The sequence below is a fragment of the Chinchilla lanigera genome, unplaced genomic scaffold, assembly GCF_000276665.1.
Source record: "Chinchilla lanigera isolate Chin_1 unplaced genomic scaffold, ChiLan1.0 scaffold00091, whole genome shotgun sequence".
Classification (NCBI taxonomy): domain Eukaryota; kingdom Metazoa; phylum Chordata; class Mammalia; order Rodentia; family Chinchillidae; genus Chinchilla; species Chinchilla lanigera.
The window spans coordinates 1-57,824 of NW_004955492.1; the positions used below are offsets into that span (position 1 = coordinate 1).

The following is a 57,824-nucleotide window of genomic DNA, read 5'->3' on the forward strand; positions in this document are numbered from 1 at the left end:
CATTTCCTTCATTATTATTGTCATTTCACTTTTAGCCTGAGCAATTATTTCTGATCTAATCTCTTCTATGGCCTTATGGAGTTGTTTCTTTACTTCCATTGCAATCATTTCAGCTATTTCAGGCATGTGTTTACCATGTTCTCCTATGTCGATGTGTCCTGGACTTGTTCTGATTGGGGTAGAGTTCTGGGCTTGTGTTTTAGTCTTTTGTTTTGGCATGCTTGCTACCGGATGCAGAAAGCTCAGTTTCTCTCTTCAGTAGCTGCTCAGCCAAAACTACTCGTGACCCTACTTTTCCTGTTGTTCAGGTTTGCCCCTGGGTGACCTCTGAGTAGCGCTACTTAGTCTCGGGTTTTCTGGCTGTTTTTGATTTGTATCTAGTTATCCCTGTTCTCAGACACGGGCACTTGTGTCGTTTGATGGCCGACCGTCCGATCCAGTGTCCCCTTGCAGTTCAGGGCACATGCACGACCTGACTCGGGTTGCACTGGTGTGGCAATCCCAGTCCGTGGACCTATGTCCCCAGGTAATTTAGGGTACAGGTGTAATTCAGATACAAACTGCAGGATCTACCACTTGTGTACCACCTGAATTTATGTCTCCAGTCAGATCAGGATACATACAGGAACCAGATGCAGCCCAGATGGGTATCAGTCACAGACTTTCCCAGTCTTCGACTGGCTAGGGGGTCTGGGCAAAGGCAAAGCTCAGACTTGCACCGTGGGTCAGCACCTTTTGGAGCACTCGCTCACTCAGCGCAGGTCGTGCAGGGTTGAGAGTCTGTTTGCCCCACCCGCAGCCAGAGAAGACCCGGGAGCTTCTGAGTGAAAACCACCTCTCTACCGCGGGCACAGGGAGGCCAGGACTCCATCTGTAATGGCAACGGCATCCTGATGTGTGCGCTCTGCCCTCAGGGAGTAGCTGGGCAATACCTGGCTCTCTCCACGTGTTTCAGCAGGGAACCCTGGCGGTGTGGGCGAGCACAGACTTGAGCCCAGGAGTCCACCCACTCCCGGAACAGTGGCTCTCTTGGCGCAGGACATGCAGGGCTGAGGGTCTGTTCGCCCTGCCCACAGCCAGAGAAGTTCCTGGGGCTTTGGCGGCGGGGTCCTGATGCATGCGCTCTGCCCTCAGGGAGTAGCTGTGAAATACCTGGCTCTCTCTGTACGTTTCAGCTGGGAACCGTGGCGGTGTGGGCAAGCACAGACTCGAGCCGAGGGGTCCAGATGCTCCCGGAACACTGGCTCTCTCGGCACAGGGTGCACGGGGCTGAGAGTCTGTTCACCCGCCCACAGCCAGAGAAGTTCCTGGGGCTTCCGAGTGTAAACCTCTTTGCCTCGGGAGCAGGGAGGCTAGGACTCCGTCTGTAATGGTGGCGGGGTCCTGATGCGCGCACTCTGCCTTCAGCAGGGAGTAGCTGTGAAATACCTGGCTCTCTCTGCGCGTTTCAGCTGGGAACTGAGGAGGTTGGCAAGCACAGACTCGAGCCCAGGGGTCCAGCCGCTCCCGGAACACTGGCTCTCTTGTGCAGGGCGCGCAGGGCTGAGGGTCTAAATCATTCTGTCTTGATTGGTAAGGTTAACCCCCTTGCATTTAATTACGGATAAGGAAGGACTTGCTACCCTGGTATTTTTCTGTATGACCTACATTACTGTCTTGTTTTAGCTAACTTTTTCTCTTTTTTTTTTTTCTTCGGTACCAAGAATCAAAGTCATGACCTTGCGCTTGCCAGGTAGGTGCTGTGCCACTGAGCTAAATCCCCAGCCCTAGCTAACTTTTTCTCTAACAAAATTTTGACTCCTTTAATTCCTTTTGTGTATATTCTAGTTTCGGGGGTTTGTTTTCGTGGCAACCAGATTTCATTTAATAACCTAGTAAGAGCATTCTGATTTTAATTTATACCAGGTTAATTTCAGTAACATACAAAAACTCTAATAGGTCCATTCCCATCTCCTTGCAGTGAATAACATTACAAGTACATCTTTAGATATTTTGTGCCCCCCCAAAAGACTCACACGCCATTTATTTTTCAACGTATATAAAAAATTAAAAGTAGTTGCAAACTAAAATTACAAATTAGCTTTTATAATTGTTCATACCTCTATGGAACATATTTGTTCATTTGCTTTATTGTCCAGTGTCTTTTCATTTCAACCTGTATGACTTACTTTAGCATTTTTTACAGAATAGGTCTAGTGGTCACAAACTTTGTTAAAGTTTTTTTTTTTTAATCTTAAAATATCTTAATTCAGCCTTCATTTTTGAAATACAGTTTACCAGATAGAATACTCAGTTTACTTTTTTCCTTTCAGTGTATATCAACCTACTGCCCTCTGGACTCCAAGGTTCCACCCACCAATCTCCCCCTGCACACTGATTATCCAACCCAGAGTCTTAAGCATGCTAGGCCAGTGCGCTACCATAAAGCTGCTTCCCTGCCCTGGACTCCAAGATTTCTCATAAGAAGTCTAGAATTTCATTGATGAACTTTTTTATGAGTCACTTGAAGAGTCCCTCTTTGTCTTTAAATATTTTGAGTCTTCATGTAGGCCTCTGGGTTCCTCAGAGCATCATACCTTGCATCTAATTTGGGAAATTACCAGTATCAGTCATTTTTTCAGTATGACTTTTGTTCATTTAACGTCCTTCTATTTGGGGGCTACAATACATATGTTAGTTTGCTTGATCGGTTGATCTACAGATCCCTTTGGCTCCGCTTTTACTTTTTTTCCCATTCCTTAGACTTACTTCAATTGTTTACAAATTCACTGATTTCACTCTCATTCCTGCTCATATCTGCTTTTGAATCTCTCCAGTAAAATTTTCATTTTAGCCGGGCATAGTGGCACACGCCTGGAATTCCAGCACTTGGGAGGCTTAGACAGAAGAATTATTGCAAATTTGAGACCAGCCTGAGCTACAAAGTGAGCTCAAGGCCAGCCTGAACCACATAGCGAGATCCTCTCTCAAAAAGACCGAAAATAAAAAAAATTCATTTCAGTTATACATCCCAGGTGCAAAATTTGTCTTCTTGGTTTGCTATTTCACTTGTACAATGAATTCCTAATGTTGCCCATATTCTCTTTTAGCATTCTGAGTGTACTTAAGACTACTGAAGTCTTAAACTATTAAGTTTGCCATTAGGGACAGTTTCTGTCAATTTACTCTTCCCACATCTGTTTTTTTTGTTTGTTTGTTTTGTTTTGTTTTTTTCCAGTACCGGGAACCGAACTCACAACCTTGCGCTTGCCAGGCAGGCGCTTTGCCGCTGAGCTAAATCCCCAGCCCCCTCTGTCAATTTACTCTTAACAATTAATACATTATTGTTTCTTTGGATTTTGTTGTTGAAAACCTGACATTTGTGTATGGTGGTTAACTCTGAAAAATAAAATTATCTGCCTTCCCTATGATTTGCTGGAATAGTTTTGTTGTACTGTTTCAGGGTATGAGTGCTAGAGATCAGCTTGAAAAATAAAAAACTGAAGGTCTTTCTCAAGTGTTTTTCCTGAGCATGTGTTCTTCCCTGGAAATGTGCAGGGACTCTAAATTCTCTGGAACATGCAGCTGTTTTATAAATTCCTTATCCTTAACTTTTAGAAGTTTTAATTCTTTGTTTATTTGAGACAGGGTCTCACAATGTAGTTCAGGCTAGCCTTGAACTCACTATAAACTTGCAGCACTCTTCCTACCTCAGACTCCAGGGACTAGAATAACACACCTGCACCATCACACCAACCTAGAAGGTCTGGCCCAAAGAGGAAAGGAGGTAAACAAACAGGCAGTGCCACTTTAAATTCCCCTAAACCAGTTCAGCTAATGGTGGTTTGCAACAATAGTGCCCCATCTCTCTGTCTGGACACCCACCATCAGACACAGCAAATGTGTAGAAAACAGAATTCAAAATATGGAAGTCAGCCCTCACAGGCCCAGCGCAGCCCCGCCGCGCAGACGCCCAGAAAGGCAGGCAGTAGGCGCCCGGGAGGCGGCGCGGACGCGCGCCAGGCCTCAGGTCAGCCACCGCCACGGGGTCCAGAACCGCCATGCCCCAGAGAAGCACCGACACAATAGTCCAGCACAGAGACCTGCGTGAACCATCCCAACATGGAGAAACCTCTGGGAAAACATGTCACACAGCGGGTAGCTCTTGGCCCTGCCTTTGACAGCCAGAAAGGTCTGGAGTCAGCGGAGAAGCAGCTAGTGAACAAGGACTCGGAGAACACGAGAGTACTGACACCCAACGACTCAGAGGTCAAGCTGACTGGGGACACGTGAGCCACTTTGGAGCCGGAAACCAGGAGGACCTTGCGCAACACGGCGGAGACGCCCTGGAGGCCATTCTTCCCCTAACTGTACAGGCTGCAGTGGAGGAGCGAGTGGAACTCCGGAGAGGTCTGCACCGAGACTTCACGGATTACATGGGTGCCCAATACTCAGATTCTATAGAACCGCCTTCATGGTGAAGGACCTTTGTCTCCAAGGAGGAGCCCTGCAAAATCATGTCTATAGAGGAGAAAGTGGATGGCCCATGGTTGGATACTGGTGCTGGTCTCTTGGTCCTTCTTTTTAATCCTAGCCTTCCTTCCAGCCATCACATCTCAATGAGGGGAGTCACTAATGAGGAGGTAATCCGCTATTTTTCACAACCCTTGGGCTATAACTACTTGTTGGATCTTTCTTGCATATCTTTGTTTTCCTGAGAAACCACTTTGAGGATGCCAACATGTATTGCAGCAGCCGTTGATGATTTCCTACAAATCTGTCCATAACTCTGTAATGTTTGTATTGTTCCTATGCTATTTCATAAATGGATGTACGTTTGTTACTATGTTTTTTCAACAACAACCACTGAGAATAGTCAATGATTATTTGATTGCTCGCTCTTTGTATAGCTTTATTTGTTTTCCCTAGAGACCTACTTTGGAGAAACCAAGATATAGTACAACAACCATTGATAATTTCCTGCCATTTTTGTCTGTAACTCACTATTATTTGTCTATTTGTTTTCCTGAGAAACTATCTTGAAGACACCAATAGGTAAAATAACAACCATTGATAATATCCTACCACTTTATCTGTAATTCTGTGAATCCCCCTATTGCTATGTTGTCCTTCTTTTACTTTTTAAAATTAAAAAAAATAGATATATTAGAAAATAGATGATACTTGGCTAACTAGGAAGCCCAAAATATTAAAACATATTTTCAGAAAAACCTGAACAAAAAAAACCAAAACAAAATAAAAAAAACAAAAAGTGGAAGTCTTTGGGGCCCACTCTTGACTTCTAACCAATTCCAAGAATCTCACACACTGCCATGAGGGTGGAAGCTATGATGCTAAGAGCTGAAATTACTCCTTACTGGATGAACAAACTCATATTCCAAGACTTAGATCTATTTCTAAAAGTATAACTATTTTCTAAATGGAGTGATTAATTCCTAGTACTTCTACTTGATATCACTGGAATTTTTCTCTTACTGTAACCTTTCTCAGCAGATATACCTTTATGTCCCCTATACATAACATTGTAAACACATCTATTCTTAAAGAAATCTTCGAATATATTATAAAAACCACAAAAGACACAACACACAGATGTACTCTGAGCATGTACAATTTGGCAGCACAATTTACAACATTTCTGTTTTTAACTACAAATAAAAGTAGTGTAACAACTGTGTTGTAATAAAGAAGTCGTATTCAAACTTTTAATATTTCATTACATTCACTTGTTATATTTTACCATGCTTGCGAATTGTGAGCTAACATAAACCTCATAATTTTATCCACTAAAAATATTTGAGAATGGGCTCCCAAAAAGTATGCTTTATGGCAGTGCTAGGGTGTTTTTGTCTTTTACACAACATAAAATTTTCAGCAATGGTCTACTAAAACAGGAGATGTCACAGTTAACTGCTGCAATACTTTGGGCACTTTATTCCCAAAAAGTACTTTTGTTTCAAAAATAAAAAAATATTATATTTCGGTCTCCTTTTCTCACTTGGCCGAATCAATACTGATTTGTATCTAAAACAAGTCAAAACAGAAAAAAAAGCCACCCAAAACTTCAGTATATCAAAGCTATTTTTCTCTGGAAATTTATTTTGGATGAAATAGTTGAAGACAGCTTACAATGATAGATATATTGTACAAAAGGACTAGAAAATAATTTGAGAGTATTTTAAACAGAGGGTCCTGACACACTCATAAACTGGTTTTCTCCCAGGCCTACAAGTCAGAGCCAGTAGCTTTCTGCATATATCACAAAGTGAAGATGTCTTCTTCATTAGAAACGGCTATTCATGTGTGATAAATCAAAGCTACTTCTTGCGAAGTGAAGTTTTTTCTGTCAAAAACCCCAATAATCATACCAATGAATCTTTCAGTTTGAAATCTGAATCAACTCTATAGAATACAGAAACACTATCTAATCAAAATATTCATATTATGCACACCTCTATAAGGTTAATCATCATTTTCAGCCCCAAGCCCTTTAGCTATTGCATTGTTCTTTCAGTGAACAGATTACTCCAGTTTTATGAAAACATACCAAAGAAGCAGCCAGTCTAGCCAAACCATGTACTGAAAAGAACACTATCTTCTGTCCTTTTTACCAGATTTCCTCTTGCCAGAAAGTAAGTGTTTGGGCTTCATATCAAACACATGTCTATCTGCCTCCCCTTTCTTCCCCAAGCGATTCATCTTCTTCTGAGCATTCTTCATCATAGTCTTGGCTTTCTTCACCATCTATAGATGGGGAGAAAATAAACTTAAGTAAGGAAATCACTGCATGCTTCTAGGGACCAGGTCCGTTCTATATGAGACCCAAGTCTCAGTCACTATTTTCCCTTAGGCCCAACACAGATTCTGCAGGAACTCAATGGGTATTTGTGTATTAAAATTCAAAAAAATTGTATTTAGGATAAGATTTTTTTTGGACACAGGGTCTCACTATATAGTTCAGCCTGGCCTTGAACTCAGTATGTAGCCCAGGCTGGTCTCAACTTTGCAGGCATCCTTCTGCCTCAGCCTCCTGAGTGCTGGGATTATAGATATGTGCCACCACACCTAGCAGGACAAGTTTTAAACCTAGAAAAACTAAGACATTTTAGACTTAGAAGATTACAGTATGTGTGTTCTAACCCCTTACATAAACTAAGACTGAATCTCAGGCCCATGAGAATATATTATTCACATATGGTCAACAATGCCAGTATTAAAAGCCCAGATTTCCAGACATAAATGGCCGGGAAATGAAAAACTCAAGTATCTATAAAGCAGACTTTTATGTACAGACTTCCTCCTATACCGTAATTTCCAAAATGCTGAAACAAAAAACTTTTGGGTTTTTTAAAAAGACCTTTAGCCAAAGAAACTGTGCACATCCAGTGTATGTCAAAAAACACAACAAAAGATTAGACAGTGACCAAGCTATCAACTGGGAGGAAGGGTGTGGGGGTGTGTTCTCCATAATGACATGAACACAAGCAAGATCACATGATGAGCAACTGGAGTAATTCCCTCTGAGCCGGTTCCTCCATAGGCTCTCCAGAACTGAGGCCTCAAGGTGTTGACAGGCCATTTGCTAGTACTCTCACTCCCCTAAAGAGGTGGACCTGTTCCCAGACTGGTGGTACTTTTTAAGAACATATTTTTGTCCACTCTCCAGAGAAAAAGAGAATGGTTCACCCAGGTAACTGCTTGGAGCATTCAACTATAAAGGATATAAAGAAAATAGGGGATGGAGTACATGGATAAACCCCAGCCAATAGGTCCTGCTGCCCAAAACAACTGTTAGTGTTTGCTCTGAGCTCTGGTGTAAATACACTTATACTCTTAAATTACATAGTGCGGAGACTAACCTTCACATCCCGAAGGCCAGAAACATCACGTGGAGCTCGAGAGCAACTCCGACTCCTGGCAACGGAGGTTGGTGGCACAGAGTCTTCCCGCTTCCTTTTCTTAGTGACACTCCGAGACCTTCTTGCCTGAACTGCGTAGTGGGCCTGAAATGCACAGAAAGCAATCGGCAGAGCTCAAGATCCAGTCCTGCTTGTTCAGTGACAAGGTTCAGTGACAATCAACACTACTCCAACAAGGAGAGAGAACAGTTACGAGTTTGAAGAACTATTATTATAAGAGCAAAAGATACACATAATTAATTTCACATAATTACTTATAAATATTCCTAATACAGCTATTTATGTTACAAAGCTGATTATTAGATTTAGCACAATAATTTATATTTCAGTCATACAGAATTATCTCTCCTTTAGTCCATTTTGGGGTTATGTATCTGAACACAAAGAGACAGAAAGTCAGCTTCAAGTTTAAGCAAAGACATGCAGACTGCCTCTCTCTCAGATAGGTTCTACAGTCACATCCTTGACAAGACTCTGCCTTGGGTTACTCTTAGGGCTTTAAATAAGCCCCTCAACCTTAGTCACTTTTGGTTTTTTTTGTTTGTAAAAAAAGGACAATACAACTACTTCAAACAGTCTAAGACTTTGGTTTTCTTTTTTCTGTCTTTTTGAGACAAGGTTTCAAGTTGGCCTCAAACTCTCAGCAATCCTCCTGCCTCAGCCTCTCGAGTGCTGGGATTACGGAGTGTGCAACCCACCCAGCCAGCAAAGTGTCTGTGAATCAAGGTACCACTGTACTTAAACATTACTGATGAAATTTAAATTATCCCAGCCTTCTTTGAATGAAACTTCAACACAGTGTTGTCCTTTTGAATTTGGTTAATTCCAATTCTAGGGCTCCTTTGAGAAAATAGTCAAGAACATGAAAATATTCTATTATATGAAGAGGTATAGGTTCCAACATAATTCATCATAGGAAAAAGTCAGAAATCCTCTCATATATAAAAAATGTCTTGCACATCTTTGTACTTCCATAAAGACAGCTACTTATTCACTTCAACATCCCACTCTAATTTATACTTTCCCCAGATACAAATCATTTTAATATGTATTTCTTACATATCACCTTGGTTTCTGAGGTGAAAGCAAATAAATGAATTCCTTAAATGAAACTAACCTAAAAGGTCTAAAATAAAAAGAAACTGAATTCTGTTAAACTGTAAGAACAGGCACAGTGGTACACGTCTGAAATCCCAGTACTCTGGGAGGCTGAGTCAGGGTGACTGCAAGTTTGAGATTAGCCTAGGCAATCCAGCAAGAACTATTTCAAACAGCAAGAACTGCCTCAAAATAAAAAATACACTGGGGATGTAGCTCATTATGAAAGCCCTAGATTCCATCCCTGCACCACCAAAAAACTTTAAAAAGTGAGAAAAAAATGCTTATACCACAATGAGCTATACATAAAATATGTGGAATGTGATATAAATGTATTTTAAAAGAAACACATATGAAAAATCTTCTGCACAGAAAAGTGAACAAAAAAGTGAACAAAAAGACACCTTCTACCTTTCAACCTACTATTTTGTGACACAACCATAAAGAATTTCTTTCAAATTTTCAGCATTTTCCAAATTTTCCATTCATGAAAGTAAAAGATAATATATATATACACACATAATAAAATATGGACAGAAAGTAAAAATAAACATTGGGATCACCTCACATAATTGATAGCAATTAAAGTGGAAATTAACACATGGCGAATCCTTGCCTATTCTAAACTAAAGAAAATGGAATGTGCAAATGGACTCTAATGCTTTTCCAATGGTGACCAACAGCTGAATTCTGAAAACATCACCCTTCTGCACCAACAGCATGGATGTTGAGCTACATGCTCCCAAACCACTCCCCACAGGGAACAAGAGTAGCATGGCTGATAACCCATCACCTCAAACTAGACCCTCTGCCAATAAATTAACAGAAATGTGGAATGTTCTAAATTCTTTTCCCTCTAAGTTAGAAATCAATTTTGTACTCTCATAGGTTCCAAAGACCTTGGTTTCTTTATTTAAAAAGCTCTACCTAATCACATCCAGTTATGTGCCACATAACAACATTCAGTCAAATATGAGGCACATATACAACGGTACCATAAAATTATAATGGAGCTGAAAAATTCTCACTGCTCAGTGACAAAGCTGTCATAATTCCCGTACCAGAATGCATTACACATGTGATTATGGTGACGCAGATATAAATAAACTATTGTGCTGTCAGCTGCATGCAAGTATGGCACATACAATTATGTACAGACTGTTAATGACATATATTTACAACTTTTTGCCCTTATTTTATTGTGGACTCACAAGAAAAGGTCACTGTAAAACAGCGCAGTGTTACACTGGCAGCAGCCTCTACCACTCATGTTTACTGCATCTTTATTACATTATTTTTTCGTATGCCTGATTTAATCTCATGTTGATTTCATTGACCCTAAAACAAGAGGCAATACCGTGTGTACGTTATATAACCCAAGTATGCAGTAGGCTGTATCATTTAGGTTTGTGTAAGTATCTGCTGTGATGTCTGCATGACAGAATCGCCTGGCAGATTTCTCAGAACATGTCCCCATTAAGCAAAGTACAACTGCATCTAAAAGCATCCTTGTGCACTTACATTGTCTTTATCATTCATGTCAATACCAAGACTTCGCATCTCATTCTCTAAAACTGTCCGCTGAACCTGAAAAGAAGTTGTATTAAGCCAAATTAGCTTGATAAAATGCCTTTTTTTAAATCAAGGAAAAGCATACATGTGATACAGTAAGGCCAAAGTTCCTGAACACTTCTGTCCGCAAACAAAAGCATTCGGCAAAATTTTGCTTCCATTCACGAACTCCACATCAGGTGACAAAAACAACCTAATAATTAGAACAATGAGGTTAAAGTATGTGGCCTTTAGTGCTCAGTTCCCAAATGACAGAGGTAAACAACAGACTTGTTACAAACTGGGTGCTTCAGGGCTGACAAAGCAAAAACTCTCTTTGACCTCTTGCCCTCTCACTTGTTTGTTTTTCTCCCTAAAGAAAGTATTCTTTTGCCTACAGCAGGTCATAAAAACTAAAAATGTACCCTAATGTTCCTTTGCCTTTCTGTTTCACGTTAGCACTAGGTCAGATCCTTTTGCCCTATCATATTTCTAAGCTGTGCATGTTTCAATCCTGCTCATGTAATGAAGTCCTCATAAAAACGCAAGAGGACAGGTTTGAAAAAACTTCTGGAAAAAATAAACATATGAAGGTCTGCAGAAAAGTGAACAAAAATTCAGTTATGGAAAGAGAGGGTGGTGCACACCAAGTCCAAGGGACACACGTTCCTATAGGCAAGACCATTCTGGATCTCGTCCTATTTACTGCTTCATCTGACTACTTATTTCCGTCCCTTAAAATATTCTTTATCTCACAGAAGTTATTTATATCATGACCAGATAGTACGAAAAAGTGTGATTTTCCTCTTTATCTTCCAATTAGATCTCTTACAATGACCCCCATCACACTTATTTTTACTTGGGATCACTTTCATGATATTGGAGAATTCAATTAAACCCCACAAAAAGTAACACTGACTAAGCAATTCCTATGTGTAGTAACACATACTTTGTATCTTTTCATTTTTCAAATAAGACAGCGACTGTTTTCAAAGTATAGATGAGATACTAAAGCTGAGGTTGGTGACACATCCTAAGACAGAATCAGTATAATAACATCTCCCAGACACCACTGGGTACCACCAAGAGAAATATAAAAATGCCCAAGTCTGTCAATATGAAAAAAAACATTATTTTCAAACATATAAATATCCATAGAAAAGTATCTGTAATGTCAAATTATTTTTCTTCCTTTTCTATTACATTATAACTGCCCTCCATACTGTCTTTGCAGAACTACCTACCCATTCCTGTGGTCCAGGGTAGCAATCATAAGATCCTGTCATGGCTACAGGGATGGGTACATGACCTAGGTCTGATATGCCACCCAGGTAAGATCAAGCAGAGAATGACATCCCAACAAGGATGGGGCTGAGAAGTACAAAGAATCCTGACACTGTCTGACCCACTCATCTCTAAAGTGCGATTCTCCCCATCCTAACCAGTCACAAGGGCCAATAAATTGCCTTTGGGTTTAAGTTAGACTGGGTTAGGTTTCTATAAACTGCAAAAGGTAAAGCATTCTCATTAATATAGAAATTAAAGTGTAAGAAAATGCCAATTGATGGCTTTACTTTTGTCATAAACTAACAATTTTAACTTGTATAATTACCAAATGATTAAGATTTATAATAGTGCAGAACTTGAACCTGAAAGCCACCAAGAAAAAGCACTGTCATCAGAGCAAAACATCTTGCAAGTGCATACACCAACGAATTTTCAAAGTATCTGCAATCCTTAGGGTCACAAATGGGTTGAAATGTAGCACTTACATGATTTACACAAAAATCCAATATATAAAAAATATACCATGCCTCTTTGGCACAACATAAAACTTGCCTTCTTAGCAGTTCGAGGCATCCTTGGTCCCTGGGTATTTTTTTCCTTCGATTGCAGGATTTTCAATTTCTTTTTTTCTCTAATCTGTTTTGCCAACTGTCGAATTTCCATCATTTCTTCATCTTCACTTTCAGATTCACTGTCATACTCTCCAGCAGCTGTTCTTAACTCTTCTTCTTTTTCTAACTCTTCCAATTTCTTTAAAAATGGTTATAATTAAACAAAATGAACAAAGGAAAAATTCCTAAGTAGGTGTGTAACATGTTTATAGGAACCATGATCTGATCACAATTGGGCCCCGTCTATACACAGACCTTTTGTCACAGGAAACAGATTTTGGGAGGGAAATGGAGACTACGTAAACACACTGATGGCATGTCAGTACTGTTCTGTGCCATTTTGTTTTCTTTAAAACAAACTTCAACACTAAAAACTTGCAGAGACACTTCCTTCATTCCCCATCACTCCTAAAGGAAGCATAAAATGAACTTGTACAATACTCACTGATCCATTTTGACACCTTACTAAACAGAACCTCTGGTTACAAAGTTAGTAAGACAAAACTCAATTTAAAAAACGTATGTACATATATTATACCCTACCAAACCAATCTAGACAGGAGCTCCATGGGGTGATGTGTCCATGACCCGACCTTGGTGAAAATCACAGAAGGTGTGAGGCTGGGAGGGGCTAGTCCAGGCCTTCCACAGACCACCCTGTCTTGTCCCAAGAAAAGTGGGATGTGACACAAGCCAAGAAGAATGCATGAAGCACAGCTGAAGAGTTTAAGGAATGGAATCATATGATTTCTCAATGCTAGGGTGTGGACAGAATACAAAGGGGAAGAGAGTAGAAAAGCAGGGAGACCTAACTATGGCAAAGGCACACAGGATGAAAATGAGAGGGTGCCAAAGGTAATTTGTAAATGAAGAGAGTGATACAGAGTGAGCAGGTTGACACTTAGGTTCATTCAATAAACGCCCAAATCACAATACTGCTACCCAGCTTCCAGAGAGGAAATATATTTTGGGATGCAGGATGTGAAGAGCTCATGAAAACTTAACAGAAAATATAAAGTAAGCAGGAGCCGGGCGTGGTGGTGCACGCCTATAATCCCAGTACTTGGGAGGCTGAGGCAGGGGGATCGTTGCAAGTTCGAGGCCAGCCTAGGCTACAAAGTGAGCTGAATGTCAGCCTGAACTGCATAGTGAGACCCTGTCTCAAAAAGACAAAAAAATTTTTAAAATTTTAAAAATTAAAAAATAAAGTAAGCAGGACATTTAGGGATCTGAATAGTGGAAAAATGAAGAAATGTAGACATAAATATTGTATAAATATTTGTTCAAAAAGTTTGAGGAGAAAAAAACAGGGTATCGACTAAAGGAAAACATCTTTTTAAAAGGTAAGAGAAACTTACAGACATTTATCTAAAAGCAAGCACGGAAAGGGGACAGACAGGACAAACACATCAGTGATGGAGCAAAGCTCTAGAGAAGAAACACCTGGGAAGTGGCAGAGCCTCGTCAAGAGCTCAGCCTCCATCTCAGACTGAAGGGTTAGTGGGATATGGACAAAAACCCAGAGCACAAAGCTCACACCCACAAGCTCAGTTTTCTTGATAATGTGGCACCATCCACAGAAGTGGCAGAGAGAAATATGGGTAGGAGGCCTCAAAGAAGTAAAAAAGCTAGAAACTACCTGTGACAGAAGCTGCTCAGCCAGTGATAGGTCTGCAGAGTGACACCAATGCCAGCCCTACTGAAACACAGCCTGTAATAGCCGATGAGAAAGGCTTGGGCTGTCTCTAGGACCCAGCAATGCAGACAGCAGAGTGCCAGTAGAGAAGGAAGGTGTGGTGATGTCTCTGAGTGAGTGTAGAATGGGGTAGGAGACTTTGCATCAGGGCCAGGGTACAGAGAAATGAAGATAAAAGATTATCAAAAAGCTGCGGGAGAGGGTGGTTGTATCTTCAAGTGGACGTATGAAATAGGGGAAAAAAAAAACATTTAAAAAGTGACACAGACCTTCATGATAGCAGGATCAATATAATCAGCTACATTATGGCCTTCCCAGATCTCAGGTATCTTATCATATTTTTCAGATGAATTCATTAAATCCCAGTATTCTAAAGTTTAAAAAAAAAGTTATAATAGTTTCTAACATCTTTAAGTACAATGTATCCAAACTGAGTTAAAATTTTTGCCAAGTCAGAACAAAAATTATAAAGCATTTATGTTCAACACTATGTAACATTACTAACAAGATCAGCACTTACCAACATTTATATGCTGTGAAAAAATAATCTTTTCACCTACAAACAATAGAAAATGACCTGGAAGGAAAAAATTTTAGACCCCTAACAGTATTTAATTTCTGATCTTCAGAAAATTACAAATTAGAGCTGGGTATGGTAGTGCATGCCTGTAATCCCAGCATTTAGGAGGCTAACACAGGAGGATCACCATTTGAGGACAGCCTGGGCTACACAGTGAGTTAAGGCCACCCTGAACTATATAGCAAGACCCTATCTCAAAAAAACCAAAGACAAATGTGTGCTGGAAGACCTTTACTCATGAATACTTATTTCTGCTTTTCTGAAACACCATATGCAAATGGCATTTAAAACACTATTACAGTCTAGTGCTTACTTTGAAGATCCAAAATATAATCATCTCCCATTTCCAGTTCAAGATCTCGTTCCTGCAATGGAAAAGCAAAATAGATATATAATCAGCTTTACTTATAGCTATATAGTTTTATTTATATATATAAAATTAGTTTTTATGTGCCAAAATGTTTTTGCCCCCTCCTTGTTGCAGTGAAATAATCTTTTCAACCCTTTCAGTATCTCTGAGGTTTGACTTCTACTTCTAGTTACAGAGCTATTTTTGACCATCTGATGAACTACATATCTTATGTATTTCCTTCACTGCAATCTAGTATCAACTGAAGAACTCCGTAAGAATAGACTTCTACTGGGGATTCACTCAGATCCCAAAACCTAACAGGTCCAGCACCTGGGATGCTCATCTTGTGCCCAATGCCCACACCACGTTTCTGCTCCCCTCTCCACAAGAAAACTATTGACTAGGAATTACAGCATACCCTTTTCTTCTTGGGCTCCCCAATTTCCATTCTCTTCTTGCGCACCACTACTCCTTCTGGGATGTAAGGGGGCCTTTCCTAAGAAGAGATCATTGAAAATATTTATGTGAAATGCCTTGCTAAATGTGAATGAAAAAAATCGGGAAATCTAGAAGCATTTTTTTTGTCTGACAGGGAAATATAAAACTATTCCCAGGCCAATTAAAAACCAACACTTACTCTGGGGGTGTGACTTTGGGAAAGGAGGTCAGGAGGATCCCACAAACCAAGTATAAATTAATTCAGAAAAAATAAACATCAAAATTATGAAGAAAAATTCTGTAAGATGAAAGTGAAATAAATAATAACAAATTGATCAATTTGAGAAACTCAGACCTAAACCCAAGTGCATATGAAAATTCAATGAAAAGATAAACAGCCCGGATTTCTATCCAAAAAAGGGTTAAAAACAAAATGAAAAGTACTAAAAGTAAAAGACACTTTTAAAATAGTTCTGGAATGGAAAGCAGGCTACTACAATTGACAAAAAATGTAGCAATAATAAAGGAAATTTATTAATAGGTTTAAAAGAGATTTGAGAATTAAAAAACAATAACTAAGGTAACTGACAGAGAGGAAAAATATTTACAGGGCATAAATATCAAATTTCCTAATAGAGAATTAAAAAATAATAACAACTAAGGCAACTGACAAAGAGAGGAGAAATATTTACAGGGCATAAATATCAAATTTCCTAATAGAGAAATTACAGTCCACCCTGGGAGTGTATGTCAGGACTGCAGGTCCTCGGTCTTCCCTTGCAGAGCCTTCTCTCCTCAGTGAAACCTAAGCCAGCTGCTGGGGTAAGAAACAGTGTCCTCAACACTCACATGGAAACCAGGCAGAAAACTAGTGTCTTTCAGCTTAAGCTAAAGCTAACTGAACTCCCTTCAGAGATGCAGGAGCTAATGCCTAACCTAGGACCACTGACTGTCCTACAAGACCCAAAGAATCTCCCACCTCTGCTGATAGGGAAGTTCATCCTGCTGAAGAGCCTCTCCCTCAAGAGCAAAAAGGTAAGTACAGTTTCTGTGTCCAGGAAGCCTCTGCTAGCAATCAGAGGTTATAAAAGGTAGTTTTCTCTTCTAAGCTGATTTTGTTGTGACAACCAGAGGGCTAAAGACACAGTGTTAGACACAGAGTCCCTGAACCTTTGCAGCACTACATCTACATGCCTCCATGGGTGACATAAGGATCATTCCTGGCTACTAGCATATCACATCTTTGGATGTGATATAAAGTTACCTAATTTAGACATGGGGAGGAATGGAGGGAAGGATCTTTCAAATCTCACAAAAGAAGCCCACTGTACACATAAATGTTCCTGTATTTTGATGGCACCCTCGCCTTCTAAAGACTTTGTTGGTAAGATGCAATAGATAAAACTGACATGTGGGGATTCTACATTTATTAACAATGGTTAGATATATAGTCTAAATTTCAGACTCCCATAGCATCTAAACTTCATCCGAAAAGTTTTCATCTCCAGCAGATTCAGATTTTTTAAAATTTTTCTTTGCTAGCTGTCTACCTGATAAGTTATGCAATCTGAAAAAATTAGACACACTAAGCCTAAACATCACTGAGAGAGTTGTTGTCTACATTCTGGCAGCTCTCTGCCCTCAAGACCTCTCTGGAAACTAACTTGGAACACAACCACCCTAATCTTATAGCCTATAACACCCAGATGTGTGGCATCTCTCTAAGAACCAGATTCAAGGGATACCTGAGCTAGTAGAGAAGCTAATTACAGGTCACAAATTAATCTTAAATCAGAATCAGGTCTAGAGCTTAAGATGTGTTTGCATCTACAGTGTCTCAAAAACTTCTTGTCCTCTAACATGTTAGGTATCAGATTTTGGATGAGAGGTATATTCTATAAGCTGAGTAATTTCAAAGCCAAAGTGTCATGAAATCAGGACACTGCGTGGGTGCTGCACAGGTATTTGGGGGAGGAAGAAAAAGGTAACCGAGTTAAGGTAACCTAAAAAATTAAACCATTAATGTCCCACAAATATATTTTTTAAAACAGTAAATATTTCCTTGATGTAGAAAAAATACAAATCACTGAGAAAAGAATAACTTGATAAACAACAAGCATGTAAATGTTCAAGTGTACTCATCTTTACATAGAAAATACATCAGATTGATAGAAGTTTATAGCCAAAATTGTCAATAATATAGGGAAATATGAATTCTCCGTTAGTAGACTATAAAAAAATTAAGGCATTTCTGAAGGACAGTAATACTTTTAATGCTACATCTTGAAATTTATTTGCAAGAACACACCAAGAAATAAGTGTGCACTGTCTTATGGCAAGAAAATGGTAATTTAAAAAGCACTTCTATCTGCTTAATTTTTAAAGAAAAATCTGATTTTAAACTATTTCTGGAAGAAAAACTAACAAATTAGCAGGAACTACTGCTGGCTGAATGAGAAGCAGGTTTTACATACTACTTTGTTTTCTTTTTCACTTGTCACCGTGAGTATTTTTATTACAAATGAGAAACTGAAGCCTACTTATGAAATCCATTTGTGTATGTGGGCCAGCATCTACTGTACTACTCTGTAGCACTGGCACAACAGTATCTCTACCACGCCCTCAAAAGAGAACCTTACCTTATCATCTCTCTTGTTTGGTATCGCTAAATGCAATCTGTTCAGCACTTCATTCACTTTATTTCCTTTCATTTTGGTTTCTACTCGATGAGCCAAAAGCCTATCACAAGCCTAATAAAGTATAAAAACAAGGTGCAGAGTCACAAAAACATACAACAGTCCCCAACCACAAATTCCAAGAAGAACCTCCATTCACTGAAGCTGTGGTTTGCAAGTTCCCATACACTCCCTCTTTTACTGAGGCAGACCCCATTCTCTTTCTGGGTCAAGGGCCTAAATCCTGAAGTAACCCTCTCATGTCTCACAGTGGCCTCTCTCCAACCCTTAGTGCCACTCTATGCAGACTCAAGTGCCCTGTACCTGCATCTCCTTACATAGGTGCAAAGCTCCCTTCCACCCCAAGTCCTGAAACTTGAGTTCTTTTTTTTTAGGCAGGGTCTCACTATGTAGTGCAAGCTGGCCTCCAACTCACAGTAATCCTCCAGCCTTAGCCTCTAGAGTGCTGGGATTAGAGGTATGTGCCACCATGCCCAGGTATGTTTGCAGCTTTTTTAGGTTTGGTTTTGCTTTTTTCTTGAAATTTGAACAATTAATCACTTTCAACTAAAATAACAATAAGCAGGAAATAATTAAAATAACATGTAAAATCAAACAGGAGACTCCCTCAAGCTGCTTCTGCTTTGCAGTTTTCTTTCTACTTCTGAACAAGTTCCATGACAGTACAGTGAAGTCCTTGACTTATATTCAAGTTGCAAACTTTTACAGACACAAATGGATCTCACATTACAAACATGTGTAGATGGAAACAAATCACAGAAATAGCTCACATGTTGGCCAGACATCATCACAGTTGTACTGCTATGTGCGTACTGTGTAGCATGATATTGCACAGTAGCACAGTGCTCAATCAGAGCTGGCAATGTTCAGAAGCAAGAGGAAAAGCAGCAATAATGTGGAGGGGATTGCTAGGAAGTGCAAAGCAGTATGGATTGCAGATCTGTGTCAAAGGTATGTAAGTCTCACTTTGTCAGACATGAATGAATCCGACCTACGAATGTTCTCTCCTCAAACAGAACTAATTCATAAGTCAGGGACTTAATGTAGTCTTTTTACCATAGTTGGTAAGGAATATGTGAAAAGACACAGCTGCCTCATTATGTAGGAACTGTAAAGTACATGCAGTTCTCCAGATCCACAGATCCTGTATCCATGAACTCAACCAACTGCAGATCAAAAATAGCTGAAGAAAAAACTGTGCCTGTACTAAACATATATCCTCTTTTTTGTCATTATTCTTCAAATAATAGAGTAGAGCAACTATTTGCATATTATTTACAATTATTATGTACCATAAGTAATCTAGAAATTATTTAAATAAAGTATGAGAGGATGTATGTAGATTACATGAAAATACTATACCACTTTATATGAGAAACAAGAATGTCTGCAGATTTTGGTACCCCATGAGGGGAAGAGGTACAAGCAGAACTAATTCCCAAGCAGCTACCAAGGCACACAAGGGTCGCTTCACATGCCATCATTCATCAAAGTGAAACAAGGCACAAGCCTTCTGAGTGTGTTGGGATCCACCTTACAATGCACAACTCCTGTCTGGCTACAGTGAGTACTTTGAGAAAGAAAACGATTCTTTTCTCCTGTTGACTGACTTCGCCTGATTTAGGGAAGCACTAACCTCTGTTTTAACTTTAATAACACCTTCCTCAGTCAGGGTGCTGGTCTCTACAACAGGGAATCCTTCAGTCTGCAAGTCTATAAATATTTTCTGGGAAAATAAAAGAAGAACAAGACATATATTACAGATTTTCAGTTCCCTGTGGAACAAACCATACTGTTCTGCAAATGGAGGGTGCAAATGCGAATTTTTCAACAACTATTATTTTTTTAATCCTTAAAGAAATAAACTTACTTTTCCCTATATTCTTCTGCAATTAAAAAAATGCAAACATTTGAGATCAAACTAGATTATAGCCAAGTAAAATTTCAAGCTCTATGGAACATTCTGTATGATTTCATATTCCAAAAAAGAAACTGACAAGATCGAGGTTGATTTAAAAAAATAGAATCTTCATGCTATTTTAAAAAAAATTTGTCTTCCATGGTCCAAGAGAACTCCTTACAAAACAATTTAAGTTTACAAATCTAGTAACTTGATAAATCAATATGAGTATAAAAAGAAAGGACTGGTTTGAATAGTCTCCATCAAATACCTCATTTATATCTAACTGTAAATGTGACCACAGTTCAGAAAAGGTGACCAACCCACGATATTGAAGCTGCCCATGAAGAAGGTCTAATCCCATTACCATGGAGTCCAAAGCAGTAGTTTCAGAGAAAAACCTGGTCTGAGCACCAATTCTGCCCCTTAGCAGCACATGACCCTGAGTAAGCCAGTCACTGAGCTTGGCTATGTGACAGTAACTATCAAGTGTCATCATTGTGTGGTAACTGTCACACTGAAAGGTAAACTACAGAATTAACCAAGCAGTAAAAATACGAAAGTGTCCATTATGCACTTGCACTCTAATTTCATAAAATCTTCTCTATAACTGATACAGGCATTTCCTCCAGTGAATACATCAACTTGGACTCCAAAAAGTGACCGCATTTCTTTAGTATCCAGCTGGCAAGTAACCAATGATGCAGGTTCTCACTTCCATCAGAAGTGAGCTTGTCTAATTCCAAAGTATGAGCATATAACCATAACTTAATAAATCACATCTTAAACCTTTCCTACCTACTCTCCTTCTTCACTCACCAATGCCTTTTGGACTGAAAACTGAAATAACATAATAGATCAAGGGATTTTTCAAAAGCAAATCAATTCTGACATCAATGTACACATAATAAATAATTTTTAAAATGTACTACTGTTCTCTGAGAAAACCAGTATGGCTGTTTTTAAAAAGCTAATCCTTACCAAGTATTACAAGTTCAAATAGAACAAGAGACACTGAATGGGAAACATGTCCCTTCTACCCCAGAATCTTCTACCTCAGAATCTTCTACTTTAGTTTAGTCAATAAAGTACATTCCGGAAGACATGACCAGACAGCCTTTACCCTTCTAATGAGTGGTTCTCAGAAGTCAAGTGGGCATCAGTCAACCTGGGAAGGCCTGTTCATTTCAGACTGCTGCCACCCCAAGGTTTCTGACTGAGGGGCCTGGAATGCCCATGATATGCATTTCTGACAAACAGCTAGTAAAAAAAAAAGTGAGTTGAGGCTGCTGTTGCAGGACCAGTGTGAGAACTACTGTAACAGTGCACATCTCTCAAAGCACTTACCCAGAAGTTGCCTATTAAAAAGGAGTACAAAGTCAATGAATTTGAAAAATTATGCCTAACATTTGCCTGCCTCTTGGAAAACATCAGCAGACACTGCATGTACAGTTCTGGAAGCTGCACCTTACAAGAGCTTACAGATCCTCATTTTCCTTCACTCAATCCTTTGTTTCCCCAACTCACTCACGTAACCTCTTTTATTAAGTAACACCTACGAATGAATGCTCAACCCAACAAAAAACTTATTCTGGAAAACACTGACCTGATACCTTGAGGCCTACAAAAGAGAAAGCACACCTCCAAGTGTTTAGCTTCCTCTAAAGCACCAACTTAGTGAATACTCTTAAATCATCATATCCTAAAGGTCAAATGTGTCAATCCAACAAACACAAATGTTTCTGAAGAAACCTATGTTATACTGTCATGTCACTAAACCACTGAAGATATTATCTTGCACTGTAGTGCTGAAATTCCTTCTAAACACTGGTTGTCTAAGAATTGAGAATTAGAAACAAATTTTTATAACATTTAGGCAATTTACCTGATCATCTTCAGGAAGTTCTGGTATTCTCTTCACATCACATTTGTTTGCTACAACTATAAGAGGCTAGCAAGGAAAAAAGTAATTATTACTTTCAACTGTGGAATATGATAGTCCTGCCCCCAACCCTATCCACGGTATTGCTTTCTATTTCATTTACCAAAGGTCCTCTGTAGTCTAAAAATATTACACAGAAAGTTTCAGAAATAATTCTTAAAATGTGTACTAATCTGAGTAGTATAGTAAAATTTCATGGTATCCTGCTCTACCCCATCTAAGACATGAACTACCTTTAGTCCAGTATTTTAACTCTATGTATGCTACCAGCCACTCACTCAAGCAATTATCTTCATTATCAGATCACCATTTGTGGCAATACAGTGCTTGCGTTCAGGTAGTATCTGTAGTTTCAGGCACCCAACAGAAGTCTTGGAATATGTTTTCCCCACGGAGGAGGAGGAATACTGTGAAAATTAAACTACTAGTTAGCATACTTACTTTGTTGATAAAGAGGGGTCTGATATTCTGGAAGAGCTCTAACTGCTCTTTCAATCCATGTCCACACTGCTCAGATAAATCCATCACATACAAAACTGCAGCACGAAGGTGAGCCAGCGCTGTGATAGCTTGCATTTCAATGGTGTTCCGATCCTCTAAAGGATGATCCAAAATACCTGGAGTATCTACAACCTAATAACCAGTCTTTATTACTTTAAAGTGTACTTATCACAACCTTCTTTTCTAGCAGTTAATTCTCACACAGTCAGACCAGACCTAACAAAACCAGTAAATAAAATGTAGGTCTCTGAAACTGACCACATGAAAGTAACAAAGCAGAAAAAGAAAACTCTGTGTTCTTAATACATTAAAAAACAAAAACAACAAAAATGGGAGCAGGGATCCTGGAGGCCTCATTAAAGAACCAGCCAATGATCTCAAGAAGGGGCTGGGGATTTAGCTCAGCGGCAAAAGCGCCTGCCTGGCATGTGCAAGGTCGTGAGTTCGGTTCCTGGTACCGGAGAAAAACCAAAAAAAAAAAAAGAAAAAATGACTTCCCTTTTCATTAGAGACATCATAAAATATAAAAACTGGAATAACAGCAAACTCTCCCAGTCTTAAAAAGTACTTTCTTCAGGCCGGGTGTGGTGGTGCATGCCTGTAATCCCAGCACTCAAAGAGGCTGAGGCAGGAGGATCGTTGTGAGTTCGTGACCAGCCTGGGCTACAAAGTGAGCTCAAAGCCAACCTGAACTGCATAGTGAGACCCGTCTCAAAAACACCAAAAAAAAAAAAAAAATTACTTTCTTCATCATTTATAAAGTTAAATGGAATTCACTCATGGAAATAGACTATTTCATGCTTTTAAATAGTATATACCATCTCTAGGCACAGAGAAATGATACAAAGAGATTTCACTTCATTACAGGCATCACTACTGAAATGGAATCTCAAATGCAGAAATCTATCTGGCTGCTGGCTGCTTTCTCTGAATTACATAAATATGAACTGCTCGTATGCATCCCCAAAGCTCAGAAGAGATTTCTTTAAGGTGATGGAGATATTTTAAGTTTTTAGTGATTCCAGAGAATCTTTGCTCCCCACCTCCTCAGGATTCTCCCTACAGACTGTTGTTCATAGTTGACTCTGTACTATAAAACATCACTATAGCTCTTTTGTAATCACTGAATTCCATTAACCCCAAAACCAAGATTTCTATTGTTTCCAGACTCACCTGCCAACGTAGATACTTATAATCCATGTGCCCGACAAACAAAGACTTGGTGGTAAAAGCGTATGGCTGAACATCCACATCTGCTCTGGTCACCTTGAAACAGAACAATCAAAACTTCCACCCTCACAGCTCTACACAAACAGTTCTATTCAAACAATACAGGTATGGCACCTACATGTTACCAGGACTAATTTTTGGCTAATCAGGAAAAAAAGCCAACAAGAGACTTCACATGATTAAACTGTGTAGGACAGAAGTTATGAACTTCCTTCATGCCCGTGGGCTCGTGCTACAGGTATCAGGGAGGTCATGGAGCAGCAGCATTTGAAGGGTGGCCACCACCTCTCTCACTCCTACTACCTGCATCATTGGCCCAGCAATGCCCAACAGCACTCTCTGAAGATGGAAATGCTAAATATCTGTGCTGTCTAGACAGAGCCCACCAGTGACATGCTGCTAATCAATACTATGTGGTTCATGCAACTGAAGAACTGAATTTTTTATTTTGTTTAATTGGCTTAAATTACAATTTAAAAAGACACACAGACAGTGGTCACTACATTAGCTCCTACAGCATGGGCCAGTCAAAGTAGGTTTTAGACATGCTGCCAAGAACTTTTTTTTTGCCTTTTTGAGACATGGTCTCGCCACACAGTTCAGGCTGGCCTTGAGCTCACCTGGTAGCCCAGGCTGGCCTTGAACTGGCAACGATCCTCCTGCCTCAGCTTTCTGAGTGCTGGGATTACAGGCGCGCGCCACCATGCCTGGCTGCTGGCAAGAACTTGAAACCTCACCTGAACACTGGAGTTTTGCTTGTCACCATGTCAGGGCACTTTTTGGACAAAGTAAAACCCACAAACCTGTTTCAAAGCTTAAGTGTTCCTGGCAGTAAAGTATAAGCCCTGAAAGAATTAATAATATTTTTTGGCACCTGAGTGTTACTAGTTACAAAGTAATTATTTAAATGCCCTTTCTACTCTTTTCAGATCCTTCATGGTCCACTAAACTGTCCTCAGGTAAAATTACTGTTTCTTAAATGTTATACTTGTACATAAATTCACTCAAGAAAGACTCAGCAACTCACCACCGCAATGGACCCAATTTTAATGAAAGCTGACCCAGTAATCAAGGTGACAAACCACCTGAAAAGTAACTGCAGACTGGGAGACTCTAGCTCCGAGAATGCTGTCTGTTAGAGGAAGTCACCTGGCCGAGAAAACCCTCTGGCATGACCAGTTTCAGAATAAGTTAACACAGCACACCCAGGTAAAGCTCTCCATTTATCAACAAAAATGTACTTAATTCTCTCAAATTCTTTAGAAATTACAGGGTGCACAAAAGAATCAGAAGTAATGGATTCTGGGGGCTGGGGATTTAGCTCAGTGGCAAAAGCGCCTGCCTGGCAAGCGCAAGGTCATGAATTCGGTTCCCAGTACCGGAGAAAAACCAAAAACAAACAAACAAACAAACAAACAGAAGTAATGGATTCTGTAACAGCAATATAATCTAGGTTCCAGACAGAAACTTGAGTGTGCTCAGCTGTCAAGTCCTCTTGAAGACTACAGTAATGTTTACTAAAGGACTAACTAATCAGCAGAAAAATATTACCAAATGCATCCTAAGTCCCACAAAGTCAGAAAACAGTAGTACTTTGACGTAAGACAGATCATCTGCTTTACAGTAAAAAACAGACCTACCTTGTTGATAAAGCTGGATTTCCCAACATTTGGGTACCCACACAAAAGCAGAGTCCTTGTATTTGGATCAATGGTTGGCAAGCGGGATAAATGCTGACGCACTATGAAAAGTTTAAATTAGTTAAAAATTTATCAAACTCAAAATTTAAGATTTTCTTTAAATAAATGATTCTTATTATTTGGACAACACAGTGTATTTTGAAGAATATGTGCCAAAATCTTCTGGCTGCAACATGGGCTGTGTGCATTAACTGACTCATCTGTAACACCAAAACAGCTCCAAGTGGCACCCACGCACAGGGCTCTACTGCAGACCCAACAACCTGTAGGAAAGAATTTTTATGGCACCCATGTGCATAAATGTTATTTGAAAAATCATTTACAAGATGCAGGGAAAAGGAGAATAAAACCAAACAAGTCAAAATGATTTGCAGTATAAAAATGCATGCAAAAGGGCAAGTAAAGGGGGCTGGGGCTGGGGATTTAGCTCAGTGGCACAGTGCCTACCTGACAAGTGTGAGGTCTCAAGTTCGGTTTCCAGTGTGGGGGGAAGTAATAACCAATTTGAAGATATTAATGTGTAATACAACAACCATCATTAATTTCCTATCGTGGCTGGGCGTGGTGGTGCACGCCTGTACTCCCAGCACTCAGGAGGCTGAGGCAAGAGGATCTTTGCTAATTCGAGGCCAGCCTGGGCTACCAAGTGAGCTCAAGGCTGCCTGAACTGCGTAGTGAGACCCTGTCTCAAAAAAGAACCCATCCCCCCAAAAAAATTCCTATCATGTCTGAAATTCTGTATTGCTTGTATTAGTTTTGTGTTATTTTGTAAATGTCTGTGTGTTTGTTAATGTTTTTGTTCTTTTATCTTTAAAATAAAAAAGGGCAAGTAATGTTTTCTATAAAACTCTATTACATCAAATCAGAACTGGCCCTACTAAATAAAGGCATTTTTAAAGAATGAAAATGTCAACAGGTAAAACTATGAGTCTTTTTATTTTTTACATTTTTCAGTATTTTCCCAAGATTCATGTCTATGCCTTACGTAGTCAATATTTAAAAACATACAGGGGCTGGGGATTTAGCTCAGCGGCAAAGCGCCTGTCTGGCAAGCGCAAGGTCGTAAGTTCGGTTCCCGGTACCAGAGAAAAACCAAAAAAACAAAAACAAACAAACAAAAAAAACATACATATTCTGAATAGTCCCATTACTCTATAAGCATTATAATCACTAGCTACATTCTCTCCAATAACAGGCCTATTAGAAGTTCTTACACGCTAGGCTAGAAAAAAACTGATCGCACAATCTCTAAAATGAAAACAACCATTTTAAGAATAATTCCTCAACAAGCATCTATTATCTTAACAGGACACATTAAACCATTTCTGCACTAGGCATGGTGGTGCATGCCTATAATTCCAGGACTTGGGGAGACTGAGGCAGGAGGATCACCACAAGTTCAAGGCCAGTATGGGCTACACAGTGAGTTGAAGGACATCCTAAACTACGTATTAAGGCCCTGTCTCAAAAAAAAAAAAAAAAAAAAAAAATTCTGCTAATGTGTTAACAAGTACCTTGTTCCAAATATTCCAAACTCTGCTTCTGTCTCTTGATAATAGTGCACATCCGCCCAAGGGCAGCCCGCTTCAGCTGTTTGCAGCGGTAGAGAGAATCACCGTATTTCATTAGCCGCACATAATCTTTAGCAACACTTCAAAAAAATAAAAAATATGTAAGTATATTTTCCCACTACTGATACTAAATTAAAAGATACCATAGTAAGAAAATACCTTACTTGTCCACTAAATTTTTGGCAATATTTATTTGTCCTAGAGCCAACTTGTAATGATCCTTATCATAGAGAATATTCATCAAATCGGCATAAAATGGATGGATATCCTATAATAAACAAATAAAAAATGCATAGCGGTCATTCTGGTCCAACGGTTACTTATTTTTTCACACAATTAACACATAGAGATATTCGTCCCTTTTCTTCTTCTATTTGCCCTAATTCCCATCCCAGTACAGAGACAGATCTATCTAGGATCTAGCCAAGGCCAGCCCTCCCCATGTGTACTAGATCCCCCCTGTGGTACTACTCAGGAATACTGCGCCAGAAATTCTTTCCTCCACAAGACCATTTCCATTAGGCTGCAAATATCACTTTTCAGGACTTTTTTTTAAATTTAAAACTCCTCTGAGCCCACAGTCATTTCACATCTTACCCTATTTCTTTGCTCCCTCCCAAACTCTGTGAGCTCATCAAGCTCACCTACAACTTCCCAACTGCCAATCCTGATTTCCTCTACACCTCTTAACAGCACTGGGTAGCTGGCTACTCATCCTACTGGAAGCATTTTCGGCTTCCTCTGTAACACTCACTTCTCCAAACTGTGCTGACTCACTGCCACAGCCCAGCTCCATACATTCAAGCCCCCAGGGTACTCTTCTTCCTAAGCTCACCCTGAGACCACATGACCTCAAGGAGATTTTAAATAGCGTCTACACTTTAAAAACTGCTTTGCATCTCCAGGCCAGACCTCAGACCTCTGCTGAGCTCTGGCATTTCTACACAGAGCCTCACACACATCTCTCAGTAGTATACACTGTCTGGACTCTTGCCCTCCCTGTCACACCCCTCCTCTCAGCCTCTCCCAGATTGGTGAATGGCAGCTCTGCTCTCTGAGGTGGAGAACCTCAAAGTTCTCTCATTCTTTCCCTCAACACTATACCTTGTCTGTGAGTTCTTCTTTTTAATGGTGCTGAAGCCAATCATTTCTCAATATCCTCACCACTATCACAGTTGTCTTAAGTCACCATGCTCTTTCTCAATCACAGCATTGACCTTCTGATGGTCTCTACTCTGTCCTACCCCTACAGGCCAGGCATCTTCTAAAAGGCAGGTCAAAAACCTTTCCAAGGTTCTAGCCTAAGTTTTTACTTTATAGTGCTTCTGCATTTTAAAGAAATAAGCCATTATTACTTTTTTAAATATAAAAGTTGCTATGTAAACCAACCCTTTCTTTCTACCTCATCTACCTTCAAGGAACATTTTAGGGCAATGGCTAATTTTGGCACTAGGGCTATACCAACTCCCACAACCTTTACAATTTCAACCTCACAACAGTGTGATCCTACACATTCGTAAGACTTCATTTACTGTAATCCCAGCACTCGGGAGGCTGAGGCAGGAGGATCGTTGTGAGTTCAAGACCAGCCTGAGCTACAATGTGAGCTCAAGGACAGTCTGAACTCCATATTGAGACCTTGTCTCAAAAAAAAAAAAAAAAGACTTCATTTACAGGCTCTGTCAAGCAATTTCTGCTCTTGTGTTTCTACAGCTAAACACACAAGCAAAGTGCAATATGCTGCAGAGTAAGATATTCAGCCTCAATTGCTATCTTGCCACTGAAGAAACTGTCAGTACTGAAATGAGCATCACCACCTAATAAAACAGTAAGATCACAAACAGTAGTAGATCTTAGGCCACTGGCCCAATTGAGCCCAGAGGAAAATATGCCTCAGAAAAAGGGAGGAGACAAAAGTCTAGAGGAGCTGGTGAAGCATGAAAGACTCCTGGGCTTCAGATTTCATAACCTGTAGTTTTTAGTTTGGGTTGGGCCCTGCAAACTTAGAACTTACAAAGAGAGCCTGGAAAGATAGTTTTGGACCTCTTTAGTTGAAGCAACTGAAAAATATAGTAAGGATTCAAAAAAATACAGATTCTGTTCCCAGCTTTGATACTCCCTGACTAACCTCTGACAAATATGTTTCTTCTGTCAAATAAGTACAGCAAACTGGCTAAAAGCTGATTCTTCAAGGCTCACATTTACATAATCATTCATGTCCCCCAGAGTCACTTACATCTAATTTGGGAAAATCTGTTAGAATCTGTGAGAGTCTGTCATGGTAATTCTGCTGAGTAAATTTGACTTTTCTCATGTAAAAATGCCTAATGCGATGAATTTGATAGTGTTTATGAATAACCGTTGGAGTCTTTCGTTGAGTCTTTGATAATGTCAAGTCAATAAAGTCCTGCAATAAAAGAAAACAAAACACAACTCAAACATCTACTTTTCACCCATTTGTTTGAAAGCTTCTTATAAACAACATGTAACAGTACTACATATTTTAAACTATAAATATTTATTTTTTCTAACCAAACCTTTTACATACAACTTTGTTCATATTTATGGCTCTTAAGAAACACCAAATGGCTGCTGAAATAAATTTTACTGCATGCTTTTTTTGTTTTTTTGTTTTGTTTTGTTTTTTGTTGGTATTGGGAATCGAACTCATGACCTCGCGCTTGCCAGGCAGGTGCTGTGCCCCTGAGCTAAATCATCAGCCCCTACTCCATGCTTTCTTGATGTTACTTTAACTTCTGAATACCTAAGAGTATTTGAAACTTAGACAATTCAAGCATAAATCAGAAAACAGTAAAAAGAAACAATCCTTCAATCTCAACATGCACAGCTTTAACTTTAAACTTACACAAAATGGGAAAAATTCAGTTTATAATTTCCTATGTTTATGTAAAGTGATTATTTGATATAAAAGATAACTGCATAAATTCCCAGTGCAAATAGCCCCACCCTCTTTAGTAAAGATTCTATCCCCATGCTTCCTCAATTCCATGTACCTAGCCATGTAAAATTACTTGATTCTCCCTTGAACACAGATTAATCCAACAACATTGACCTTTTCTCACAAAGGATGATAGGAATACCCAGGTGCTGAAGATAAAATAATGACCTTGTCCATTTCTTCACTCAGAATATAATGTCAGAAAAAGTAACATGATCACAATATGGTCTGCCAAAAATTAGGAAAAGCAAAAAGTGTTAGGAAGGTCTGGCTACAAAGACCTTCTCTACTCTCCTCCAAAGAGTCTTTTTACTTGTATAGTTAAGGGGTTCATTCAAAAGTGACCTACTTTATGAAGCTTCCCCTGACTCTCACTCACCAATCACCAAGTCTCCCAAATTCATGCAGAATCATCCCTTGGTATTTGCCCACCCAAACAACACCATACTAAAGATGATCCAGTTCCTTAATAAAACAGCACAGTATTGTGTAGAATCTACACATACACTCTTGTAATTTAAATCATTTTGTAAAAATTTATTTTAAAAATAAACGAAGGAAAACATATTAACAAACAAACACCCATTTATAAAGTAGCATAAGAACAATACAAGCAATACTGAATTACAGACAAAGTGGTAGGAAATTAACAGTGGTTGTTGTATTACATATTGGTATCTTCAAAGTGATTTCTCAGGAAACCAAATAGAGACATGCAAGATTGATCAAGTAAGGAATCATTAACTGTTCCTTTCAGTAGAGCAATAGAAGTCAGTAGCACAACTATGATAGCTATCCCGTATATACATATATACATAATTTCCCCTTTTTTCTTTTCTCTTTTCCCTCATCCCAGCTGCTCTTTACTTGAGCATTTGCTTTTCATTTCACAATGTCTATGGTACTCCTAATTTTTATTCACTCTTTCAGGTTCTTACACTCGTGAGACAGTATGTTGCTTACACATAGAGGTCTGGTTTATTTCATGGTCTCTAGTTGTGACCATTTACCTGTAAGAGCCTCGAGTTTATCTTTCTTTATAGTTGAGTAATATTCCATTATATAAAAATACCACAATTTTTTTTTCCATTTCTCAGTGGATGGACATTTGGCTTGCTTCCACAATTTAGGAAGTACAAACTGTGCTGCTATTAAGTCATATGTAAATTACTTGTAACACCCAATACAATGCAAATGTTATATATATTGTATGTTTAGAGTTCAGTAAAAATAAAGAGTATACATGTTCAATACAGACATAATTTTTTAAAAAGTATTTTTGATCTGCTGTTAGTTAAATCCATGGTTCTGCAATCCACAGGTAAGAGAGGGTCAAGTGTATATACCTCCATAATAACAACTGTCATATTTCTAGTGTGTTTATAAATGCTTATACCTATTCCTCCAGGAAATGACTTCCAAAAGGTAGGTACTTTACCTTAGGCAGTACTGTGGGTACAAAACTGCATAAGATAAAGTACCATTTTCTGGCCTAAGTTCACCCCAAGCTCAAAAGCTGCCATCTTGCCTCTTTGTACATATGGACAGGCAGAAGAAAACAGTAAGGTCCAACACAGGAGACCTAGAGATTCATCCTGCCTCTTGGGAGAATGCTAAAGCTACTTCAAACCACTGATATGCTACTATATCTGTCATATTAATAAATCCTTCTGGGGGCTGGGGAGATAGCTCAATGGCATAGCGCCTGCCTGGCAAGTGCAAGGTCCTGAGTTCAATTCCCAGTACCAAAAAAAAAAAAAAAAGCAAATCTTTCTGCCTCTATCAGTAATCTTGGGGTCTTAAATCAATCACAAACATTTGGTGCTAAAACCCAGTCTGTCTCTGTGAGGAGAACAATCCATAAGGCTGCCTTTGCCATTGCTGTCCTCCCCCACAATACAGGCCATTCTCTCTGATCCATGCTGTCACCTTGTAGGTCTCTGGTGGACCCTGTCATTTTTTTTTCTGCCTGTCCATGTGTCCAAAAATCCTAGCACAAGATCTTGGTCCTTCCCAACCTGGGGACCAGAAGGCTTTTTGGCCTGAGAAAGATAAGTGTGACATCAGTTTCCTGTTGTTGGCCACCATTATTGTGCAAATAGGTAAACATAGAGACGCCTGTTTTTCTGTTGTTTTCTCTTCAGTCCACCTACAAATCTCACCCACTCCACTACGGGCAATTCCAACACCACAGACAGCTTCTATAAAGAAAGGTATCCTAGATTTCCAGTAGGGCTTTTTTACTTTCAATCACCAAAAAACTACTGTTATCCATCTTTTAGACATAAACTTTTCTATTCTCCAGAAAAACACAACCCATTCAAGATAACAAAAAATGGATGCTGCACTTCAACAAACTTGAGGGATGGCTGAGAAAACATGAGATCAAAAATATAACTAAGACGTGATTCCTCCAAATGATTTACTTGCAAATATCAAGTTGCAGTGAGACCTGCCAGAATGCTGTCAGAAGAGCGAGAAAAGACTGAGAGAGGGCTGGGGATATAACTCAGTGGCACAAGCGCCTGCCAGGCAAGCGCAAGGTCCTAAGTTCGATTCCCATTACCAAAAAAAAAAAAAAAGGTTTCTAACACAAGCCGATTCCATCGCTGGGATTTTGAAGCCATTGAAGGAAGACTGAAAATATCCACACTGAGCAAGTTAGCTAACGACATTAACCTCTTCTCTGAACTGGTTCCCCCTTTCAGGGTTCCAAAGTCTTGCCTTACAAACACGTTTCCCGAAGATGTTTTCGTTTCACCTATTAACTGCAACACACACACACACAAACACCGAAAGTTCTCCACATAAAAAACTGACTCTAACAATCTCTACACTCAACATTTTTTTGAAGTCTCCTGCTACTGTGAATTAATACATTATACAAATTTGGCCTGGTTATGTTTATCGTGATATGTCTGGGAAAAAACTAACTTTCCCAAATCCAACCGCAAAGGGGAATATTTTAAAAATTAAATGTTAGGCCGCGACAGCAATAAGCCAAGACTTCCAGACAAAAGTGGAGGCTACGCCGAACTCAGAATCTCAAGGATGGGGTCTCGGCTCATCACTGACCGCGGCAGGCTCCCTCCCTAGCACCTCCCAATCGCCACCGCCCATCTATCCACCTCGTCCCCTCTACGGCCCCTAAGAGACCATTTGCTCTTGAGGGGCCCTTTGGTCTCAAAATGTTTCTGGTCTCTGGAGGAAAGGAGTAACAGGCTTGCTTTCAAATGGTGGGGCTGATCCCTGGGGGTCCCTGATCAGGAGAGGACGCAGCCTAGTAAGTGAGGCCCAGCAATGGGGGACTAGGGTCCCCTTCTCCCAGCCCCAAAATTGCAGGTCTGAGAGCTCCCAAGCAAAAAGGGCGGAGAAGTGATAAGGGCGACACAGGGTGAAGCCTATCTGAAACCCCCTACCTTGGCGGAAGGCACCACCGTGATCTTCTTAAAGTTGTAGTGCGCCATCCCGGCAACGGGCAACACGAGGTGACCCGGCTCGGTGAACCGGACTTCCGTCTTCAGGAGTAGGCGGGACTTCCGCCATCGGCGCGCGTGAGCTAGTCACTTCCTGTAATCGTCACGTCCGCGACGCTCACGATACCTACCTAGTCGCCCAGCGCCACCTGCCGGCGCGGATGTCTGCCCCGGTCATGATGGGGTTCCAGTTGAGCTGGGGGCGTCGGGATAGGGGACCGTCGAGTTTGAGGGCTTGGGGAGGTTACGCGCTCGCCAGGTAAAGGAGGGGGTTCGGACACCCACCTTGAGCCCGGAACCGGGGTCTTCAAAATTCTGGTGGCCTGGGTGGCGCCACGGTGAGGGCGAGTCACGTAGCGTAGGAGGAAACCGCGGCTCTGGGCTCCGGTGTCCCACTCCCAGAGCGTGCTGCGGTCTGGATGTGTAGAAAGCAATGCAGTGCTAAATACTGTCGACGCGGAGTTCCTTCTTCGGGGAAAGAGACTGCACGCTTTCCAGGCCTCCTGGGCTTCTTTTTCCGAACCTTTACTACCTGTGGCAATCTGCCAAGTACACAGCCATGCACCCCCGTTCAGGCCTCAGGAGATGCGTCCGCCCTGCACAGCTGAAAGGAACAAGCCAAGGCCAGGACGTAAGCGCGAAGTACCTGACCACGAGGGAACCACAATGGGTTGAGCGCCTGCCCTTTGCTCTTTCTGGCCTTCCTCCTGCCGTTTTATGTTACTTACTTAGTTAGTTTGTTAGTTAGTTATTCATTCACTCATTCATTCATTCATTGGTACCAGGAATTGAACTCAGGACTCTTGCCAGGCAGGCACTTATGCCTTTGAGCTATATCCCCGGCCCCTCCTGCCGTTTTAATTTGACCTTGTTTTCTTCTATTTTTGCTGTCTGGTTTCATCACTCCATACTGAAACAGATGTATCAGCGCTTCCTCTGACATACTCTTTAACTTTTATGACCTTTTCCCAGCACCTCTGCCTCTGAGACAGCTAGGTTAGCCCTCGGACCAGTGGGGTTAACAGACATACCGAAAAATTGGGAGTTAAAAGTTGGAGTCTTCAAGACTATACAATTAACACACCAGGAGGTGGAAGGATGGGAAGTCAGCTCAGCCTTCAGAGACTATGTAATCAGCTGAGACAGCAAGAAGATAGATCAAAAACAAGAAAACCCCACCAAAGTAATTAAAATCGAACCGACTGAGGCAGGGGAGTGATCTGCCCTGCTCCAAAACCCATTAGGGACTTTCCCAAATGATAAGGGGCAAATTCCAGGTGGTGAAGACCATAACAAAGTAACCTATAGCTACCTTTACTTTATTAGCATAGTAAAATCACACACCAAGGTGGAGACCTATGATGGTAATGAGACAGACGTCCCGTTCAGAGGCACAATGAAGTTGATCACAGGTGCAAACTCGACTTATACATGTGCTGACAAAAAAAAATAGGTCCTTGCCTACCCTGTAGATGCCATAAAAGCTGTACACCTTTGTCATTTGTTTGGTTCAGTATGAGATTTCTGTGCCCCTTGGGCTTTCCTCTGTGTGATCAATCATAAGAATAGAAAGCCTTGGGCTGGGGATTTAGCTCAGCGGCAAAAGCGCCTGCCTGGCAAGCGCAAGGTCGTGAGTTCAGTTCCCGGTATCGGAGAAAAACCAAAAAAAAAAAAAGAATAGAAAGCCTTGTTCCAATACCAGAGTACTTCTGTCTACTTATTTTGTTAACATAGGAATTTATAGAGTAACACTTTTCCATGTCCTTCAAACCCTCCTCTATTCCTGTGACATCTGTTCTGGTTCTTAAAGTCTAGAATTTAATCTTCCTTACTAACTTCTTGCTGTCTGTCCCTGTCGATATTTCCGAGGTCTTTTTTCTTCCCTCAGAAAGAAACTGTATGCTGTCCAGACCTCCCAGTACATAACTCTTCGAGCTTGATTTCTTCTCTCACGTCTAGTCTAACACTTTCTCAATCCTGTACTCCTTACCTGTTTGATTCCAGATATGTCAAAGTCCCCATATCTGAAAATCAAAAATCCTTATCTTCTGTTTTTTGTGAGTAAACCCAGCCCCATTGTGTTGCCACACCCTGACTCCCATTGAGACTCCAGAAGAGGACTGGGCACAGAGCCAAAGCAGGGCTGACCATCTTCTTCAGACTCTGCAGGGGTATCCAGTTACCAGGACTCAGTGTGTGCATGGTGACAGAGAAAGGCAAACCTTAGCTATAGTGAAGGACACTCCCTGGTCCTCTGCCATGCTTGTGCTTGCAAATGGCTTCATGGTTAAAAAAAAAAAAAAAAAAAAAAAAAAAACACATGTTTTTCAGACTTCCTTATTTTGTGGGGTTGAGCTCCTTTTTACTTTCTTGTAGCTCTAATTCTCATTGACGAAAAGTCATCTTGCTGTGGACTGTATGCCAGGGAAATACAACAACTGTTGTCTAAAAGGAGCCTTTGTGTGGGTAGCTGTAGCTATCAACCATAGGTAGCTGTCTGGTCTTAGAAGGTGTCACAGGTGCTGCAAGTGTCTGTGGGTCATTTCCTGGGTCTCCTTAGGAACTCTGCTGTGGCCAACTCATTTAGCATGACCCATATGATGCTTTGTAATATCTATAAACTACCCTGTGTATATCATTTCCAAAAAGCCAACTCTTCAAGGGTGGAGACTATATCTCTTCTACTAGTTCTTCCAGCAAGCCACATTTTCCTGAGCATTCACAATAACTGTGGAACTCCATCAAAAGTTGGATTGATGAAATTTTTAATGCAACTGCAGCTGGAACAATTGGAATCTGTGGCTTTGGTACTGCTCAGGTGATCTTACTGAGTTTTAAATGCTATTGAACCCCTGTGCACAGCCCTGAAATAGGTAAGAAGTCCAAATTGTACCACAGAGTGAAAAACACTAGTCCTCCAGGCTTATTACAGCTGGATCTGCTCCAGGGCCTGTTGCAATCAGACTCCCACTCCCTGAAGTGTCAAGAGATGCTGAGGTCCTCAGGTTCCAAGCCTGCATATCTTGCATCCTGAAATGAACCTGCAGTCAGTAAACTCACTACCAGTCCTACACATTCAGTGTTGAAAACTGAAGCAGATGAGTCTTTGAAGCACACAGGGTAAAACCTCATTAGACTATGGATGTGAAACTTGATCTTCTTGTCTCAGCCTCCTTGACTCCTGGGATTACAGGCACTTACCTTCCATGCCAGCCTGCTTCTCACTTTTGACCCATAGCCTCCTGGCATAAAATGATTCCTCAACTCTTAGATGAAGAGCATGAGCTGAATCCACATAAGGACTGCATATGTATGTATTTCAGTGTCATCATTAATCATGAGGAGAACTCACTGAAAGATAAAGAGATAATGGGTTTATTCATCATCATTTTCCCTTAATATAGTGCTGAAAACTGAAGCAAACTGCATTGCACCTCAAATGGCATTCCTTAGCAAGTGGATTTGGTATGTGAAAACAAGAAATTTGTACAGTGTCTGTCAATGCAGTTCCATGCATCTTGTTGTATCTTAAGTGTAGCTATAAAACAGATGTTATCATAATGGTATCACTGATAAACATTCAGTTTTAACCATCTTAGGCTCAGTGTGAGCCTTCAGAAGCCTGGGAATGCCTTCAGAAGTACTACCCAGATCCAAGCAAAGGCAGACAGAAGCCCTTCCAACTCCCCCTATTGTCACTCTTTCTCCACCCCTCCAGTCATGGTCTTCTGCTTGCTGAAGCCCTCCACTAAGATAAATAAGATGCTGTTTTGTCATTCTGCCAGGGTGCTGCTAAGGAGTTAATAAACAAAAGTCTCTATTGTACTGGAAGCTATATATTTGTAAACTTTAATAATTGTTATGTTGCATTAGATTACAGGGTAAGAGAAAATGATGGTTTAAATACAGGTAAAAAGTGGCACAATTCTTAACAAGACAGTATGGTAAAAAACTGACGACAAGTGCCTCATTTCTCTGAGCACCAGCACTCCGCTCTTGAGTGCCTCTTACGTGTCTATCCCTGGTGAATCCTTCTCATGTCTCTTACTGATGTCTCCTGAGTGTTCTTTTTCCACTGCTGAAGCTGGCAAACCTGCAGACCTGTTTTGGATAGGCAGGTTGAGTTCCTTGTTTGAGCCTTGGGGACCCTTGGGCCCAGTCCGGTGACATTTATTTTGGCGACCATGAAGGGACCTAAAAAGAGATACAGAGACTGCAGAGATCTCAATTTTGGTTTGCCCATTGAAAGATGACAGTTCTTCCAAAGATGGAATCTGATATTCCTGTGTCTCCTTTAGAACAGGCAGGACTAGACTTTCACTCCCTGGATAGGCAGGATTAATGCCTCTCCTCAGTCTGAAGCAGTTACTAAAGACAGACTATCAGCCTTCTGCATCCCTTTAAGAATAAGGGACTGATACCTGTTGTGGTTGTTCATACCTATAATCTCAGCACTCTGGAGGCTGAGGCAGGAGAATCTCTGCAAATTCAAGGTTATCCTGAACTACACACAATGAAACTCTTTCTCAAAAAACCATAAAGAAAAGATAATAATAAGGGATTGAAGTCTCAGAGGGGGGAAATGAGGAAGGGTGCAGGAAATAGAATTGGGTGGAAAGGAGACAAAGAAATAGAGATTTAAAAACATGTACTTTGAAGAAAAACTGCAGCTTCAGGAGATAGCCTACTGTTTTTGTTTTTCTTCACCTCTTTTCTCTTCTCTTCTTGTCTCTTCTCTTCTCTTTTCTTCTCTTCTCCCAAAACAGCAAATTTCAGCTACAAATAGGTCTGTCCATTTGTATTCCCTTTTCACTTGCAGGTGGTCCTCTTTCACCCATGAATAGACCACCCTTCTGGGATTTCCCATATGAATGCACTATTCATATGAATGCACCATTGTCTCAGTATGGGTGAGCCATCCTCTCCAACCCACTGGATAAGGCTATTATTAAATTCCTTAGATTCCCACCTCTCAAAGCACCTGAAGGATCCCCAGATTTCAGCTGTGGTTTGCCTCATTTCTCTGAGCATCTGTCCACATTTTGCTCTGGAATGTGTCCTATGTCTGCCTTTAATAGAATCTTCTTATGTCTCTTGTTTAAAAAAAATTGAATAGGATTTTTATATAAAAAGGGACACAACCAAAATGAGGGCCTTAGGGGCCGGGGATATAGCTCAGCAGCACAGCGCCTTCCTGGCAAGCACAAGGTTGTGAGTTCGATTCCAGGTACAAAAAAAAAAAATCTAAAATGAGGACTTTAGAAATAAAATTATATTTAGTTACTTTGATTTGAGAAATGCATTGTCTTGCTGGAGTATTGGTCAGTGTGGTTGGCAGAATAATAGTCTCCTAAAGATATTCATGTCTTAAGCCTCAGAACCTTACTGTGGAAAAAGGAATTAAGGCTGCAGATAGAATTAAAGTTTCTAATCAGTTGACCCAAAGGCAAGGAATCTTTCCTTCATTATCCAGGTATGCCGGCATACAACAGGGTCCTTATACACTGGAAGGTCACAGAAAGTCTAGTATCAGAGTGATGTGATGTGAGAAAGATCCAATCCACCACTGGTGGCTTTGAAGATGGAGAAAGGGACCATGAACCAAGGGATGCAAGTATCTTCCAGAAGCTAATAAAGGCAAGCTGATAATAGGTTCTTCCTTTCAGCCTCCAGAAGAAATGCAGTCTGCTAATACCTTGACCAAGTGAGGCATATTTCAGATTTTTGGCCTAAAGAACTAAGATACTAAACGTATTTTAAACCATGTTTGTGATAATTTGATATAATAGCAGTAGAAAACTAGTAATACAACAACCTATTAATTTAATCAGACTATCTGTCAATATTTATCTTTCTAAGGAAAAATAGGTAATATATGACTCAATCTGGAGAGACAAATATATTAACAACTAATTATATAAATAGTTCATATACTGTCTTACAGTTTGTATCTAGATGTCCCTCCAAACCGTCACACAGTCATGAGGGACAGGCTTTTTTAGAGGAAGCTGAATCTAGAGTTTGTGATTCATTCATAGTGCAGTGCTGGGTTTAAGGGTGCTGCGATTAAGACTGGGTGATTGCTGGATCACTCCACTGCTTGGATTGGCACCAGCCTAATCCCAGCAGTCTGGATAAGATAAAAGAGACACAAAGAGGCTTGTCTTGCCCTTTTTCTCTCCTCCCTCCTCTCTTGTTGCTTTTGCTGTCTTCTGCCACCCTGAACAGTTCTGCCACTCCACCCTGCCTTGGACCAGCTGATTATGGACCAAAACCCCCACAAAGTGTAAGCTAAATAAATCTTTCCCCCTTTAACTTTGGGTGTTGGGTATTTTGTCCCAGCCATGAGAAAAGCAACTAAGACATACTGTTTGTGTTTACACATCTACAAGTTTTATTTGTTGACTGAGCAAAGTGGAAGGGTTAAACATAAAAGGGAAATCCACCGTTTGAGAGTGGATTCTTTTTTTCTCTTCACTGTGAATCCTCTTGGGAGCCAAAGCAGTTTATATGACATTCTTAGAATTTGAGTAGTCATGAATTCTTCACCAAGTACTCAGGTTGGCTGCTAGCCCACCTCACCTTGATTTACTCTGAGGTGAGCCAGGGTAAATCAAGATGATTTATCCTGGATTACCAGGGTATTTCTGAAGAATACAGCAATGTATTCCTCTTCCCAGAAAAGAAGAATATTTAGTTTCTCACTGGCAGTTAAAACAAGAGGACAGAGTTCTTGTTGCAAAGCCATGTGGCATCTGAGTGATAAATACAGTTCATTTGTTGAGGGAGGTGAAGGGGGCAGGCAGTAATAGGCACTTCTTGAATGTGACAGCAAGCAGAAATTCTTCCCAGGTGTGCTGTTGTTCTTGGAACTATGGAATTCTATCTACCCCTTCCCTATATTTTTAAATTTTCTTGGACTCTGCTAGATTAGGCAATAACAGGCTGCACTGCTGGAAACATTAAGATTATCACCATAGGAATCTGCCCATATATTTTCAATTTTAAGTAACATAGCTTTCAAATCTAATTCTAATAATGTGAATGAATGTGGGAGGACCCTTCAGGATTCAGAAAGCATGGACAGATTTATAGTGACCTAATCAGTTACCTTTACCAATGCTCTCAAATTTTACTTGGGGGGATCTTTCTTTCCCACTCTTGCCATAACCTCCACCAGTCACCTGAAACTGTAGCCAACAGTTTCTAGATACCATTGCACTGCTCCAGAACATACCATCTGGGGAATGCTTGTGTGCCACCTGGCACAGAGAAATGCAGGCTACTCTTTTTTTTTTTTTTTTGGTTTTGGTTTTTCTCCGGTACCGGGAACCGAACTCACGACCTTGCGCTTGCCAGGCAGGCGCTTTGCCGCTGAGCTAAATCCCCAGCCCCTGAAATGCAGGCTACTCTTTAACATGTATAGCTTTGATCTGCACACAGGGAACCCAGTTACTGAAGGGTCTGTTACCTATGAAATGCTTCAAATATTTTGTCTTGCATTTATCATGTATTTCTATGGTTTATAGCTCACTGCTAAGTAAACCAAACTCCAGAACCAACAGCTTCCACAGAGCTCCTAGGACAGTGGAGGTCTGAGCAGAGTCTAAAATGATCGGAAAGGTTCAAGATTCCCAACTCCACTCCTTCTACACTGTCGCTACCAGTCTGCAGTGGAAGGAGGGAACACTACCAGTCTGCTGGCTTGCAGCTCTGGACATCTGTTGTAGCACACCATGGCCCCATACATGTTCCTGGAATGCTGTTCTGCTCCCTTGCTCTGTCCTTTGAGAGGTGCTTATTACCAAGCATAGCTGCAAGAACACACCTGTCATGGTAGGGGAGCAACTGGTCATTGACAAGAAGGAAGACAGTGCATTTGTCTTTGCAGAGCTACCCCCAGGATGTTGACAGAAAGCATGCAGCCACATTTACAAATCTTAAAAGGCTTTTGTGATGACAAAGTAGGTAGAAGCCAGGTAGGAAAGGGAAATTCCTGACTCTGCCAGAGCACCCCTGACCTTCCCTGCCTGTTGATTTGGGAACAGAGCCAGGCAAACAGTTACTGAAAATCAAGAGGGCTCCTAGCCCAACTAAGAAGTCATCTCAGTGCTCACAAAGTTCCTAATACTGTTGCAAATGTCCCAGCAAAGGGTATGTTGCTACATATTTCTAATACCAATCCTGAGGGAGGCTGAGGAATTTGAGTCAGGCCTGGACAATTTAACAAGATCCTATCTCAAAAGCAATAATATAAAAGGGGTAGGGATATAGCTCAGTGTAAAGAAGGCCCTGTGTTCATTCTCAAGTACCAGAAAAAAAGATGGCCAGGCCTGGTAGTTCATGCTTGTAATCTCAACATTCTGGGAGGCCAAAGCAGGAAAATTTGGCCCAGGCCTGGAGAAACTTAGCATCTTGGCAGGAATGTAGATCAGTATTATGGGCCTGTGTTCAATACCCAGTATCACAACAGAAAAAAAAAAAAAAGTCTCCCAGCAAGGTCACGTTTGGGCCACAGCGTGAAAAATTCTGCATTTTGTTTACATCTGATACCTGTTTTTTTTTTTTTTTTTTTTGTCTTTTTGAGACAGGGTCTCATTATGCAGTTCAGGCTGACTCTGAGCTCACTTTGTAGCCCAGGCTGGCCTCGAACTCACAACGATCCTCCTGCCTCAGCCTCCCAAGTGCTGTGATTATAGGCATGCAACACCGTGCCTGACTCCTTACATCTGATACCTGTTAATGCCTATATTTAAAAGATATATAGAGATAGAGATATATAGTCTAAGATATATATAAAGATATATAAATATAGATCCTAAAAATACATATGCCTAGAGATATATATAAAGATATATATCATACCTACTAGTACCTATATGTATATACCTGTTAAAAACTATATAGTAAGACACATACTGTAATTTTATTGTAGTAGATTTTTGAAAAGAAAACAAAAATGGGTGATCTAGATGTCTAAATATAAATACAAAAGAAAACATAAATTTAATGAGAAAATTACAGACACAGCATGGAGGGGTTCCCAGAAGGAGGTTCATGACGGGAGCTCAGACTATCTCCAAGACTGCTCTAGTGATGGGTACCAGAACCCCAAGGCTCTCAGTCCTGGCTGTATTTCAAATCCCAATGCCCAGGCTGCACCCCAGCACAACAGGGTCAGATTTTGGCGGGTAGAAAAGCACACTTTTCTAAAGCTGCTTAGGAGAATCTAACATGCAGCACAGGTTGGGATGCTGCACCATAAGGGATTTAGTTCACAATGGAAAGTAAGAAGGTAAACAGTATTGATTCCATCTGCATGACCCACTTACACTATAATACCATGCATATTCCTTCTCATTTGTTTAAAGTAGGAACCATCTTCCTTTTCTATCCTTTCCATCATCCTCCACAAACAGCCTTACCAATTATAAACTTCTTACATGGATAAAGATGTGACTCTTTCTTCTCTGCAGAGCCATCACTTTCATCTTAAGCTGGAGCTGTTCTGTTTGACCCGGGACTAGGGACTGAGCACTCGACTCTCATGTGGTGAGTCTGTAGTGAGCAAGAAGGATAGAAACACACATCCCACTAAAATATTAGTGTAAAGAATGCAAAGTATCTTATTCATCATTTTTGTATTGGTTACATAGTAACAAGATAATGTTGCAGTTATTGCAGACTAAATAAAACACATTCTTAATATTAATTTACACTTGAGTCTTTTTGTAAGTGCTTAACAGATCGTTTAAGATGACAACTGTGGCTTGAATTACATTTCATGGGGCAGTGACTAAGATGTTCATTACTGCTGACTAATGTAAGCTTTTCCTGGTTGGGTTTCAGTTTCAATTCTCACTCTCTCCAACCCAGAATCTACTCAAAACAAATATGGTCACCTCACTCCCCACCTGTGGCTTTTGTGTCATACCCATCACCAGCAAGTTAAAGTTTTATCAAATAACATAGACATGATGTGGCACCTGCTCTGACACTACTCATGAACTCTGTCCTGATACAGTTGGCACCTGCCCTTCCCACACTGTGTTTCCTCAGCTTGGAATTTGCAAAAGAAGTTCCGTGTCTGCCAGGAAGAATTCTGACTCATCTTTCAGAGTTGCATCCTCTCTGGTCAACAGAGGCAGAATGCTGTCCTCTGTAACCTGAAACTCTGGATCCAGGTAACCTGTACAGGCTCTCCTTGCCTTGACCACATGCTCAGGATCATAATTGTTGTGCAGCATCTTCTCCACTACATATTTTTGCTCCTTGAAGGCAGAGAAGTAGCTGGTTCACAGCATTATGATTTGTACTTTGTAGTAGTCAAAAGAAGTTGAATGTAGGAGAAAGTAAATGAATGATACAACTGTGCAGATTGAGCATAGAACACTTATTTATTTTGATAAGCTATATTTACAACAGTGGTACTCAGTTGTTACTAGGTATCAGTTAGACATAAGTGGTGAGCAATCTCATTACATATCTCTTTATGTAGCTGACTTTTTTCCACTGGCTTCTATTCAAGTCTCATTTAATCATCCATCAACAAAAGGCAAAATCACAGATAAAGTAGCAAGAGGAGTCACCGCCCTGGTCCAGCCCCTTGAAAAGATTTGGGAGCAAGGCCCATCTGAAGGTCAAATTAGAGAGAGAGAGAAAGGGGCTGGGGATTTAGCTCAGTGGCACAGCGCGTGCCTGGCAAGCGCAAGGTTGTGAGTTCAATTCCCACTACCAGAAAAAAAAACAAAAATAAAAAATGAAAATAGAAATAAAAAGAAAAGAGGGAGAGAGAGAGAGAGATTTCACTAGCATAGCCTACCATGGTATTGCCCAGGTTCAAGGGCCAAATTAAAGGAAATTCCACAAGATTCTTAGTATGGTACAGAGTGACCATCTGTCAGACCAAATGATTCTGACAATACGACCAAGGTAATGAGAAACATTGGGGATGCTTCAGAACTAATTCATAGTCTTGAAATACTGGGAAAAATGATTATAAAAATACTGCCTCTATAATACAAAGAAATGAGAATTCCCTAAACAGTAGAAAAGGAATCACTAATACTTAAGGACAAAACAATAAGACAATCTGATTCTTCTCATTACCAGAGAAAATTATGAATTTTTTCCTTGACTCCACCACAAGATTTTTATCTCTCCATAGAATATGTTTCATAGTATAAGGAACTTCTGAATACCACGATTTGTAAAATAAGCAAAGAAATCTATATTCTTTCAATAATATGTCTACTTTAAATGTTAAAAAAGATTTTATCTATCTCCGCTATGCTAAGATTATGGTGTTTTGGGGAAATCTGAATAGTTTTTCTTCAATTCTAGAGAATGAAGCATGAAATGAATAGATAAGGATTATAATTAGGAACAAAGATTCATCACCAAATGATAGTGAACTCTTTCTCTGCACTTATTACACCTGTAATGGGCCCAGGGCGTTGCACAAACAGGATGCTGCCCGAAACAGTAAATTCTTCCTCCACAGCTTCTGTCTTAAAATCCAAATCAGGAGTTCTCCAAAAGGCTGCAAACATTCTGTGTATGCATTTATTTTTTTTCCTACATTCTTCCAGAATTTCTATTTGAAAGTAATATTGTTTACACTTTGTGTGTGTGTTTGTGTGACCCTGGGAAACAGTGAGAGGTGGGACTTAAGTCCCCTTCCTGTTCTGTTTATCTGCAGACTAACCCTACAGTCAGTGGGACCCAGCCTAGACTTCAGTGACCACACACAGCTGTACAGAGATAGGTTGGTGACACAAATGGCCTTGCAGGGGCTGAGTTGCTTAAGCCTTGGATGTGGTCACTGTTTTTCAGCATTATGTGGGGGCATTAAGCTTGTTTCTACTACAGGATGAGAAATAAGAAGCACGCTGAGAGAAACTAGTTCTGATATACCCCTGGGTGGGAAGTAGTCCTACGCCAACTACTCATGTTGACATCAATGAAATAACCTGTGACTCTCCCATTTCTCCTCAAGGGCGGTATCAGATTGTCTTAGAGACAGAAATGCATGTCACCTTACAGAGGACCAGAACCTGCTCAGGGAGAAACCTGGGTAATGAGGACTGAGGAGTACCAAGAGACAAGGGCCAGGAGTCTCTTTCCCTAGATTCCAGGAGAGACACGAAAAGTTTCCTCCTGTGAATCTCAACAAAAAATCACTCTATTTTATTGGCACAACATACAATAAGGAATCACTACAAAATTCTCCCCCTTGTGGGCACATTTTCAAAGCCCAAGTTGAATTTCTCTCTTAGTGCCCCTTTCTTCTGCTCATTAACCAATTGGCCAGAAGTATAATTGAATCTAGATCTCTGACTCACCGCGCAAACACTACATAATGTGTAGACCAAAAGCCTGGACAGATCCCAGATCCCTGACCCCATTGTCAGCTCTACTGCTCCTGCAAAGGACCGTCCTCCCACTGGTGCCATCTGCTCTCTCCTCTCACTGCCATTGGCAGAGACAGGGAAAACAAGTGAGTCATAACAGAAATTAGTGACACTTCATTCATTTAGGGTGCTCTTATGTTGTACCTACTGCATTCCAGGTCCTCTCCTGGTCATGAAGGATACAAATAGTAAAAAACTGGGTGCTTGTCTTGGGGTGTGGTTCAGTGGTAGTACTTTCCTAGCACATATGAGGCCTTGGTTTGATCCCTACCACCACAAATAACAAAAACAAAACAAAACTATGTGCTTGGAGAGGTCATAGTCTAAAAGACAATTTTATAATACTATTTTTTCTCAATATGAAATATGTATTTATTCTAGAAATATAGAAAAGAATTAAGAAAATAAAAATCATTCATTATGTCAACACCTAAAAGCAATCACTATCAGAAATTTTCCATATGTTATTCTCTACATCCTTGAAATTCACATTCTTCTTTTTTGTCCAGTTACATTCTGCTAAAGAGTTTCAGGGTTTTTTTTTTTAATGATTTCTAGTATAAGAATCAAATATGTGAACACTATCAGTGGTGCCTCCCTTGGTTCAAAGTCTTTCTTTCCAATCCATTTTGTTTAACTGAACAGAGTCTATGACTGAGAATGTATCAATTCATCAGCTATGAAATGTCCACAACATCTTAGTGAGCATCAGATTTTACACTATTTTTCATCAGATGTCACATCCTAGAGATGAGATATTGTGGTACATTTATGACAGTTTACCAATACAGCTAGAAATGTACAAACAAAAAAGAAAGAAATCTGCAGCTACAAAATACATCAAACACTGTCTGTGACAGATGGTCTGTGACTTTAGATGCTGGGTGGGAGGTACACAGAATTTCTTTCCCTAAAGAACAGCAGGGTAGGTGGGAGGTCTATGCAAGGAGAAGTACCCCTCTTAAAACAATTAGATTTGTCCTTTGCAAGGTTAAATGCTCATTATTTTGTGATACATTTATAATTTAATATATACAATGTTTGATGAAACAGTATTAACATTTTAATATTTAACTTGTCAAACTTCCATATTTCCTTGTCCAGAAGTTCTCAAGCATTGATGTTATCTCCAATGCCATTTATAACCAGTATGAAAATAAGATTTTTTTTTCTTTTTGAGACAGGGTCTTTCTATGCAGTTCAGGCTAGCCTTCAACTCACTATGTAGCCCAGGCTGGCCTCAAATTTGCAGCAATCCTCCTGCCTCAGCCTCCCAAGTGCTGGGGTCTCAGGAGTGTGCCACCACACCCAGCTAATAAGCTACTTTTTAAATAATACTATTAAGCCTAAACCACTTCAAATTTTACTTGTATTTTCTATCTAATCATTTATCAGGAAATAACAGGCACTAGGGTAGGATCTGGGTTTTTTTTGTTTTTGTCTTTTTGAGCCAGGGTCTCACTATGCAGTTCAAGCCAGCCTTGAGCTCACTTTGTAGCCCAGGCTGACCTCACTCACTGCTGTCCTCCTGCCTTAGCTTCCTGAGTGCTGGGATTACATGGTGCACCACCATACCCCGCTGCCACTATAGTGGGATCTGATGCCATTTCTTTTTGGCAATAATGAGCAAAAGTTCTTCAGAGCACCTCCTTTTGGAATATTGTTATCCCATTTATTTTCCGATGTCAAGGCTGTTTCTTCCTTATTTTGTACACTGGTGTCAGATCTGAACATGTAATCCAAAGTCAACATGATAATCATTGAGCAACACTCATCTCCAGCCCTGGAAAAATATTCTCTCTTTTTTTTTTTTTTGGTTTTGGTTTTTCTCCGGTACCAGGAACCGAACTCACGACCTTGCGCTTGCCAGGCAGGCGCTTTTTGCCGCTGAGCTAAATCCCCAGCCCTGGAAAAATATTCTCATGCCCAAGGCAACCCACAGCTATCCTAGTGAGTTGCAAGAAATAGAGATGTTTGTGAGCCTATAGAAGGCATTGCAGGGAGGAAACCAAATGATAAAATTTCAGCACTTTTTAGGGAAATCACAAGTAAACAAGTGATACAAAGAATAATCCTACAGGCCCCTTAGGTGGGGGTAGTCTGTTTACAAAGTAAGGCAGGGAAAAAGAAGCTGCTTGCCGCCATTCCTCCGGTTTGCTCTGGCTGTTTGCTGTTCGGCTGCCATTGCCCCCTTTGCTCTTGTTGTTTTGCTATCTTCTGCCTTGGAGCCAGCCTAGTATGGACTGAAACCTCCACAAACTGTAAGCTAAATAAACCTTTCCTTCCTTCATTTTGGGCGTTGGGTATTTTGTCTCAGCAACAAGAGAAAAGTAACCAAGACAAGTTGTTATGAGGATTAAATTTTAATTAATTTGTAAAGCAGTTAAAAGAGTGCCTGACATGTAGTAGTTGCTTCCTATATGTAATTGAATATATTCATTCATTCATTTGGTACTGATTAACCTTGGAGTCCAGGCCAGGTAATGCTCTGGACGTCAGTGATACAACACCCTAGTAGTTTAACCACATCAATAGTCATGATGATGACTTACCACCACATTAACAAAGACAGAACACCCTTATTCTTCACATACGATCAGTGCCCTTAACAATGTCCTGCTGGAATTGCCAGTTTTTGATGAGTCCTTCTAAACTGAGGGAACCTGAACTCCAGTCTACCTCTTTCTGGGTTGGGTAGCTGCAGAAATAGCTACTCAGCTCTTAGGCTTTCCAGCTGTAGGTTTTTGCTGGACTGCTTTAGATTCTTACCCTGTTATACATTTATAGCTCAGGAGCCAGCTAAGAAAGTGAGATATGTTTTTGCACAACTTTAAAAGATCTTATTTTGTTTGTCCCACCCTTACTGCATTTTTCTCTTCCATTTCTAACCACTCTAGCAGCTTTAAACTCCAAATTTTTCTATTTACCTCAGTAAAAAAAAAACCTATTGGATTTGAACTCTATCTTCACACACTCTGAGGGAATTGGGAGTTGTTCTGAGGAGAAAAGTCAGATGATCATGGCCAACCTAAGTTCACCCAGCATGTCAATTAGCTACCCATTATTATAACAAAATACCTGAGATAGTCAACTTATGAGGAGAAAAGACTTATTTTAGCTCACTGTATCGGAGGTCCATAGTTAGTTGGGCTAGTGCTTTGGGCCTATGACAAGGCAGTACATAAATGGAGGAGCATAAGACAGAGGAAGCTTCTCACTTCATGATGCCCAAAGAAATGGAGAGATAGGAGAGACAGGTAGGACCCAGGATACTAACATCCCCTTTAAGAGCACACCTTCAATGACAGACTTCCACCAGGAAGTCTTTTTTTTGTTCGGTTGGTTGGTTGGTTTTTTTGTCTTTTTGAGACAGGATCTAACTATGCAGTTCAGGCTGAACTCACTTAGTAGCCCAGGCTGGTCTCGACCTTGCAACAATTCTTCTTTCTCAGCCTTCCAAGTGCTGGGATTACAGGCATGTGTCACCATGCCGGGCAACCAGGAAGTCTTTAAAGCTCCATCACTTCCCACTACCACCAGTGGCTAGGGGCTAAGGCTTCAATACATGGGTCTTTAGAGGACAGCTATCAAAACCATAGCACTTAGTTTGCTTCTCTTATTTCTCTTATTATATCCTGGCCTTCCAGTTTCTTTCTCTTTCTGTGATATCTGATGCCTTCAAACTGTTATTTTAAATATTTAACACAGAGTTTATCATTGATATTAGCCAGAGAGTTAGCTCAATAAAAGCAACAAATTATTCATCATATTTTGTCAATGTGTAAGTATGTTCAGATCATGGGATGATATATATTCAAAATGAGAAGTACTAAATAATTGATAGAAAAGTATTTGTCCACTATTGCTACAAAATAATTCTTGTCACTTTTACTTCTTATTATCCCTAATAATAGGATGTAAACAATTATAAATTATTTGATTCACTCTATACCTAGAGCATTAAATCAGAGTAATTTCTTCCCTTTTTACCTCTTTCCTTTCCTTGTGTTTAACATCTGTTTACAGAGTCCTTTTTAAACATCTGTTTACATAGTCCTTGATAACAAATCCCTTCAGTGACAAAAATAATTTTTAGGAACATGTCAAAAAAAAGAATGAAAAGTTGCTTTCCATACTTTCATATGGAACTCTTGAAGGTTTCCATGAAGTGAAAAATAATTAAACAACAGATTTCTGCTCTGAAAGCTTACCCAAATAATTTTTTTTCAAAGGCTGTATCTGGGCTTGAATACCTGCCAAAGGGACTGGACATGACACACTGCCTGCGCAGCTCAGTGTGCATGTGTGTGCTAATGCCACTTTAATTGGCTTTTGCAAATACTGGCAATTTCAGCTGACACACAGCAGACCAATTGCAGGACAAGCAAGCCAAGCAACACTTGGAGCCCTAATATATCCTGTCATAAAAGTTTCAGCTTGGCTTGGGAGTGATAGTTGCAACATTTCCGCTCTTTCTTCTCAGTCCTTATCATCTCTTCCCTTTGCTCCTAATCCCTCCCTCCAATGTGTACTTCAAATTTCTCTTCTTTTGATGCTTGGTCTAGTGTTGTAGTTACCATGAAAGAAAATACACTCTTTAGAGAACAAGCAAGGGGAAACCATCTTCCCCTAACTTTGAGAACAATCAAAGCTGACACAGCTCTCTTTCCCCCTCTTTGAAAATGAGTTCAGTCACCCATTCTTGGAACTAGAGTAAAATAAACAACTTTAGTTATTAATCAGTGCAGTGTTATGATTCAGAATGCCCAGTGATTGCTTTCAAAATCTCCTGTGCAAATATTTACAAGCTACTTAGATCTGCATTCCCACTCCCACTTGGTGTGATATTTCTGTAAATCACCAGGGTTCCAGCACTGAATGTGATGCAAGAAATCACTTAATCCAGTTTCTACCACTTAGCTTGGGACTTCCCCTTAACACACCCTGAAAAGATTATATGAAGTTTCTTTCCAGTGATTGAAATTCATGTTTCCACAAGGTAGTCCATCCTATCTCCATGTAGAACTGAAGGTTACAAATTTCCTTCTTGCATTAACTAAAGTACTAGTTCCATAACTTATTACTTATTGGTCCTTTATATGTCTTTGAGCTATACTAACATATGTAGTGCGATTAAAATATATAATGAGTTTTCTCTACCAAATAGTGACCCTAACAAATTGATCTGGATGTTGCTATAGTGACATGCAGTTATATACTTTGTTTTTAAGTGGGGGGGGGGACAAAAGAAACACCAGTGTTAGCTTAATCTTAATGTCTGGTGTTCATCATGGTGAGATTATAACTATTACAGTGTAGGAGAACATTGACTATGTTCTCTGACTGAGCCTTTATGATATTTGTCATGTCATGCAGTGAACTATTTTTAAGGTCTAATCAGTGATTATTTTTGCAACTCCATGTTTCTCTAAGGAATTATTTTGCACATGGATCATTCTTAGCAGTTTTCCTCAGTGATAGAATATCATGAATGTAAGTCATTATGTAGCTGTCATACATTGAGCAAGTAAACTTACAGATCTGATGTCAAAAAAAAATTAAATATATAATGAATGTTTAAATTTTAAAAATTCATTACAATAAAAGACATTGCCATTAACCACCCTCAATTACTCTCCTCTCACCCTTGCCACGTCTTGAAGCACCTCTTGAAGTCCTCTATGAATGTCTTTATGAGGTGTGATCAAAAGTGTGGTGAATGCTGTGTGCCAAGTGCCATTCAGTGGGAAGGCAGGCTTGTCAAATATTATCATGTGTTCTCATCTACTATATTCAGTGGATCTGGAACCCTGTGACTTTTGGATCTTTCCAAAGTCAAAAAGACCATGAAAGTAAAAATCTTAGACTTTGAGTCAGTAACAGCAGTACAACTAAAGACTTCCACAAAAGAGAACTTCCAGAGCTGCTTCTCAGAAAGTGTCAAGAATGCGGGGATGAGTGTGTTTGAAGTGAAAGGAAGTATTTTGAGGGGAATTAATAACAATGTACCTTTTACTGTAATAAATGTTTTTAATGTAAATATTCACTGTATTTTTAGACCACACTTCATATTTTGCAAGAAATTGTCATCTCTTTAAGCCATCTTACATTTATGTCTGAACCTTGTCTAGGCAATGTTGATGGTGATATTCAATCTCAGTTACTATCAGGTTTTCAGCCACTTTCCTATTACCCCAGAATAATCAAAAGGACCCAGTAGCTTATGTTGTTGGTATTTTGCTATTGTTCCTTTGTTTTTTTTGCCAGTACCATGTTGATTTTATTACAATAGCTTTGCAGCATAATTTCAAGTCAGGGAGAGTGATGCCCCTTGCCTTTCCTTTATTGCCCAGGATTGCTTTTGCTATTCTAGGGCTGTTCTGGTTCTAGATGAATTTTAGGAATGTTTTCCCTAGATCTGTGAGGTATACTAATAGTATTTTAATTGGGATTGCATTTAATCTGTACAACAATTTTGGGAGTATGGCCATTTTCACAATGTTGGTTCTTCCTATCCATGAGCAAGGCATATCTGTCCATTTTCTTCTTTCCATTTTCTGAAATCCTCTTCAATCTTTTTTTTCAGAGTACTGTAATTTTCCCTGTATAGATCTTTTACTTTGGTATCAGTGTAATACTTGTCTCCAGGAATGAGTTGGGGAGAATTCCTTCCTTTTCAATTTCATTAAAGAGTTTGAGAAGAATTGGCATTAAATCTTCTCTAAATTTCTTGTAGAACTCAGCAGAGCATCCATCAGGACCTGTGCTTTTATTTGTTGCCAAGTTTTTTTATTACCTTTTCATTTTTGCTGGATGATATTGAGTTATTCAGGATTTTTATGTCTTCTTCATATGGTAATTCATATGTATCTAGGAATCTGTCCATTTCTTCTGTGTTTTCCATCCTATGAGACTAAAGATTTTCAAAGTAAATGTAAAGGAATTGAAATTATTCCATGCATACTATCAGAACATAGTACAATAAAATTGGAAATTAATGACAAAAGAAATTTAAAAAACTCCGTAAACACATGGAAAATAAATAACACCCTCCTGAAAAACCAATTGGTCACATTTACTTAAGCATGTTCTATGGGTTAGTATATGGTCTATTTTAGAGAACATCCCATATGCAGGTGAGAAGAATGTGTATTCTGATGTTGTTGGGTGGAACATTGTGTAAAGGTCTACTAAGTCCATTTGTTCACAAGTTTGGTTTAGGTTTGGTGTTTCTTTGCTGATTTTTGTCTGGTTGATCTATCTCTTTGTGACAATGGGGTATTAAAGTCCTCTGGTATGATTGTGTTTACTGCTTATTTCATTTTTCATGTCTGTTAATATTTGTCTTATATAGCTGGTGCTCCTCTATTTGGTGCATAGATATTTACGATTGTTATCTCTTCCTTTTGACATTTGCCCCTCACAAGTATGTAGTGACCTTCTTTATCTCTTTTGATTGTTCTTGATTTGAAGTTCCCCTTGTCTGCAAATAGAATAGCTACACTCAATTTTTTCTGGGTTCCTGTCACATGAAGTATGTTTTCCATCCTTTGATTTTCAGCCTATGAATTCCTTTTTGAGTTAAATGTTTCTTGTACACAGCATATACTTGGATTTTCTTTCTTTTCTTTTCTTTTTTTTTTTTTTTTGGTTTTTCTCTAGTACCGGGAATCGAACTCATGACCTTGCACTTGCCAGGCAGGCACTTTGCCGCTGAGCTAAATCCCCAGCTCCGGATTTTCTTTCTTGATGCACTCTGTCAGTCTGCTTCTTTTGATTGGTGAACTGAGACTGTTTACATTGATGGTTACGATTGATATGCATTGGCTTATCTTTGTTATGTTATTTTACTGCTGTTTACTGGTTCCTCCTTTTTCCCTATACTAATTGCTTGCTTTGCTTCGTGGTTCCTTTCTATTGTTGTTCTTGAAATTGTTGTCATTTTTATCTCTTTCTAGAATATCTTTTAGTACTCTTTGTGGGGTTCCTTTGGCACTCATGAATTTCTTCTGTTGTTCTTTATTGTGGAAATATTTTATTTCTCCATTAGTTTTGAAGAATAGCTTTGCAGGATACATCAATGGAAGTTGTTTTCTTTCAGTACCTGAAATATTTCACTCCAAGCTCTTCTTGACTTGAGGGTTTGTGTTGAGAAATCTGCCATGATTCTGATGGGCTTTCCTTTATAGGTGATCTGTTGCTTTTCTCTAACAGCTTTTAAAATCCTATTCTTTTGCTGAATATCTGGAATCTTGATCATTATTTGTCCAGGTTTAAGTTTATTTTGTTTATGGCTAATTTGAGTTCTATATGCCTTACTTAGTTGTATGTCTGATTCTTTTTCTATGCTTGGGAAATTTTCTGCTATTACTTCTGCAAACAGTCTTTTTATGTTATTTGTGTTGACTCCTGCTATTTCACATCTATTAATATATCTATTAATAGATACTTATTAATCTTACATTAGTTTTCTTTGCTTTGTCTTGCAGCTGTTGAATTGTTTTTTTTTCCCTTTTTTTAATTTTAAAAATAAAAGCAGGAAAATATTAACAGACAGACAATCTTTTACAAAATAGCAAAAGAACAATACAAACTACATAGAGTTACAAAAAAAGTGGTAGGAAATTAACAATGCTTGTTGTATTACATATTGATATCTGCAAAGTGATTTCTCATGAAAACAAATAGAGACATGAAGTATTAATCATCGAGGACTCATTAACTGTTTCTTTCAGCCAAACAATAGAAGACATTAGATCAACTATGTTAACTACCCTGTATGTACGTACATATAAAATTTCTCCTTCTTTCCCTTCTCTTTTCTCACACCCTGTCTTGGTTACTTTTCTCTTCTTGCTGGGACAAAATACCTGATGCCCAAAATTAAGGAAAGAAAGGTTTATTTTGCTTACAGTTTGTGGAGGTTTTAGTCCATAATTGGCAGGTTACAAGGCAGAGTGGCACATGGCAGAGGGCTACAGCTCATGGGCAGAACACAGCAAAAGCAGCAAGCACTAAAAGGGAGGAATGGCCCCAAGCAGCCTCTTCCTCTCCCTTACATATGCAAACTATCCACCCCAGGGCGGGTGTAGCTCTCACACCCATAATCAATCAAACTCTAAAAGGCTGCCCCATGACTGCATGAGGCTTTTGGGGGACACCCAGACACAAACCATAACACACCCCAGTTGCCCTTTACCCTTGAGTCACAGCTGTTGAATTGTTATTTCCTGGTTCCTTGTTATTTTTAAGAGATCCTTCCTTTCATGCTCATCAGCAGCAATGTTGTCTTCAAGCTCTGCAAGTCTATCTTCAGTTTCATTCAAGTGCCAGCTTTCTACGGCATTTTTAATTTCCAAGATATCTGTTTGAATCTGTTTCATGCATTCAAATTCTTTCCTGTATTGTTCAATCAAGGCTTCCCTGATTTTTCTATGTTCCTCTATTTTCTTATCTATGTCTTCTTTAGATGTGGTGAGCAATTGTTTCATTATTATTGTCATTTCTTTTTTTACCTGAGAGATTATTTCTGATCTAATGCCTTCTATGCCCTGATGGAACTGTTTCTTCACTTCAGTTGCTACTATTTCAGAAATTCCAGGCATATGACTTTCTTTTTGTTTTGTTTTTGTCTTTTTGAGACAGGGTCTCACTGTGTAGTTCAGGCTGGCCTTGAGCTCACTTTGTAGCCCAGGATGGTCTCGAACTCACAACGATCCTCCTGCCTCAGCCTCCCAAGTGCTGGGGTTACAGGTGTGTGCCACCATGCCCAGCTCAGGCATATGACTTTCAAGCTCTTCTGTGTCAATGTCTCCTGGACTTGTTCTGGGTGGGTTGGAGGTCTGAGATTACATTTTGCTTCTTCATTTTGTCATTTTCGAAGCTCTGGAGGTTCCCTGGAGCCAAGCCTCACTCCCAGGATGGTATGGGAGTGGTGGAGCAAGGACTGGAAGATTCCTGGTGCTCAGTGTGGCTCCCATGATAGTATGTGGGGGTGGAGTGTGGTTGTCGATGCTCCTGAAGCTTTCCAAGGTTCAGTTGGCTCCCATACCAGTGGGGGGAAGAATGGGTCCAAAGTCACTGAGGGTCATGGAGTTGTCTGGGGCTCAGTTTTGTTCCCACATGGGGTTCCCAAAGCGGTCTGGGATTCAGCCCCACTTCTGCAAGGGTGTGTGTGTGTGTGGCAATTTGGGTCACCTAGGTTCCTGAAGCTGTCCAGGGCTCTGCCTGGCTCACATGCTGGTGGGGGAGGGGCGGGGGCAGCTCACGAATGTTCCTGAAGCTATCCAGGGTTCAGCCTCCCCAACGTTCCCAAGGGTGCAGGGGCAGGTGTTGTGTTGTGGTCACTGAGTCTCCAGACCCTGCCCAGGACCCAGACCTTTTCCCATGTCAGTGTTGGAGGGGTGAGGGCACAGTTACCCAGGCTGCTGAAGCTGTCTGGGGTTCTCCTTTTCTCTTAAAAGTATCACTCTTATTTTTACTCTACCACTTGAGGCATTTCTTCAATTTCTTCCAAGCTTTTATAGAGACCAGCAAGAGTCCTTGTCTTCTAGCTTTCACATACACAACTCCAGTAATAGAATCCAGTGTCTGGACTCTCTGAGCCCCGTGCACCCTGTGCCAAGAGAGCGAGTGCTCCGGGAGCTGCTGGACTCGTGGGTTCGAGTCTGTGCTTGGCCCATACCGCCATGGTTCCCAGCTGAAACGCGCGGAGAGAGCCAGGTATTTCCCATTTACTCCCTGATGGTGGAGCACGTGAACCAGGCCCTGCTGACATTACAAACTGAGTCTCTGCCCTCCCTGCACCCCCAGCACAGAGGAGGTCCTCACTCAGAAGCCCCAGGGACTTCTCTGGCTGGGGGTGGGGCGAGCAGGTTCTTTGAGCCAGGCAAGCAGACTCTCTGAGCCCCACGCACCCTGCGCCAAGAGAGCAAGTGCTCCAGAAGCTGCCAGACCCATGGTTCGAGTCCGTGCTTTGCCTTTGCCCAGACTCCCTAGTGAGTCAAAGGCTGGGGAAGTCTGTGACTGCTACCCATCTGGGCTGCATCTGATTCCTGTGTGTGCCTGAACTGACTGGAGACATAGATTCAGGTGGTTCACAAACTGTAGACCCTGCAATTTGTCTCTGAATTATGCCTGTACCCTAAACTGCCTGGAGACGTAGGTCCACTGGACAGGGATTATCACACCAGTGCAACCTGAGTCAGGTTGTGCACATGCCCTGAACTGCAAGGGGATGCCGGATCAGACGGTTGGCCATCAACTGACACAAGTGCCCGTGTCTGAGAATGGGCATAACTAGATACAAATCAAAAACTGCCGGAATACCCGAGACTAAGTAGCACTACTCAGAGGTCACCTGGGGCAAACCTGAACAACAGGAAAAATAGGAACACTAGTGGTCTTGGATGAGCAGCTACTGAAGAGGGAAACTGCGCTTTCTGCATCTGGTAGCAAACATGTCAAAGTGAAAGACTAAAACACAATCCCAGAACTTCACCCCAATCAGAACAAGTCCAGGAGACATAAACATAGGAGAACTTGGTAAACACATGCCTGAAATAATTGAAATGATTACAATGGAAGTAAAGAAACAACTCCATAAGGCCCTACAAGAGATGAGATCAGAAATAATCTCTCAGGCAAAAAGTGAAATGACAAAAATAATGAAGGAAATGCTCAAAAAGTCTCAAGAAAATAGAAGAACAAAGGCAAGAGTCAGAAGCGTTCAATGAAAAATATACAAAGGACTTAGAACACATGAACCAGATTCAAAGAGACTTCCAGGAAAACAAAGCTGCCACTGAAAGCTACCAAAACTGCTTGAATGAAGCTGAAGATAGAATCTCAGACCTTGAAGACAGCATGGAAGCTGGCGACCGTGAAAGAATGGATCTCGTAAAA

At 40.2% G+C, this 57,824-nt stretch overlaps 1 protein-coding gene across 1 annotated transcript; it reads right to left on the minus strand.

The window, feature by feature from the left end:
* Positions 1–5,593: 5,593 nt before the first annotated feature.
* On the minus strand, positions 5,594–33,558 carry Gtpbp4 (GTP binding protein 4). The gene is made up of 17 exons (XM_005404907.1): positions 33,451–33,558; positions 29,309–29,479; positions 27,237–27,340; positions 27,016–27,152; positions 25,442–25,542; positions 23,745–23,837; positions 22,512–22,703; positions 22,014–22,079; positions 19,865–19,954; positions 18,172–18,282; positions 15,513–15,590; positions 15,056–15,107; positions 14,432–14,532; positions 12,408–12,605; positions 10,539–10,604; positions 7,860–8,003; positions 5,594–6,744 (listed from the first exon to the last, which is right to left on the minus strand). Exons 1-17 carry the CDS (start codon positions 33,496–33,498, stop codon positions 6,592–6,594), a joined length of 1,905 nt encoding a protein of 634 aa, XP_005404964.1. The 5' UTR covers positions 33,499–33,558; the 3' UTR covers positions 5,594–6,591.
* Between the last annotated feature and the right edge of the window lie 24,266 nt (positions 33,559–57,824).

Excerpts from the sequence above, each read along its gene's own strand:
- Gtpbp4 (XM_005404907.1), bottom strand. The coding sequence starts at position 33,498 with ATGGCGCACTACAACTTTAAGAAGATCACGGTGGTGCCTTCCGCCAAG. Across the intron at positions 22,080-22,511 it reads GACCCCTCTTTATCAACAAA|CCTCTTATAGTTGTAGCAAA; the intron begins GTAAGTATGCTA and ends TTTCCTTGCTAG. Across the intron at positions 12,606-14,431 it reads TTGATCCTGCTATCATGAAG|AAATTGGAAGAGTTAGAAAA; the intron begins GTCTGTGTCACT and ends CCATTTTTAAAG.